Below are 67,260 nucleotides of genomic sequence, written 5' to 3' on the forward strand. Positions count from 1 at the left end.
CATTTTTAGAGTTGTTTTGTCTGAGTGACACACAAAAAACTAAAGACTCATAACTCCAAAACTATAACAAGGAGCGTCAAAAGGTAGGTATCGTTTGATAGAACTCTTTTCATATTTTTTGAAAATATAAATTACATTACATTTGGACAGTCCCCTGCCGAGAAACTGCTGATAAATACAAAAAAATATGTATCATTTTTATTATGATTTTGCATATCTCTCTTGTTTGACATGCAATAACTCGGGAAGGAAATACGGTGGTGGAAAAATTCTTTTTTGGGGAAGTACCCCTAAATGTGAGCTGCATCTGGATCAAATTTTGTGGTGATCGCATAAAGTACTCAAAAGTTACAGCATTTGGAACAAAGGTAGCCTTTTTGTTTAGTCCTCACACATTTGGAAGGCAATAAAAAAAAAAAAGTTTTCTGAGTGAAATACACAAAACTAAAGACTCATAACTTCAAAACTATAGCAAGGAGATTTTAAAGGTAGGTATCGTTTGAAAGAACACTTTTACATTTTTTTGAAAATATACATTACATTACATTCTCCTGCCGAGAAACTGCTGATAAAAGACAAAATATATATATAATTTTTATAATGATAATGCATATCTTTCTTATTTGACATGGAATAACTCAGGAAGGAAATAAGGTAGGAGGAAAATTCTTTTTTGGGGAAGTGCCTCTACATATGAGCTGCATCTGGATAAAATTTTGTGGTGATTGGATAAAGCAATCAAAAGTTATAGCATTTGGAACCAAGATAGCCTTTTTGTTGAGACCTTGACGCCCCCACATGGGCATTTTTAAAATTGTTTCACCATGAAGAATATCTTGTCATAAAAGCAATAGATTAAGTTAATTTTGGGCTCATTTTAATTGTATTAATATGCTGTAAAAAATGAAGTGCCATTTTCAATGACTTTTGAATGTTTTATGAGATGTATGATGTTTTTGACACATTGCAGTACACAGTACAAAAAAAGTGTTTTATAGATTATGAAAAAAATTATTCTATTTATCAGCAAATAACTCAGCAATACTTAGGAGTTTTTCAAATTGGCTACATTCACTGTAAAGTTCAGACTCTAAGCTTTCAAATGACACCAATTTTGTTTGAATCAAGGCAATATTTTTGAAAAATATGATAATTCATATTTTCGCAGCTAGGTGGCGCCCGCGGGCGGTACACTCCGGTTTAGAGAGACTAGTCAGCACTCGTTCAGAGTTGATCGAAGTGGTTGGATGCTTTAAAAAACTGAGATTCTAAGCTTTAAGATGACACATATTTTGTGTTATTCCACGTTTGAAACCGAGCACGGATGGTTCCTGGAAAATTGGAAAACACTTTGCACCCCGGGAGGATGAGAGACTTGTTTTTTAGACAAGTATGCATCACTTCGTGAGGAATATCTCGTGATCAAAGCAATGGATTATGTTGTGTTTGGGCTCTTTGTAATCGTGAGAATCTGCTGTCAATAAAGATGTTGGATTTTTCACAATCCATGCATGTTTCATTGAGTTATGAGCTGAAACGTCACATCAAAACAACATAGCATCACTGCTATTGCTACATCATAGGTGCGTCTCTGGCATTTTTTGTGTTAGAACGCCATAAGGAATATCTTTAGACCTGAGTGATGGATTATGGTGAGTTTAGGCTCTTTGTAATCGTGAGAGTCTGCTGAAAATAATGATGTGCAGGTTTCTACGATCTGTGCATGCTTCGTGAAGTTATAAGTGAAAACCAATCTCGAGTGCTTCATGAGTATATACTAGGATGGGAGCGGCTGAGGTATTTTTGTGTTAGAACGCCATGAGGAAATATCTTTAGATCTGATTGATGGAATATATTGAGTTTGGGCTCTTTGTAATCGTGAGCTCCTGCTGTAAATAACGGTGTGTCATTTTTCATGATCGATGTATGTTTCATGAAGATACGAGTAAAAAGGTCAAGTCTAAGCTACCTTGCTAGGCTACGTGAGTCTGTGGATTTTTGTGTGTATTAGAACTCAATGAGGAATATCTTTAGTTCTGAGTGATGGATTATGTTGAGTTTGGACTCATTTTAATTGTAAGCATCTGCTGTAAATAATGATGTGTCATTTTCCACAATCGGAGCATGTTTCATGAAGTTACAAGCAGAAATGTGTCTAAAATTCAGAATCCATATGGTTTACCCATGGGTCTCTTGAGGGGCTTATTTTACAAAAACCTTGCTCAAGTTTAGTAAAAAGCCTGAAACAATTATGCTTGTTGTATTCTACTCATTGAGACCTTTCAAATGACATATGACACAGGACTATCTGAGCTGTATGATGTTTTTGACATATTATGTAGTACAAAAAAAAAAGTAAAAAAAGTATGATTTTTTTTCTTTCTATTTATCAGCAAATAACTCAGAACTACTTAGAAGTTTATCAAATTGGCTACATTCATTGTAAATTTCAGACTCTAAGCTTTCAAATGACATCTATTTTAAGTTGATCAAGGTAATATTATTGAAAAATATTATGATTATTAATTTCGCAGCTAGGTGGCGCCTACGGGGTGTACACTCGTTTTTAGAGGAATAACTCAGCACTCGTTAGGAGTTGATCAAAGTGATTAGATGCATTAAAAAGCTGAGATTCTAAGCTTTAAAATGATACCTATTTTTTATTGTTCCATTCAGTGGTTGCTTAGTAAATTGATTATGATTTTTTTTCGCGGGGGTGTGTCCCGCCGGCGGGGTTAACTTCGGGGTTAAGGGGTTAACTACTTTAACATGAACTAAGAATAAACAATACTTCTTCAATTCAATTCAAATTTATTTGTATAGCGCTTTTCACAATACATATTGTTTCAAAGCAGCTTTACAGAAAGTGCAATCTTCAGCATTTATTAATCTTAGTTAATATTAATTTTGACATTTCGTCCCCTTGGAATTATAAGGTTCTATCTGACATTTTTGTCAAAATTTTGTTATTCACATATTCTTATTCCATGACCACTTCTTTACATTATGTGATGTTGTTTTTTAAGTTGTGTACATTTTGGAACTTTTTATTTAGAAAATAAAAAGGTTCTTTCTACACAGTTGAATGGAATGCAAAAACTTTAAAGCTCAATATCTCAAAACTGCTCAGAACGCAGATAGAACCTTATAATTCCAAGGGGACGATTTACTAATACGTTATTAAAATCAAGGGTTGTATTCGTTAAAGGAACACTCCACCGTTTTTTTGAAATAGGGCTTATTCACCTTCTTTCCTACATTTAGATAAGTGGGCAAATGCATTTTTGTCTCAGTGCATGCATTGTTTTAGTTTGACAGGGTCGGCGTGAGCTTAGCTTAGCATAATGAATGGAATCCTTTGTTGCCAGCTAGCATGTCCTGAGTAAAAGTGAAAAAAAAAAAAAAAAAAAACCCCACCTAATTACTTATTGTGGCCTGCGTATTCACAACGAGTACAAATAGCGATGCAGATTAACACTAGGCGATTTCCTAGGCAGATATTGACTTGGGACTATATTAGGAGGAAGCACAGGCGAAGCACTGTTACTTGGGTGCAGAGATATCACGCAACACAATGGTCAGTGGCATGTTATTCATATGCTATTTTAAGGGTGCATGCTTGGCCATAATAAATGTAGCGTGTGCAGGCCCGTCGCAACAAGGCAAGCAAACCAAGCAATTGCTTGGGGCCCCGAGCTGGCCAGGGGCCCCAAGGCAACGACTGGTTAAGAATAAAATGCAACGACAAACTGTGTGAGCGCCCCTTTGATAGTTAAAGGTGCTCTAAGTAACTTCTTTACCTTAACTGAACAGCTTCGGAGTCATTGGAATGGTTATATTACTTATTTCGGTTTGAATGGTGGTCGTTTCGCACCCCCCTGGTGCCCGTGAGCGGAAAATCCGCACTTGCAACTTTGAGACGGCGGGCCGCCGGCCGCCGCGTCAGGAAGTATCGCGTGATATCAGGTGGTCTCGCGATGTAAACAATTGCTTTACGGCCAAAAGAAATCTGCTAAAATGCTGTTAGGGTTAGGACCCGATGGGGAGCCCGAATGAAGAAGACGTTTTAAAGAATGTCCCATCTGCTTTGATGTCGTTGATCTACTAGCCTCTGTTGTAAAAACTCTTTGGCGATTCTCAGACACCAGTGTTGTCAAATATCTATTCCGAAGCTGTGGGGGGAGCTCTATAGAGAAACCTGCGAGCAAAAAGCGAGAATACAGCGAAGAAATCCCGAAACTACTGAGCCCTGCTTTAATGCAGTAAAGTGCAATGACACTGTTATCGGGATCCCCCTCAAGGGGGCCCTCTCAGTAGTCGCTGACAGCAGCCAGCCAATCACGTGATCTCGGCTGCCGGAAAAATACAAAAATACGACTCGCAGTCACCAGCGCAGCCACTCGCAGTCTCGCACGCTATTCTGTAGCTTAAGTGCAACATGGAGAAAAAAAAATAAAACAGGAGAATTAACTTTGAGCAAGTTTGGAGGAAAATCGGAGGTATGGAAACATTTTAAACTAGTGGTGGGGAGTGACAACATATGTGTTGGCTTTGTCTCGTGCATTAAATGCGGCATGCTGCTCGCCTATGACAGCAAAAAAACGGGGACTTCGACGATGAACAGACACATGAAGCAGTCTTGCCATGACAGAAATTATGATAGTAGTCAGCCTCAGCCCTCAATGTCCTCTTTTGTTACTTTTCCGATCCATTCAATTATTTCTGAATAAACAAACAACGCAGTTTACATGCTTCTTCCTTTTCGCATTATTCATTAAGATAATAATTAATAAATGCACGCACAATTATGAACTTGATAAATGTTACAGATATGTTTTACTATGCACAAACAAATGCCTTTCAACTTACTTGTGCAAAGTTCAGAATTAAATGAATGTGCTGCAATTTGTACAAAAAGAGAGTCTGTAGTAGCCTACGTGTTTTAGCCATTAAATAAGCACATTTAGTTTCAAGTTTAAGTGAAGAAAGCTTTTCTTTAAAGTGAATTTCGTTTAGTATAAATTGTAGCTTCATTTTAATACATTTTTCATTAACCAATTGCCTGGATTTAATACATAAAAAGCAATATAGCAGACAATATAATCATGACATGGAGTCGCCGGCGCGGTCACTTACACCATTTGAAACTCTTACACATTTTTTATTTATGAACAGTATATGCAACAGCACTATTTTCACTGTAAACATTTTTTATTTATATGAAGTGTGGGTGAACTTAAACTGTATGGCTATGCTGTGGTTCCTGTACGCTTTGCGTGCGTGCGTGCAGGGTGGGGACATGGTGGTGGGGGGCCTCCATGTCCATTTTGCTTGGGGCCCCCAAATTCCTTCAAACGGCCCTGAGCGTGTGCACAACGCGCATGCACTTTGCTTATCTCATCTACACACAGACGCAGCAGTTCTCATTTTTAGAAAACCATACATTATTACAAGGAAAAATATTAACACACAAGGGAAATCATTGTTGTGTCCATGAAGATGTGAAAAAATAGGCATAAATCTAGTTTACACATTTACCCAAATTTTTATACGCCTGTTTAACCGAAGCTAATTTGGCTGGGTTTCTCCCATCCCCATACAATGTCACTTCTCTGTGTTTTACGGCCTTGACGAGAACGTCAGTCTCCTCGGCTGTGAACCGCTCCTGGCGTGCACCTGGCAAATCCGCCGTTATAATAACAACCCGCCATGGAACAAGCGCGCCTGCTCTTGAAGGGAATGTAAGATGTCGCTCTGATTGGTTTATTTCAAGTTATGCCCAAACCACACCTATGAATAATGAAGCTACTTCAGACCAACCCATTTTAGATTTGCATCGGGCGCAAGAGTCATTTATCCCGCCGGTATAATAGCAACAGCGCCCAAGACCCGCCCACAAAGTTACTTGCGTTTCGCGCTTGATACTTGCGTTTCAGATCGTTAAAATAGGGCCCTATATCTCCTGTTTGTTAACACCTGCTGTTAACAAACAGAATCACTGAAAGAAACAGGAACAACAAGAAGAGAAAAAAAAGAGAAGAGATGAGATGAGCAGAAACAGATATATAACTGCCTTATGTAATCAACTGCAAATAAAAGAACATAATACACTAACAACAACTTACCAGAGGATGATTATACAGGGGAGGACTCCAGTTGTTTGAAATTGCTTTGGCCGTTACAATGAACAAGTTAGACTTGGCTTTTTATCTAAAACAGGAACAGAAGACGCCGCTCGAATCGTTCCTTTGCAAGAAGGACGTTTTTGCTGTTTTGCCGACCGGATACGGTAAGAGTATAATCTACCAGTTAGCTCCGCTGGTAGCTAAGCGTATGGGGTTTATTGTTGTGATTGGTAGTAGTATTAACCAATTGCGTGCAGTGAGATTTTCAAATGCATGCTTGGTGCCGCCCCTCGAGCTGGGCGATTTTCATTAGTCGACGCCAGACCATTAATCTTTTAGATTTAGGTCTGGATTTCCAGGCTAGTAGACAACTTCAACTAATCTGCTTCTTTATTAATCTCTTTCAACGATGTTTATGTCTCACTAATTCAATTGCTGAAAAATAATGTAACAAGTCAAGGGTCAACTGCCCAAGTAAAGGAAAACCTAATCACCATAACCACCATAATAGCTACTTTAAACTAAACATTTTCAATAAAACAAGTTTTAAAAGTGCAAATTTTTGAAAACGGTCTTTGTGTAAACAACAAAAACGCGAATCTCTGAAAATGATGAAGTCATGCTTATGCGTAGGCCTATTACGTGTTCAATCTATAGTGTTTTTAATCGCAATCTAACGGCCTGGCAGCAGAATACAGCGTTTTCAGAAAATAGTAGTTTTCGCGGATCCGTGTGAATGGGGATCTTTTTTACAATGGGGTTGTCTGTACATGGAAAACTCAAAGGAAACACTTCTCTGTTCCCTTTCGAAAGGGAACTCACACTGCGTCGATTGATGCACAGATGACATCATCAACGTGCGACCCGGAAGTATATAAGGGTGCTTATAAGTATCTCGTCCAACCCGTTCTCATTCCCGGGGCGTAATATACTTACGCTTTTGACACGTCCGTCAGCGTATACTTTCAACGCACATGGCACCCATTAGCGTCAAAAGAGACGCACAGAGCTTTCCACTAACTCCAATGTAAACCCATCCGCGGTACTATTGAACGCCCAGGGCACGGCGAACTGAGTGTTGATATAACACCCCGGAAGTGTCCTCATTGTCAATTCAAATGTTTTTTTTTTTTGTTTTTTTTTATATATACATATATTCATTGTTTTGACAATTTCACCATTAATAATCAATTAATCTCGATAAAATATTTGGCAGATGGAGCCAGTGGATTCACCCTTCACCCAATCAATTCAAATGTTTTTTATTTATTTTTTATTTTTATTTTAAACATATATATAATTTTATTTTTATATATTTCAACACAAAAATGTGATTGATAATTCTACAATATGAAAATGTTATGGTCTTTTTTTTTTTTTTACTTTACAACAGCGTCATGAATATTGATTGGTTTAAAGATTATTTTATTGTTAATATTTATATTCAGCCTACTTAGCCACAAACGTTACCATTTCACCATTAATAATAAATTAATCTCGATAAAATCTTTGGCAGAAGAGAACCCAGGGTTCAGCGAAAAATCGGCAGCTGGCAGCAGGAAGTAGCTGCCACTGGCAGCTGACGTCAGCTGCCGCTAATAACCGGAAGTCGGAGGTGGATGCTGCTTTTAGCAAGGCAAATAAATTATTATATCAATGTATATATATCATTTTAGTACTTATTTAAATAAATTACTTAAATTTGTAATTATTTTGTAATTGGTTTAAAAAGGTTTATCAAATATAAATTAAATAACGAAGATCATAGACAGTACAAAAAAACAAACATTAAGCTACACTTGAAATTATGAATTTGTACGTGTATAAATATAATTTGTGTACATGTTTGTCAAATAATGAAATATATACATAAATGAATGCCTATATAATAATATTGTATATTTATTAAACGTACATAAACATTCATTAAACAAATAATGAAAGTCATGTCTAAAAGAAAAAAAAAAAAACATTTTCTCAATGACCTTTATTTAAAAATCATATTTTGCTATCATTTAAGTTCAGTTTTACATTTGTAGTATTTCAATACATTCTTGTCTTTGTTTTATAAAACAGCTGTAACTTTGAAAACAGGCTTGATATTTGTTGTTCTGAAATCAGAATGAACAATTCTGAACTAGATGTTAAAGTTCATAAAAAACTAAGTTGGCTTGAAAAAGAAAGTTTGAAAACGTTTTACAATGTTCTAGCATGGTTTAACATGATTTACAATGTTTCTAGTGTTAGGGGATAACAGCTTAAAGACCCAGGACCAGATATGATGAAAGAAGACCAGGAGTCGTGAGGTTCAATCAAATAAGTAAAAATTTACTGAAGAATAGTTTCATTGGTAGAGCCAGGCGTCAAAGTCTCACGGGGTCGCAGGCCAGAGACTCTACTGTACACAAAATCTCACACCAGTTATACCATTTCCAAGGGCATGATTGACATCAGTAAATACCGGTTGGCTACTTCTCATTGGCAAAAGAACAAAGTTAAAACAATTCTACACTTATGGATAGATAGGAGGGTAAGTCGACATTGTCATCCGAGCCCAAGATGGTCCGGTGATGACCTCGGAGGTCGTAGAAAGGCGTCTTGGGGTCAGCTGCTGCATATCACAAGACCTGCACAGAGCATTCAACACACACACACAAAAACACAATGGAATCGCAGTTCCTCCAAAAGTAGAACAGATAATGTTCACTTTAAAGAAATACACATAAAAGTACAATTCTGTGAATCAGATCACATAGTGTTTAACCCCTGTAACCTTAAGATTAGTAAGAAAGACAGATGTTAGAAAAAGATAAGTTAGAAAGAAATACAGACAGACGTTAGAAAAAGAAAGAAAGAAAATAAAGAAAGACAGATGTTAGAAAAAGAAAGAAAGAAACTTTAGAGTAATGTTGCTGTCAGAGCATAAACAATATCTGCAATATGAATAAGTTACGACGATAAAAGTTCAAAGCAAAGGGAGACTTTTTTTTAATTTTATTTTTTACAGAAATCACTTTAAGGACTACAACAAACAACTGGTGGGGACTACACAAGCTTCCTCCTGGGCTAGTGACATCACTAACCTTAACACACACACACACACACACCTGAAAAACAAAATTAATTGGGATCAGCCTGATGTCTTTTGATAATTATTATGGATGTTGGGTTATCCGTAAAATAAATGTTATGGGGAAACAAAACCACCGTAATAACTTACCATTAGCATGAATACACTGCAGTCCACAGATCCCAACTGAGCTGGAACATCCTGGAAAAAAAAATCTAAATGGAAAAACTAACATTTTATTTATACACTAAAGATAGTAAAGAAATCAAAATTGTTGTAACATGAAATCAATACCTTATTTTTAACAAGCTTCCAAGATCCCGGATCCATCTTTATTGCAATTGAGCTTAAAAAGAAGGGGGAAAAAGTTAGTTATTTTATACACATGAGAGAAAGAGAGAGATTAACTCCGTGTTGAACCACTTAGCCATGTTGCAGCAGTAGACAGTAGCATACCTGAACTAGGGAGCAGGTGTAATTTATTTTTTAAATGCCACTGTCTATGCCTATCTAAAGCCAGAGAACAAAGTGTTGAACTGAACCACTGGACTAATATGTAAAACTTTGAAGCCCGGTTTCACAGATAGGGTTTAGATTATGCCAGGATTAGGCCTTAGTGCAATTAGGACTTTTATAAATATGCCTTAGAAAAAACATTACTGTTGTGAATCTTAAAAGAAACAATGGCACTGATATTTTAAGATACACAAGTGTAATTTGCTTTCAGTTAAACATGCATTTTAGTCTGGGACTAGTTTGAGCCTTGTCTGTGAAACTGGGGGTGAAAGTTATATGGAAAAAGTGAACAGTTCCAGTATATTTTGAATAGATATATATAAAATAAATATAAATATATATATATATATATATATATATATATATATATATATATATATTCTGGTCTCATCTGGTGATTGGGTCCCATCCAAAACATGATCAAACTAAGAAAATAAACAGACACTGAAATGTCAAATTTTCGATACAATCTAGAATTTGTATATAAAAAAAATATATATATATAAAAAACAGAATGCCTTTTGCCTGCTTTGATCAAGACAGGATATAATACATTTGAACATTATGTTCATTATGTGAAAACATACCAGTGAGTTTGGTTGGTTTTGCAACTGGAAATCTGGGGTTTCCTTCCTGGCACATATGCTTGTCCATCCGCAATCTGTGACAGGCTGTGGTGAACTTGGTGAAACTACAAAAAAACAGAAGTTTAGAATATGGTGAAGTAATGTTGATTAAAATGGTGTTTTGTATTAAAACATAAGTTAGATAATTTGGGATATGTTTTGTTAGCGTTGCACGTGTATCATCAAGGCTGAGCTTGTCAATTCCAATAAATCAGCATGAGCTTTATTCTAATCAATAGATTAAGTTAACATGTTAACAAACGCTAATATTTAATGATAATGGTAACGTAAGTTAGTATTTGGAGTTAATGATAGCCCCTCACAAACCAGGAGCACACGGTGCACAAGCTGCGTTTCTACAAATGATTAAATTAACCAATTCAACTTAAGTAGACACAGATACACTGTCTCTAACATAAAAGTTAAACTCCAACGTACAGAGCAACAATTATTTCTTAATCTGATAATATACGAACTTACCCTGCCAAATACCGCGGCCATTACTGAAGATTCGCCGGCGCTGCTCTCGCTTGACTTCCAGGTAAATGTGATTGGTTGCTACTACGTTGGACGATACTGATTGGCTGCCAAGAAATGGCAGGTCCCTCCTAATATGGCAGGGCTTCCGGCTGTCAACGGCAGCTACTTCCTGCTGCCAGTGGCAGCTACTTCCTGCTGCCAGTGGCAGCTACTTCCTGCTGCCAGCTGCCGATTTTTCGCTGAACCCCCTCTCAGAGAACTACCCATAATCCGTTGCTATGGAGACACTAACGGGGTCGGAGTTTGATGGGAGTTTTTTCTAGTTCGTGAGCATTTTGTGACGCATGTAACGTTAAGTCAAACTTTGGCTATTATTTAAAGGTGCATTAAGCAACTTTTCATGTTAAAAATACCCGTTTTCTAACCCATACATGCTTAAACAATTGCCTGATGGGCTGAATGAGCCCTTCTCTGATCACTGAGATTGTCTCTATAATCCTGTAAAGTAAAATAAATAAGAGGGATTCGGGCCAGAATTTTAGACTGGGCGTGACGTCATGCGCGTTCACGGCACGCTCACCTGGCTGTCTGGCAGGTTTGTGTATTCGCCGCCATTCTCCGTAGAAGATGGATTCTAAGAGACCGGCTTGTAGTTCATTTCAAACACCAACGCAAACTCCACGTAAGATAAAAAAAAGAAAACTTTTGTCCGTGAGCGTGCACACTTCTGGCTGCAGTTTCGCTTGCCGCCAGAGGGGGCATAGTTCTGCAAAAACTCAGAGACTTGCGCAATGCACCTTTAAGTTCTGAAGGTGATATTATACAGCTGTTTTAGAAAGACAACGTGTCTGGTTTGATTTGCTAAAATCTCGCAAACCTTTTTCAAGAAGTAAAACATTTAAATGTAAATCGTTGACTCGTTCTCATAAGCCAATTTAAACCAGCTAACGGGCTTGCTAGCTAAAATTGCTAAATTGCGTTATTAAAGTGTTAATATAATTACAATATAATTTAATAGTGTGTAAAATGAAAATTCTGGTATTTATGTAAAAAACAACAACAACGTGGCTAATTATGACAATATAACCTCACTTTATAACTTTGCATGTATTTTCATATTTGTTTTATATGGAAGCAGATTAGTCTCAAATATAATTCACGCAAAAAACATGATTCACAAATGCGTAGACAATTTCACATGCATGAAACCTAATTCACGTGCACACAAAAAAAATCCACGTGCGTGAAAAAAAATATATATTCACAAAAAGCAATTCACATGCGCAAAATAAAATTATATACTCATAAAATACATTTCACAAATGCAAAACACAATTCGTAGATATACAACTGTGCACAAAAACCTTTGAATGTTTAAAATGTACGATTGTATCCTTGCATTTGAATGTGCAAATCGTCATTCACGTACGAATCGCCTTAGATATGTGTGTGTGTGTTTTTGAGACTTTCCTGGCAGCATAACACTCGTAACACAGAGCAGTCGTACTCTTTAGCCAATCAGATTTAAGCTTATCAATCGACCAATCAGTATCACGTGAGGGCGGGCCTACCTACATGTTACGTCATCAGCTTTCGACCAGTTCATGGCTGAGCAGAGGTAAGTGCAGTTAATCGTTCATTTCTGTGTTAACTGAAGTTCATAAAGTTTGAGATCAGTTGAAGCAATAGTTTATTAACTGCTGTTTAGTCCACATGTGAATATAAACATTTATTTTTAGTATTGATGGATTTTCATGTCCTGTCCACCACACATTCAACCTATGATAATGTATGTAATGACGTGCATATATAGGAGACATGTTTTGATCTGCATATATTATGTAGTTTTATTGTTTCAGATTTCCAAGACAGATGATGTATGAAGTTGCAGACAACCAGTACTGTGATCTTACTATTTCTACTGTAATTCTTTGAAAACAGTCATGTTGCAAGCCATCCATTTTGACAGTTGTTTCAACAAGTGGTTGAAAGTGATGCATTGTTACTGTATTAATTTGTCTCCTGCGGACTATATGTACACACTTTAGGAATAAAGCCTTGCTATGCATGCATTATTAAATGTTCTTGTAAGAATTAAAAGATTCAGACATAGTTCAATTTGATGTGCACGTTTTATTAATTTGAAAGTTTCTGAATCCTTTGGGAATAAAATATATAAAATGACTTGATCATGATTAATGTTCCTGTTACATATGAAGATCATGAACTGACAGTCTAAACTGTGAAGCACAATATTCAGTACAGAGAAATATACGTCTCTTCAGGAGTTGTGAGATCCAGTCAGAGTGTACTTTGCTTTTAGAGTATATAAATATAAGTGCAATACATCAAGTGAAAAGTTAAAAAATGAATTGTGTTCAGTCCGGTCATCAGTAGACCTCTCTGTTAGGACATATAAGATTTTGTCCTGATATTTAAAGTACTAAAACCCTATAGTACAAGAGTTGCAGACAGAGGACGTGGGGAATTAAGTGATGGTATTTGAATAGAGTTTACTGAGTAATCTTAGTCGCATAATCTTAATTGCCTCTCTATGATAAGTACCTTTGTCTCATCAGCATAAAATCAGATTTGTCTATTTTACTATAGGCAAAGTAAAATGAATGCTTCACAATATTGTCCTGAGACCTTAAGATGACAATAAAAAACCTTATTTAAAAACCTTGCGATGACAATACAGCACAAAACATAAGGAAATGCATGTTGAATATATTGCTAACACTCTACAATAAGGTACAATAACTTAGTTAACATTAGTTCATGTATTAAATAACCATGAGCAATACATTTGTTGCTGTGTTTGTTAATCTTTATTAACGTTAGTTAAAAATACAGCTGTTCATTGTTAGTTTACAGTGCATTTACTAATGTTAACAAGATTTTAATGAAGTATTAGTAAATGTTAACATTAATAAAAAATAATAAAGGCTGTTCACGTGCAGTTCATTATTAGTTCATGTTAACTAATGAAACGTTTTAATAAACTGTTACCAATTAAGACATAAATAAAAATAAAAAATAAAGTATAAAAGAGAATTAAGAAACAACATGAATTAAGATGTTCGTGACTGCTATCCAGATGTCACACCAAAGGTGAGTAATCCTGATAAAATGCAGGGAAACAAGTGTTAATAATAATTTAACATCATACACAAATGGCAAAAACACTGGGTGCTCATTAAAATAGGTCTATTCACTATTTAAAGAACAATCTCGATGGGTATTGACCATAGATGATTGTTTTGCAATCATTAGCGTGATTGTAGCTGTACTGTGAGAGCTGTCTGTACCTTCATACAACAAAACAAGCATCATTCTTCTTCATTTTTGACACGATATGGGACATCTGATTACAACAACACTTGCTTACATCAGTTAATAGTTCATAAACTATTGCTTCAACTGATCTCAAACTTTATTAACTTCAGTTAACACAGAAATGAACGATTAACTGCACTTACCTCTGCTCAGTCATGAACTGGTCGAAAGCTGATGACGTAACATGTAGGTAGGCCCGCCCTCACGTGATACTGATTGGTCGATTGATAAGCTTAAATCTGATTGGCTAAAGAGTACGACTGCTCTGTGTTACGAGTGTTATGCTGCCAGGAAAGTCTCAAAAACACACACACACATATCTAAGGCGATTCGTACGTGAATGACGATTTGCACATTCAAATGCAAGAATACACTCGTACATTTTAAACATTCAAAGGTTTTTGTGCACAGTTGTATATCTACAAATTGTGTTTTGCATTTGTGAAATGTATTTTATGAGTATATAATTTTATTTTGCGCATGTGAATTGCTTTTTGTGAATATATATTTTTTTCACGCACGTGGATTTTTTTTGTGTGCACGTGAATTAGGTTTCATGCATGTGAAATTGTCTACGCATTTGTGAATCATGTTTTTTGCGTGAATTATATTTGAGACTAATCTGCTTCCATAGTTTTAGGCTACTTTACATTTTCACCCGAATACAAACTATGAAGATGCATTTGATTGTAGGTTTTTATTAAGTAAGCTATCTGTTTATTTTGTGTTCTGTCAATATTATCTCTCCTGTTTAGTTTGTTGAAAAATGAGTGGTTTTAATTTTGATGCTGAAGATTTGGAGTTAGAGGATAAGCTTCAGGATGTTAACAGATTTCTTCAGGTTTTGGAGGTAAGTTTTTTGCTTTTTGCTGTGTTTTTTGTGTCTTGTTGAATTACACAGAGTGAGGCTCAGAAGGAACTCAAGGCACAGAGGGAACAAACCCCAACCCCTGTTCGATGGAAGAAGCGTGACAGGCATGGGTTTGTTATTCCTAAAAGGCCTTCATCCAGTAAGAAATCCAGTGGAATGCCATCTGGTTAGTAGTCCTACTTATATTTCTCCTTTCTGTTTACTTAACAATTTCCATTACTAAATTGGTCTCAATGTCATTTTCAGCGCCAACTACCAAGCAAGATCAACGCACAGGTAAAGCCAAAACACATTTTGTGATTATGAAAAACTAAAAAAGATGGATATTTACATGGTTTTAATCTCCATAACCTTATTAGAGTCTGTGAAAAGGAGTTTCAAAGTTCCAGATTGTCTTTCTTCTCTCTATATGTCATGTTGAAGGGGTTGGAGTCTCAGCAGCAATACCATCAATTAATAAAACAGACCAAATGTTATTGTCAGAATTGTACTGAAAACTGATAGTCTCTCTGATAAAGCCTGCATGTCTTTGCCACCTGTATTTCCTTAAAAAAAAAATATTGTTAACACAGAACAGCCCAGATGTGCGGCACCGACTGATGTTGTTTCCAGTGTCAACCTAACAAAAGGTACATAATTAAAGCATAGTGTATTGTAATTGCCTGGATAGATTATACTTTTATTATTAGTTTAGATGTAATTTCTTGACCGTTTTGGTTTAGGTAGAAATGTATGAGCTGTTGTCAATTTGAAACAATAGAGTTGGTATATTGGCGAAGTTTATTTATTTCATTCTTTTTTCTGTTAGGATCTGAAACTGAGGTGCTTCGTCAGGAGCTCCTTGAGCTGCTTGAGGATGTAGTAGACGATGAAGTATTGGAGGACACAGCAGTGATTTGTGAGGCGTCATCCGAGTCAGCTGCTACTGACTGGGAGATCAGAAACAAAGTGTCTTCACAAAAGTGGAAAGAGGCCAGACCATTTCTTCTTAAAAATATGCTGGCTACCCAAGATCCACATCCACATTGTGGGTGCCAGTGTGGCAAACAAGCTGTAGTGAGGTGTCTGGACTGCCTGCCTTTCCCATTCCTTTGTGAGGACTGTGATACTGCTGTTCATTCACGCTTTGTCCTGCACAACAGAGAGTCACTAACTGGAGGTTTTCGGCAGCCTTTGTCAGAGTTGCGCCAGCAAATGGGTAAGACCATTTCCAAGTATTATGCCTTACTATGGATGAAACGTGCTATTCTTGTAACTGGATTCACATTAAGAAACCAAATGTTGATGTTTTTCAAATTCTCTATGCAATACATCTTTTTAGTTGAAGAAATAGTTAATATTTGCATAACAAGTTAGTGTGTGTGCTTTTTTTTGGTATCTAAACAATACACAATTTCATTTTTTTGATAGCACGGCTGTTACCTATACAGAGACCAGATCGTGTGTGTGACTGTTCAACAGGCAACATTCATGCGTCACCTGGCAGAAATGTGTCTGTCATTACCATAAATGGTAAGTGGACATTTTACACATGGTAGCTTCGCCTCTTGAGAAGTTGCAGTTTCTATTATTTAGTCAATGTAACTTACCCTGTACATTTACAGCTAAACTGAGGCATATTGTTGACATTTTTCTATCTGCTCTACTCGCTTGCCAGTCTTGTACCGAGTTGTGCCCGCTGAGAATTTCATGCACATCACGGTTCCTCACGGGTATATTCTAAGTACTGTTTAAAAACTATATAATATTCTTTTTCGCAGTTCATCAATGTTGATAAATGATTCAACCATCCCGTGAGGTGCGGAAACCTCTGCACAACACCGACACAGTTGGTGCTCCGTCTCTCTTTTTCTTCTGTCACACACACTACACCCACACATACGCACTGATCTCCCTTCCTTCTTATTGTTCATGATTACTCATCAAGCCAGGTGTTTTGCCCAATTTCACTGTGGGTGTATGTGTGTTATTATCCAAGCGGTATTTTTTTGTAATGCACAAAGTGGCAGTACAAGGTGGCAGTACCTACATTTACAGTGCATTATCATGTGTTTTCCGCAACATCTTCTTGCAATCTTTTCCTATAACCATTTAAAGATGGAATTTAAAAAAAACAACGGCCTGTTTTCCTTCTTCTGTTGAGGTAAATTAACAATATTACTTCATTTATTCATTTAAATTAATGCTCCCTACAGGCCGCTACAACCTTGTATTGCCAGCTGTGAGTTGCACCAGCTGTTGCCTAACATGGTCCCCCACCATTGAGGACATCCAGCGTGATGGATACTGGCCTGGCACCATGAATTTCTGCACCCTGTATACCACTGATGTCTTTCAGTCTTTCTATGACCTTAAGATGGCTGCACCAGGTGTATCACTTAAGGCGTACATCAAAATGCTTGATGAAAGAACAGAGCGCTTCGGAAGAGTGGGTTTTCAATTTTGCCAAGCTTAATGAAGATGCATGCAATGTTTATTAGTTAGTGTTTATGGTGAGTTACACAAATATTATTTTCCTTAGAGTTTTTTCCTATGTTTGTCCTAAATCTAAAAGGTGGGCAAAATATCAGCTGATACCTTCAGCAAAAGCTTTTCTGAGTGGGTTGCTGTGACATACGAGGTGGAGAAGATATTCCACAAGAAATCATTTGACTGCCCTGCCTGCACTCCAGAGATGCTTGCAGTGTCAGTTGACGGAAACCACAAGCTTTATCGCTTCAAATCAAATGCAAGGTATTTCAAATTTAGGGTTTTAGACCAAAAAAGTATTCCTAACTATTGGTTCCTACACTTCAAATGTTTAGTAGCCAAATCAGGTTAAGGAGCCAAAACGTAGAATTTTCCATATGAAATTATATTTTTTACATTATGCATTAGATATGGGTTAAATTAACTTGTAGCCCATGTCAACAGTGTATGGAAAATGGACATTGTTTGTTTGAACAGCTCTCACTGTATTGTTTCAGCACTTCAGAGCCAGGCAACTTTGAAGGTGTCTTTATTCAGAAAGATGAGGAGGTTGCTGAGTTTGTTGACAACATCCACAGACAAACAAATCATGCAAGTTTCAATATTTGTTTTTGTCTCATTGCTGTCTTGACATTATTTACTTTGAGTAAAATAACATAATCATAGAGACTTATTTTTAATGAAAGAGTCTTTAACCTAAGAAAGTGTAACCTGTGCAGGAAATTAATGATATTTATTAGACTTGCTTGGTTTAGGCTTCTCCAGGGTTTAATGTCTTATTGAGATTACTTTAAGGTAGGAAAGGCATATCTAGAAAATTTTATGAAGCTCAGATTTAATTTCTCTATCTATTTTAAAAGGACAGTAAAGGCTTTTTATATCCATACATTTGGAGGTTCCATACGTGTTAAACTAGTTTATCCTACAGTAGTTCTGCAAACAGAACACATCATCCAGTCCAGTAACTTTGAGAACCAGTTGACAGTCACAATTCTTAGAGGGTTTAAAAATTCATTTAGTTAAGTTATAATCTTTGAATTTATAGATCTCAGGAAAAGGGTCGTGTGGATCTTCAAGTTGGAGAGCAGCTAAGGAGTCTTCCAGGAAAAACACCAGCAAATTGGATGAGGAAGGGCTTGAAATTGCTGTCTGTCGCCATGGAGTCCTCCTTGGAGCACTGAACATGTTTCGAGGGGAGATCTTTGCCTACCCTCTTTTCCTCCAAAGGATGTTGGCAGACAAAGCCCCAGGAAACATCACATTCCTTTGCTCCGATGTGGCATGCAAATATTTCCCATATTTGTCCAAGGTGGCTCAGCAATGCCCTGAGATGAGGAAGCTCCTGTCCATGCGTCCTTTCCTGTCTGTAATGCACGCAAAGGCTCACACTGGGAAATGCGAGGTACATTGCAACTTTAATGACTAAATTAGAAGTCATTTGAGTCATTGAGTAATTTAGAAATATCATTATTTTATGATTATTGTACGCACTTCTTATTAGATCAAATGGGGAGGCGCATTTCAGGAAGGTGCAGGCTCAACAATTGGAGAAGAGGTTGAGCAAGTGAACAGTTTCTTGTCCAGGGCAGCAATCACGACCAAGTACATGTCCAAAGCAGGTGTGTGTGTGCCTGTGTCTGTCTGTGTGTTTGTTTGTGTGTGTGTCTGTCTGTGTGTGTGTGTGTGTGTGTGTGTGTCTGTCTGTCTGTCTGTCTGTCTGTGTGTGTGTGTGTGTGTGTGTGTGTGTGTGTGTGTGTGTGTGTGTGTGTGTGTGTGTCTCTCTGTATGTCTGTGTCTCTGTATGTCCGTGTCTCTGTGTGTGTCTTTGTCTAGGAGGTGATTATTAATTTGTACTGACATTGAATTCAGGAAGAACAAACATGCTGACCCTTCTGGCTTCTGGGTGGAATAAAAAGAAAGTCAAGAATATGGGCCGCACTTTAAAGGTAGGGTAGGTAATCATTTTTCTAAAAAAAAACATTCCAAATTTGTTTAAACTGTCTTTATATACCAATACATAATTAAAATGTAAGTACTCTGAAAAAGAAAATATAAAAATCGAGTGACTGTAGACCTTTTAATCTGCAATAAACACAGCTCATTATTTCCATTCACTCCACCCCCTCCCTTCTGAGCTCCTTCCAAAGCCACGCCCCCAAAACACATGAACGCGCGACGCCAAACGCTCAGGCTGGAACAAGACGCATTTATTACCTGAGACGAGTGGAGAGGAAGGAGCGCAGTACATACAGTGACATCATGTCAGAATCACATGTAATAAAATACCTAACTTTATCACTATGAATATAAACAAATAAGATTTCTTTTAGTACTCACTATCAAGCTAGCATATCGATAATGGTAAAGTTTCTTTCGGTAACGAGCTATATTTATAAGGCAAAACTAAAAACAGGTTGCATTGATACACGTTTTTCCATTACCATCAGTTACACTGTGATGAAGATGAATTTCGTGTAAGATTCATAACATATACGGTGTTTTGCATGTAAGAGTTTCCATGATGAAAACATTGTTGACTCTAATGAAGACTAACGTACACTCCGAGTCCGGAGACAAGTACCGCATCGTCGGTTCGAGGACAGGTCCGGGGTTGAGGGCGAAGCAGAGGAGGTCGTTCAAGAGTGCGGGCAGGGTCCGAGGAAGTAGTTTTTGCCTTGTTTGCCTTCGCTGACTGCATATGCAGGTGCTTTGAGCTGAATATTTCCGGGAACGGTGACATGTGATGAGTGCACGCCGGGCAGCGCGCGCAGTGGGGCTCGGGGCGGGCACGAGACATGAAGGCATCTGATTGGTTCTTTACATTCGCACCGAATGGCAGTGATTGGTCAGAGTTTTTACTGTCCTGCAGCTGCTACAGAGGTCTGATTTTTTTCATTCCTTTTTCTAAACACATAATGTATTGACTACTATCAGGATGGAAGGACCATTTCACCCAGTATAAAAAAAAGTGTTTCTGAACAGGATTACCTACCCTACCTTTAAGCCAGAGATACACCAAGGTACATTTTTCTACAGTGATGTTGATATCATAATGAAAAATAAACACAAATAATGTACATGCATACATGAAAGGACATTTGTTATTGTAGACTGTAAGGATGCTCAAAGAACAAGTGGACATCCTGAATGCTACCAAAGATGAGCTTGGTGTAGATGACGACACACTGCAGCTATGGGTGTCTGATGTGCAGCAATGGGCTGAGACGGCTTATTGATCAATCAACAATGATCTTGTCATTGAAATTCCTGGGGTTACACAACAGAGCGAACGTGAACCATTGGTTAACCCTAATTATGCTTAAAGAAAAATGATTGCTGAATGTAATAGAACGATTGTGGTTATGTGTATACTCAATAATATGACTCTGATTTAGAAACTGATTCAGGTGATGGCAGCCTTGGGGCATTGCAGGCACGAATTGAAGAGCTAGCAGTCATCATCAAAGTGCGAACCCAAAACCTTTACAAACAAACTGGTAGGTCACAGTTGCAGACATTTGACATTGCCTAGTTAGAAAATGCACATGGTAACCTATACAGGAGTTCAGAAAACCCAACAAAATCTTATCCAGGGTGGTTAAAGGAATAAAATGCACATTTTCCAAAACTCTGCTAAAAGTGTCACAATCGGGATTTGATTTTAAATACATACATACTCAGAATTTTTTTTTTTTTTTGCAGATAGCAACAAGAGGCGTCACAAGATCAGAAAAGTAATTCTTGATGAGAAGAAACGCTTGGCAGCGACCATTTGTGAGTACAACAACTTGGCTGGGACCATCTAAGCAAATTGTGTCCACTGATGCCAGTGTCCTGACTGATGCATGGCCTTGGAACAACATAAGTGAAAGTAAGTTCCCCATTAAAGGGATAATTTTATTTCAAAGTGAATTTTGGTATGTTTTAGCTTACCTCAAGGGCATCCAAGATGTAGGTGTCTTTGTTTCCACAGTAGTTTCAATTTTGATATTTTTAGGTCAAACCGTTCTTGTCTGTCAGTCATATCATGCAGGTCTATGGTCACTGTCTCAAAGAGCATGCACAGAGAAGTCCAAATTAAACAATTCCCCATCGTCCAAATTAAACAATTCCCCATCGTAAGTACACATTGATGGCCTAAGACATGAAACGAGCGGTTTGTGTGAGAAAACAAACAGTATTTATATTGTTTTTACCTCTTATACACAACCATGTCCAAGTGATCTGAGGACGTGCGTGCTTCCAAGTGTGAGGTAAAAAAAAAATGTGGACTTCTCTGTGCATGCTCTTTGAGGTGATGACCATAGACCTGCATTATTTGACTGACAGACAAGAACGGTTTGACCTAAAAATATAAAAATTGAAACTACTGCGGAAAAAAAGACACCTACATCTTGGATGCCCTTGAGGTAAGCTAAAACACACCAAAATTTAATTTCAAAGTGAACTATCCCTTTAAATAAAATCTATATCTGAGCACTTCTTGCATAATTTTATTTGTATTAATCCAAAGAACAAAACTTCTAACTCTAATGTCTTCTGTTTTGATGTTGATGAATTGAAGCTGCTGCTGCTGACCTTCACACCAAAAGAACAGTGTTTGAGAAGGTTATGGCTGTGCGACGCCTGAAGGAGGAGGAAATGATTATCTCTAAAGAAATGCAGCAACACTGGACAGCAATGAAGGCACAATCTATGATGCTGGCAACTCTCTCCTCAAACTGTAAGCACTATTTTTGTCTATGTATGTCTCCTGAAATATCAGATCTGGACTATACTAATTTGTATCTGTGCAAAATTTGAAAAAGTACTCAACCTCCAGTACTGAGCGGAAAGAACAGAGAGCAATAGCTTGCACCAACAAGTGTTGACAGTTTTTTATTTATTTATAAAAACGGCCTCCTGAAGCTTGTATCTAAATTTCATTTCACAACCCTGTTGTAATATGACTATTGAAACCTACTTTGTAAATACTTAATAAAGTGTCATTATTGACTTTAAAGGTTCCTGTATTATGCCCCTTTTCACAAGATGTAAAATAAGTCTCTGATGTCCCCAGAGTGTGTATGAGAAGGTTTACCTCAAAATACCCAACAGATAATTTTTTACAGTATGTTTAAATTGTCATTTTGGGGGGCTCAGAAAAACGCGCTGTTTGTAAAAGGAGTGAGTGGATTTTTATCACTATTGGCTGGCTGGTTGTGTACACACACTTTGCATAATAGGGGACCTTTAAGAATAGTGTGTTTATGATAATATGAAAATCTTTTGTTTTTACAGCCTCGTTTGCTGACCAGCCTGAGGATGCACAAAGAGGACTACAGTGTCTGGTTCTTCAGAAACAAACTGAACTAAAAGCAGAAATGGTAAAAGTCAAGGGCTTTTACAGGAGAATCCTCAGCCATCAACCACTTCTGGAAATGGACTCGTCGGAGGAGGAGATGTCAGAAGATGATGCAGCTGACTTGGATTCCAGCACTTCTGATGAAGACTAAATGCACTATGTTTATGTTTGATGTTATTGAACAATAAACACTTTCTCTAGATGTTATCTCTGGCTTTTAGCTAACTGTGGGAAACATTTTCTATATAATTGTTTCTGTTACCATGTTTTTGAAAGGACACATTTGAAAACAATGTTTGGGTTCAAAATGTTTAAATGAGGGGTACTGCTACTATTTTTAATTTGTAAAAAATAATGGGGAAGTTACTGTACCCACAATGATATCTGACCATGTTTTTAGTTATTTTCACAGCACACTATCAAAAAATTGTTAATTAGTTAACTAAATAGGTAAGGATAGTTCAAATATTTTACAATCAAAATAATAACTGAAATTAACATAATAAAGCAGGCGTACTGTCTACAGTCTATGGCTGTGCCACATAGTTTATTTTGGGATGTCAGTGATTTGTGATTGTCAGTGGTCCGGGGGCACGTTCAATCTCTGATAATACTTGCCATGCTGTAGCCTGACGTGCACCTTCACAAAAAAAATATAACCATGTTGCGGCGGCGGAGAAGGGTCTGACTGCAGAGCCACAGTTTCACCCCGCGCATGCGCGACGCGCGCGGACGTACCCCATGGCGCGGGGAGTTTTTCACTCTTCCCATTGGCTGATATTCACTTACGTCATGCGGAAGTTTGTGTTTTTGCTAAATAACTTAAATTAACCGCGATATTTACTTTAAGTTAACAGCAATCGTGCTATTTCGATAGATGCCGTGTAATCACTAGTTTGACTGTAATATATTTTTTATATATTAAGCTGATATATGTTTTTACAACCCTAATTGGTATAAACTAGGGTTTACAAACCAGAAAAACTACATATATGGCGCTTATTTTATCAAGCTGCATAGCGCGGCTGTAGGGAATTGTAGTTTTTAAACTACATTACTGTTCTTCCTAGAATTGGAAGTTGTAAATACTGATTTGAGAGTTTATTGTGATATTTAAGGGCATGATACACTCATGTGTGAAATCAGATTTTAAATATATGTAACACTGTCAAAGTTAACCAAACACCATAAGGGTTGTATCACTGAATATTTAGGACTAGGTTCGACTCTTGGGAGGATAGAAATGAAGTTTAGGCCAAATAGTGTAGATCAGCAACAGCCAGCACATTTATTGTACATAGAACAAATGTATAAAAAATATATTGAGGTCTCGTCACAACACTCTGAAAAGGGGAAAAGCAGTATTTAGTCCAGGTTGTGCACGAAAAGTCTGAGAATAAAAATAAAATAAAAAAAATAAGAAAAATAAAATGTCCAAAGTTCTCCTCGTTCCTTGGAAAAATTGGTGTGTGTGTAAATTTAATTGTATTTAAGGCATTTTTTCTACTACCCGGGTAGTGTGTGTATAAAGCGACAGCTAGCTGTAATTGAACGGGATCCCACGATGCAAACAGATGCAAACTGGTCCGGGTTGGACGTCAAGTAGAATGCAGTAGGACCTTCTCTAAATCACGGACTGGCTCGCCTTTGCTCACAGCTCATTTCACAGATCTTTTCACAGGATGGAATCAGGCAACAAAAAAAACAATCTACACAAAACACAATTTACAGTTCACAGTTAACATCTCTCAAAATTCAAATAGGCTATGTTTTTTTCATTCAATAAACTCCTTATGAGATCGCAAAAGCATCACTCACATGTTTATACACGTGTTAGCTCAGCTAATTAACATCAGTACACGTGAGATTAACGTCAGTACACGCCCAGCTAACACAGTACGTTGTGACGACGTCGTCAGTTAGTCGTCATTTGGTCAGCGTGACATTACTTTATGACAACGTTGTGAGGACGTCGTGGTAAAGTTCCATTTTTTTAGAATCTTGGCTAACGTTCCAGAAACGTTGTGGGCACGTCCTCAAAAGACGTCGCTAGTTTATCCCATGGAGAACGTTGTGAGGACGTCGTGGTAAAGTTCCATTTTTTTAGAATCTTGGCTAACGTTCCAGAAACGTTGTGGGCACGTCCTCAAAAGACGTCGCTAGTTTATCCCAGAGCCATAGAGAGAGAGAGTTGCGACACTCTTTGATGTCGCCGCTATGGCTGTCACGTGGTTCATGTAAGCCCCAATAGTTCCAAAACGTACGCTGGCTGTCATGTTCTTCTATGGGACAGACAGCAGCGATTGCATTATTGAACGGTAAATATAAAATAAAACACACACCCAAGTACTTTTTCAGCTGTTATTGCATTATTGCATTTTGTTAATGTCAGTTTTGCATTTGGAGATAAGTTTTAGGCTATATTTTTGGAGGGAAAAGCTTAGTGTTCATGTTCGCATGGGTAGTAGCACTGGCTTTAGCGGCTCTAACTTAACTTTTCCATATCATTCATCTGATGATGGACGTCTCATGATATTTATTTTAGCACAACTGGGCTGTATTAGGCTATTGATTCCCGTGATTTTGCTTTATTAGGCTATTGATTCCCGTGATTTTGCTTATAAATTTTGATTCAGCCATTAGCCTACCTTCATGATCACGCAAGAGGTCTGCCGTGGCGGTCCGTTCAGAATTCGCTTAGAAGCTAGCTCACTTCTTCTGATGAAAGTGGCCACCCCCAGGACCACAACGTGAAACATGATCATGTTAAGACTAAGAATATTATTTTAAGATTAAGGCCATACACATTATCAAAACTATAACAGATTAAAAACGAATTTAAGCATGGCTGATACAAATGAAGGTTTTCAAATAAAATATTTTTTATTAAACAATGACAGACAACAAAAATGTGTGCTTGTGTGTGTGTGTAACGATAACCAGCTGGAGTGCCCTCGAGAGCCACCAGAGGGCACTCCACACTTGACTCTCATGTTCACTCACAGACTACATCTCCCATCATTCTCTGCCTGGACTCATCAGCACTCATTATCACATTCACCTGTATCTCATCTTCTTGTTTAGTTCACCCCATATAAGCCTGGTTCACCCCATCACTCACTGCGAAGTTTTGTTAAGTGTTTCACTGCATCTCTGAGCGTTTTCCCTGGTTTCTTGTATTTCGGTTTTGGATATCTTGCCCTGTTCCCTGGATTACTCTCTTGCCTCTGGTCCCTGGATTACTCTCTTGCCTCTGGTCCCTGCCTGTTTTGTTTGTTTCTTTGTTTTGACTGCCTGCAAGTATGACCCTTGCCTGTTCTTTGGATTACTCTGTTTATTAAAAGCTGCATTTGGATCCCAACCTTCAAGTCTCGGAGCAGTCCGTAACAGTGTGAACAAGAAAAACAAAAACCAGGGGCAGGTGATCCATGAAACAGACAGGACTGGTGATGGCCATAACAATCCTAAAGGTCCAGCATTGTTCTCACAAGCCGCTTCACTCAAGACAATAATAACATAATGAAAAGTTAGAATATCCCAAAAAATTCAATTAAATAAAAGTTGCTATAAAGGTGGTAGCGATTCATTACCGAACTCTTAGCTGACGAAGTCGCGCTAGCTAGCAGGCCGTGCTTGAAAATTGGTTGAAACAACCAACATAAAATATAAATAATTACGCTGTGCATGTACAAATGAAGACCAGTATAAGCATCGCAAAGGGCCTCTGATACAATATAGACAGTTGACAATTCAAAAGAGGTCGATATTTCGGCAACTTAACTCTGGAACAACTCGACGCGCAGCAATGTAAGTGAATGGTGTCCAACGCCCACATGACAGTGTTTGGAACTATTCCGATCTTCATATCCCGGAAGTAGGCGGTTAAAAGCGCCGCCATTATTTACAACGGAGGTCTATGGGAGTGTCGCAACTCTCTCTCTCTATGGCTCTGGTTTATCCCATCGAGAACGTTGTAGAGACGTGGTCCACTGGTCACCAGATAACTTAATAAAATCTTTGATGAATTAAGTAAATGTTCCATATAATATCCAAATGGCATATTATCACTAGGATAATATTTGTAATGCATTTATTTATATAATTGAAATTATCTGGAAAGTTATCTGGTGACCAGTGGACCACGTCTTTACAACGTTCTACATGGGATAAACTAGCGACGTCTTTTGTGGACGTGCCCACAACGTTTCTGGAACGTTATAGCCAAGATTAAAAAAAAAATGGAACTTTACCACGACGTCCTCACAACCTTGTCATAAATATAAACGTTTGTATATTTATTATTATTATTATTATCATTTGTATTTTTATTATGGAGGTTGTGTGTTCGTAAAAACAACAATTAAAAAAATCTTCAAACTGAACTTCAAACTTGAAGAACTTAAAAATGAGTTTTAAAATCATGAGATTTGTATTTAAGTAATGTGTTAATTCTACATGTTTATTTATGTAAATGCTGCGTGACTGACGTGTTTTATGAGCGTGCGGGCTGAACATTTGAGTAGCTTTCAAACCCTGGAGCGGCGCAGAGTTGCCATGGAAACGGCGCCGCAACAAAACGGATATCAGCAAAGCTCCCTCTCTTGCTGTTGTTTTCACTGCTTTCAGGTGAGTTTAGTCTCTAAAATCACACATAATATACACAACTGTTCCTGACTCTTTTCTTACGTGTTATTACATCTGTTGAATATTTAGGCTACTTTGTAGAAATGGTTTAATGTCTTCGAAAAAGTCCGTTAGCATCTCAACCGTTTTCAGAAGAGAGGCTAACCTAAGCTCTTATTTACAAAAGTTTGGGCTTATAATCACATCTTTGTGTAGATAAGAGGTTATGATGTGCAGTTGAATGTGTGATTGGAAGTTGACTAATTTATTTAACAAACTGATATAACATAAATGTAGCAGCTGTGTGCTGTTAATCGATGACGTCACTTACACTGAGCTAAAATTGTCTGAAACTAGTTTAGATGCGTTTTGATCTTTCACGGTAAAGAAATATTGATACAGGTTATGTTATTTTAGCAGCGACAAAATAACCCCTCTACAACAGAGGGGAAGCTCTACGATTTCAACATTTCTTAAGGAAGTTGCTGACAGAGAAGTGGGAAACACAGGGAGAACTGAGGAAGCTTAAGTTATTAAATAACTTCATATCCATTTTCCCCCACCATATTTTTACCTATATTACCGACTCATTTATTTGATTAAAAATACAGTAAAACAATAATATTGTGAAATAATATTAACATTTAAAATAACATATGTGAATATATTGTAAAATGCAATTTATTCCTGTGATCAAAGCTGAATTTTCAGCATCATTACTTCAGTCTTCAGTGTCACATGATCCTTCAGAAATCATTCTAATATGATGATTTGATGCTCAATGAATTTTTCTGATTATTATCTAATATGTTGAAAACAGTTATGCTGCTTCTTGTTTTTGTGTACACAATTCAAATGTTAGGGGTCAGTAAGATTTTGGAAAACAATAATAGCAAGAATGGATTAAATTGATAAAAAGTGACAGTAAAGACTTTTATAATGTTATAAGATTTAACTTTAAAACTTTTCTTTGAACTTTATATTGATCAAAGAATCCTGAAAAGGGCATCATGGTTTACACAAAAATCTTAAGCAGCTCAACTGTTTTCAACACTGATAATAATCATAAATGTTTCTTGAGCATCAAATCATCATATTAGAATGATTTCTGAAGGATCATGTGACACTGAAGACTGGAGTAATGATGCTGAAAATTCAGCTTTGATCACAGGAATAAATTCTATTTTAAAATACATTAAAATAGAAAACAGCTATTTTACATTTTAATGATAGTCACAATATTACTGTTTTTACTGTATTTTCGAAAAACTGCATTATATTAGCAACATTAATAAAGTACTCCTCTGTTTTAGCTACCTGAAGAAGGACGATGAGGTGACAGTGCAGCTCGGGATAAGGAAGAGGAGGAGGAGGAGGAATACGTAAGTTAGACAATTTTCTTATTCCTTTCTAACAAAAAACTATAAACCTGACTACAATAGTATGGTACATTTTATTTGTATTTTCCAGCAATATATAGAGAGAGAACATCCTCCTCTCCTTGCCTCAGAAGACCCTTCCCTCCACTGGTGGGGTAAGAAAGAAACTCATCCTCTTCTCCCACAGCTCTCCATCATCTCCTTCTGCCTCCTCAACTCTGTCTGAAAGAGCGGTTTCCACAGCTGGGACACAGTCATCATGCTCATTTTCTTGAACAAAAAACTCTTTATGTATATTTTGGTGGCCGAAATAATACAGGAGAAATGCTAGAAATCTATATTGTTCCTTTTACATATCTTTACTCTTTATGAGCAATATTTGTATTTTATTTGTTAGCTTCAGAGAAGCTCAAGGACTATAGATCTTTGGTAATTGTCGCATTGTTCAGGTTTAGCTACTGGTAGTGAAGCAATGAAGCACATCACCACCAGACATTTGTAGCAGGAGCCTCATAGGACACTACAGGAAACAACTGAACCTATTTCTGCAAATAAAATTAATAATAAAGAAAATGCTGAATCTTTTCATTTCTTTTTTTTTTAAGGTCTTTATTGTTTATCCGCCAAATTATAGAGAGTATATCAATAAGAATATCAAACACTTTTTTTTTCAGTAAAAAGAATAAAACATTTTAATAGTTGGTTACATTATTCATTGATTATGTTTTTTGATTAATTAATTGATGTTACATTTCTGTACTCATTACTTGTTAACATGGTTAAAAAATCGTTAATGTTCAAAATGTATTGGCTTAGTTTGTACAAAGAAACACTGAATAAATGCTGATTAATAAATTAATGCAGTGTGGTTTTGGGCCATTTTCTATTTAGAATTTAATACAAGTTTGTATTGGTTTCCATTACATATCTGTATTGATCCCTAAACGTATTAACAGAAAACAATACACAATTCCCTATTAGAATGTATGGTTTTACAGCAGAGAATGAAATGTTTGAGTTTATCAGTTCTATGTGGATTTCAATGTTATGGATCAAGCACATCTTAATTCCCAGGACTAAAGGTGAGAAGTATATTAAAAATAAATGCGGACGTGGTATTTTGGTCGTTAGGAAGTACCTGCCACGTTCCAGCGACGTACCACTATAACGTCGCCACGACGAATACAGGAATCACAAAGTTACGTTGCTGGAACATTATGTGGCACGTCGCAACGACTAATATGGTCCTTTGGTGTTACGTCCTCGCAACGTGCCAGTTTGGTCATAAAGACGTACTCATCACGTTCTTGCGACGTACCACTATAACGTCGCCACGACGATTATGGGAATCACAAAGTTACGTCACTGGAACGTTATGTGGCACGTCGCTACGACGAATATGGTCCGGTCCGGTTACGTCTTCACAACGTAACTGTGTTAGCTGGGCGTGAGCATACTAATTAAGCACAAATTTATCATCTGCACTTCAAAATACACTTTCATGTATAAATACATTCTTTGTCCTCCATATGTATACAGGGAACATCATAAAATAAATGGATCAAGAATCAAATCTATCAGTTTCCCCGATCTCCGTTTGCATAACGTGAATTCAAATACAAAAAAAAACATTTTGACTTTCAATAAACATCACATTTTAACTCTGACTGTTTTTTTTCCTATTCAGTATAACATATATACAATTCTGATCGTTAATCAGTTAAAGCACATCAACTAAACATTTCTTTAAACACAGAAACTCACCAGAGTTCGCAGAGGGTTCTCAATAAAATCAAATGGAATTCCTTTTGGACTCACGAACATACTTCATAAGACTTATGGAAAGTTTAAACTCTTTTTGTTCAGAAAAAACGTGCTCTTTTTAGTAATTCAAAAGCAGCGCTTGATCACCTCGTGCTCATCAACTATTCTACAGTCTTCTTCTCTCTATATTTTCTTCTCAGTCAACTCGTTTGTATAGCGGCCCCTACAGGGAAACTACAGAACTGCATACAACTAAGCAGAAATTAAAACAGTGTTAAACTCTAGGGGGTTACATATATAATTGTAAAATGGGTGAAAATCTATTTTACCTATATTTTACCTATATGCAATTGCGCCCCCTGTAATTGACCACACTGACTGTTAGATGAGGTCAAGAGCTTTCCATAACAGTTGGTCCCATGTCTGTGTTATAATTTTTTTTTTTAATTATAGAACTTAATATATCCACCGAGCTCAGGGTTCAAAGGCCAATATATCAAAGCAGGAGCCATGAATAATCTTTTTACTGACATATGTTACTCTCCGGGGCGAGACCTTTCCAATTGGTTTGGCTCTAATCCATAGTCTTAATTTTGGCATTCTAGGTCCATATGATATCTAGGGCCACGCTTCAAAGAGCACTTTGAAGATACAATGAAGGGTTTTGCTTGTTTGTTTGTTTGTTTGTTTGTTTTTATCTTTTTTTATGTGAGCAAAATGAGTCAGCTTCATGTAACAATTATAATAATAATAAATAAGTTTATGGAATTACCACAGGTTTAAGGGGCAACCCATTTACCTTTGCAGTTTGTTGGCTTATAGGCTACTTTTTACAATACCCATGATATTTTATTTATTTCTAACTTTAAGATTCCTTTTTGGCATGCTGCTGCTGCAGTCTTTCTATCTAATCTACAGTAATTATAGAGGCCCTATGCTTATAGCTGCCTATTCCCATCATCCTGCTGCACAAAGACCCTGCCCTGCATGGGGTCAGCCCTATGTTCCCACATTTCTAAGAAATTCTTTTTTAGAAAAATTTTATAAAATTAGCATTGACATACTATGTGCCCGCTTGCTCTCAAAGATGAGGCTTATGATCCATTACCTCAATGTTGCCAAAAGAGGTTGATATAATGTTGTAAAGCAAATATACCTGACCTTCAATCATCCAATCTGTGAGTCAGTTTGAAGTAGGTTGACAATGGATCTCTCCAAAGAGCTGGAGGTACAAAATCGTTGATGCAGGATCATTGGCATTCCATTTCTTCTCAATTTCGTGTCCAACATTGTGTCCTTGAATGAGACACCTAGTTGCTCCAGAGACGTGCATCCTCTGGTATATTGGAAGGCAATGTGTGCCAATTGTAAGTGGATAAAAGCATCAGCTACATGACTTATTATTATGTTCATTGTTATACCCAGCCAGTCACAAGCAGATGGGTACCTCCTTTGAATCTGGTAAGTACTTAAGGTTTCTTTATGTCAAATAGGAAGTTTTTCCCTTGCCCTATTGCCAACAAGTTGTTATACAGTGTTAAGGCTCTGTAAAGTGTGTTGGGAAAACTTAATTGTATATAACACTATATAAGTAAAATTGAATTTAAAGTCTCACTCTATCCTAAAGAGACCCAATCAGATAGGGTAAACTGAAAATGTCAGTTTTCTTCTTACAGTGCAGTGTAATCATTACCAAATACATTTACAGCCATTTACCTGCATGTACAAAATTAACAAAAATTAACACTTAAACTCTGGAATGCGGTAGATGTAACATGTAACATGTTTTCTAAAAATTATTACAGGGTGTTTGTAGACTGTTTTCAAACTGGCAGTTGCTTATAAAAGGGACAGGCAGTGTTTTATCATGATTGGCATTCTTATCAAAATTGATAATAGCACATGTCGACTCTAATGAAAAAACAACAACTTTATTTCAAAAATGAACATTGAAATTATCAAGAATTTTTTTTTATAAATGACAGCATGCTCTATTACAAGTAGAAACTTTGCCAAAACTGTCAGAGCCACCAGTTTCTGCATGTGCTGCTGGAGTCATGCATATTGTTGTGCTGGCTCCCAGGTGTCATTCCACACTTTGCCACTGTCCAGGAACGAAAGGAAGAATACACACAATAAAAGTTAAAAGAATAACCTCAGCTATGACATGTGAAACATGCCCTCTGTCTTCCTATGTCATACTACACATGCACATAATTATATCTTAAAAACAATGAAAATCTGTGTCTTAACATGATTGATCAAATAACCTCATTCAAAATATGGCGGTTACTACTGTATTGCCAATTTATAAACCTGGTTCCAGTCCATAACACCACTTTATTTCATCTAGGAGGGTTAGGACCTACCATTTCAGTGCATTCTTCAACGTGTTAAAACTTATAGGGGTCATTGAAGCAATCATTTAAGGGACCATTTCTTTGTTAAAGCCTTACTTTCCAGTTAACCCTTTCGCACGTACGATCACACCGGTGTGATCAGTCTAAGCTGGTCCCTGGAGCGTACGATCACACCGGTGTGATTAGAACGGTCAGTGCATGACGTGATCAACTGCTAAATTCAAATGTGCTTTCGCGCGTTGGCTGGCGCTGAGCCAGAGACAGGCGCGCTCAGAGCTGTCATATATCACAACTTTTCAGTGTTTTCAACCACATAATGTTTATTTTAGGTTCCAGACATATAAGTACTAAAAAAACAATACATTACAGTTCGTAAAATACACACTGATGTCAAAGGAAGAGGCAATAATAATCCTTTCCATTATAATTCGTTTTAATCATATCAGATACACATTGTGTAAGTAACTTTAAAGTTTACTCTATTCTTCTCCCAGTTGATCTGCCACTTACTTGTATGTATTTCGGGAGAAGTGGATGAATTAACGTGTTGTAAATCCAACAGATCCGATTCTCTGAACTGCGTCTGCGGCACAAACTAAGATGGCGGCGCCCATCGCGAATACAGCTGAACTAACGCGATCGTTACCCAGATAGCAGACCAACATTGAATCTACATTGAATCAATGTTAATGCATTAACCAAAAGATCGTTGAATCAATGTTGAAATTTAACATTGATTTTTCATCAGGTTTGCACCCTGAAATAATGTTATTTCAACGATGAAAAATCAATCAATATGGTCATACAATCAATATTATTTCAACCATAATTAAATCACTTATTTAGCATTGAATCAACATAGAAACAATATAAAATCAATCTTGCTTTATGTACAGCAAGATTCTATGCTAGTTTATCATGCTTGTACTGTGCTTGAATTTTTAAATGACTCCTTTCAGACAGAGACCATGCATGTAGGGTTGCAATTAAATATGTTTTTTAATCAAAATGTCATGCAAAGTAAACTACATCCTTCAGTTAACAAGCAAATGTAGACTATTTATTTATGCCCCCAAAACTGAACAGGAAATATCACATTCAGAAATGAAATGGCATTTCGTGGTGACAAGACAAAAACATGACAACGTCCAATGAAACATTACTCTGATAAATATTTCAAGTTCAATTTTATTTATGTAGCACATTTAGAACAGACCAAAGTGCTTTACAGAAGAACAACATTAAACGATATAGCATGCATTATATATATATATTAAAAAAAGATATAACATGCATTATAAAATAAAACAAAAATAAGAGCAACATAGCTGAGTAACCATAAAACAAAAGAACCAGAACAGAAATCAGAATTCAGATATAAATTAATAAAACCAACCAAAGAAAATATAGGCAAAATGCTTATAGGCAAATGCTAGGCAAATGCACACTTACCTCTACTTGGGTAGAATACCATACCATAATTCAAATGAACTCAGGGGTTTCCACCACGAGCAATACCCCCAAGCAGTTCAGGGGCGTAACGGAGCCATCTTTGTAAGTTACCGAAACAGAAAAAAATAAACTCTGAGGCTCTGAGGCCTCCTTTTCCCTCTGCTTTTGCCTGCTGTTGTAAGGCATCTAAACAAAACAAAACAAAACAAAAACACAATTAGAAAATATTTGGAAATGTGACTAATTATAAATTACAAATGTACTACAAAACAAAAGTAGGCTACGTGAAACTTGAAATTTTGAAAAACACGCTGAATTCAAAATCAAGACTATTTAATGAATTTTAGTATAGACCCTATTACAGCTGTTATTTCTATATTTTTACCCATTTTTTGAAGTCGTAGAAACGCTAGATCATCATGGATAAAAATAAATAAATAGCTAGCTATTATTGGAATACAAAAATTATATTAGCCGTCGTGCCCGTCGTCTCCCATTTGCGTGCCCAACTATGAACTCCCGCTGCTTTGCGCCTTTTTGACTTAAGGGTTAGTTCGCCCAAGAATGAAAATGAACAATTTACCCACTGTTGGTTTTACCCACGATGACGTTTGGTAAAAGACAAATTGAAATTCAATATAGGGAAAATCCCGGCCGTTGGTTTGTGTTCATGTTACTAATAAATTTAACATAGCAGTTCATTCCGACTCACCCAGGAAAAGCAAACAAGTTGTAAGAAATATAGATAAATAAAAATGAGAAATGAAAGATTAGAGATTTAAGATTAACTTACCTCTAAAAATCACACTGTCGTTGTCCGAATTGTCCGTCTGTCTGTTTCGCGCTTGAAATCTGTTAGCCGCGCTTGAATTCTGTTGACTGTTATGCCGCGCTTCGATCTGATTGGCGGTTGGCAACCAATGTTAGGATTGTCTAGGCAACCAGTGGAGAAATTTAAGCTGACCAAAAATCAACATTGATTCAATGTTTGTCTTTTCAACACTGAAAAACATTGAATTTTCAACATTGTTCCAATATTATTTTAGCATTGATTTTTCAACATTGATCCAATATTATTCAGCATTGAATTTTCAACCTCAACCAAAATGATGATTCTGATGGAATTTCAACATTTAATCAATGTCACCTTGCTATCTGGGTATAAATGTGTTTAAACAACAAAACACTTCCACTTGCATATATTTGACAACCGGAATATCAGATATTTCATGCCATATCTAACAAATTTGTGAATATTTTGAATAAAAAAGGAAAAATGACATAAAAGCAGATCATCATTCATTCAGCTCTGTTGTTGCTGCGGTGTGTCACGTGACAATCAATGACGCGTCACCACGGAAACCATAAAGTGACACATTCTAAATAACGGTCGCCTTGAAAAACTCACGCTGGGGGGTCAGTCAGAATATTTTAAACTTACGTGTGAAAGGGTTCAAATAAAGTGTAGCTCTCCTTCAGAGAAAGACCATATTATCTTGATGTTTTGAGAAAACTCTCCTGTTTATAGTTAGAGCCTGGCCAAAACCTTGGAAAAGCTGTGTGTCTGTGTGTGTGTTAGACTTTTTGGTTACAGGTTAAGGAACCACTGGCATTATTGGAGATTGACTGAGTGGTTGTTCTGGAGATGCTGGCGCCCAGCAACCCAAATCTGCGACCTGGAAGGTCACAACGTGCCTAACTTCAGGGTCCGAGTGTCAGCTGCATAATAGATGGAGACATGGGCGTAGATTACGCGGGGGACGCGGGGGACGTGTCCCCCCCACTTTTTATAAAATGTAAATTCGTCCCCCGCACTTTTTCATAGGGCAAGTGTGTCCACAACAAGCTGAGGTTTTCGCGGGTGTGTATAGCCTACATCGAGATTTAAAATCCAAAGAGTCAAGTCTATCTACATACGTGACTTTCACGTTTCCATGGTAATCAGTCACTCGTGCATCACGACACGCCCATGCTCGCACCCGCGCCCAATTCATTTTTTTCATAGAGGTCGCAAATGAGTTCAAAACGACAACAAACTCTTCAGTCTTCACTCGATCCTTTTTCACGAAAAAGTCAAGCGCTGTAAGTAAGTTGTCATGTGGTATCTGAATTGTGTTGCACAATGATGAATAACTCTGCCTATTTCTCTTGTTGAATAATTAACAAGTTTCGTTGTAAATTGAAAATATTCACTACCCGCACAAAACGTGCGTTTATTTTCAATCTTTTTTTATTCGTAATGTCTTTTATTTTCACAGATGTTATCAAAGCCCTTCAAATTAGAATAAACATGGTGATTGTTAGCCTAATGCTGAATTTGTATTTTCATGCATTAACAGCCTGCTTGAATCAGGCAGCGTTGTAACATGTGTACATGATGACAAACTTTAAGTTATCTTGAAAAAGCCTAACCAGAAAGTTTGAAGTAGTTTTAAAAGCTTGAAGTTTTAAGGTTTTCAATTGGAAAGTTTTAGTTTAGTAAGACAGACAGGCAGATAGATAGATAGATAGATAATTATAAATAGTATTATATTAATAATAAATAGGGAATCACAGATAATGCAAGGATGATTCTGATTTAATTTAATTTAATTTAATTTAATGTTAAGTGGCGATTGATAGCCTATAGTTGATAATAATACACTGACGGTAACAAAGTTTCAATTTGAAATGAAAGATGGAGCATAGGCTACATTTAATAAAATTAAGGAAAAAAAATGCCCTTTATAAAGGTAAAAAACGTATTCTGATAAGAATGTTTTCCAACAGTGATGTAATAATTGTAGTTTGAATAATTGTAATGTGATGATCAAATATCATAGGTTTGGGGCGGTTGGCGGGTGGATTATTTATTTTTAACAGCAGATTCAGGTGACTCAAAGTGCACCAGATTAATGCATTTATCTTTAAAATGTACAAATTTTCTTCCAGGGGGGCATGCCCCCGGATCCCCCTAGGAGTACCGAGCTCCACCCACAAACACAGTAGGCTATATAATGGTCTATGAAAAATACAAATTTAATTATCTTATTATTAAAATGCATGATCAGGATTTTACCCTTCCGCCTAGTTTTGAGCCAGGAAAAACCCTGCATGTGCAATATAAAGTAATTACTATGTTTGTTTATCTATTTCTTAGCAAGTCAGAAGAAAGCCTGACAGCAACTTTTTTTTGGTCATTCTCAAACTTCACAGCAACTTTTTTTTGGTCATTTTTCAATCTTGACAGAAACTTTTTTTTTTTTCGTTTTTCAAACATGACAGAAACTCTTTTTTTGTCTTTTTTCAAACTTCACAGCAACTTTTTTTGGTATTTTTTCAAACTTCACAGCAACTTTTATTTTTTGTCGTTTTTCAAACATGACAGAAACTCTTTTTTTGTCTTTTTTGATACCTGACAGCAACTTTTTTTGGTATTTTTTCAAACTTCACAGCAACTTTTATTTTTTGTCGTTTTTCAAACATGACAGAAACTCTTTTTTTGTCTTTTTTGATACCTGACAGCAACTTTATTTGGTATTTTTTCAAACTTCACAGCAACTTTTATTTTTTGTCGTTTTTCAAACATGACAGAAACTCTTTTTTTGTCTTTTTTGATACCTGACAGCAACTTTATTTGGTATTTTTTCAAACTTCACAGCAACTTTTATTTTTTGTCGTTTTTCAAACATGACAGAAACTCTTTTTTTGTCTTTTTTGATACCTGACAGCAACTTTTTTTGGTATTTTTTCAAACTTCACAGCAACTTTTATTTTTTTTCGTTTTTCAAACATGACAGAAACTCTTTTCTTGTCTTTTTTGATACCTGACAGCAACTTTTTTTTGGTATTTTTTCAAACTTCACAGCAACTTTTATTTTTTGTCGTTTTTCAAACATGACAGAAACTCTTTTTTTGTCTTTTTTGATACCTGACAGCAACTTTATTTGGTATTTTTTCAAACTTCACAGCAACTTTTTTTGGTATTTTTTCAAACTTCACAGCAACTTTTATTTTTTGTCGTTTTTCAAACATGACAGAAACTCTTTTTTTGTCTTTTTTGATACCTGACAGCAACTTTTTTTGGTATTTTTTCAAACTTCACAGCAACTTTTATTTTTTGTCGTTTTTCAAACATGACAGAAACTCTTTTTTTGTCTTTTTTGATACCTGACAGCAACTTTTTTTTGGTATTTTTTCAAACTTCACAGCAACTTTTATTTTTTGTCGTTTTTCAAACATGACAGAAACTCTTTTTTTGTCTTTTTTGATACCTGACAGCAACTTTTTTTTGGTATTTTTTCAAACTTCACAGCAACTTTTATTTTTTGTCGTTTTTCAAACATGACAGAAACTCTTTTTTTGTCTTTTTTGATACCTGACAGCAACTTTTTTTGGTATTTTTTCAAACTTCACAGCAACTTTTATTTTTTTTCGTTTTTCAAACATGACAGAAACTCTTTTCTTGTCTTTTTTGATACCTGACAGCAACTTTTTTTGGTATTTTTTCAAACTTCACAGCAACTTTTATTTTTTGTCGTTTTTCAAGCATGACAGAAACTCTTTTTTTGTCTTTTTTGATACCTGACAGCAACTTTTTTTGGTATTTTTTCAAACTTCACAGCAACTTTTATTTTTTGTCGTTTTTCAAACATGACAGAAACTCTTTTTTTGTCTTTTTTGATACCTGACAGCAACTTTTTTTGGTATTTTTTCAAACTTCACAGCAACTTTTATTTTTTGTCGTTTTTCAAACATGACAGAAACTCTTTTTTTGTCTTTTTTGATACCTGACAGCAACTTTTTTTTGGTATTTTTTCAAACTTCACAGCAACTTTTATTTTTTGTCGTTTTTCAAACATGACAGAAACTCTTTTTTTGTCTTTTTTGATACCTGACAGCAACTTTTTTTGGTATTTTTTCAAACTTCACAGCAACTTTTATTTTTTGTCGTTTTTCAAACATGACAGAAACTCTTTTTTTGTCTTTTTTGATACCTGACAGCAACTTTATTTGGTTTTTTTTCAAACTTCACAGCAACTTTTATTTTTTGTCGTTTTTCAAACATGACAGAAACTCTTTTTTTGTCTTTTTTGATACCTGACAGCAACTTTATTTGGTATTTTTTCAAACTTCACAGCAACTTTTATTTTTTGTCGTTTTTCAAACATGACAGAAACTCTTTTTTTATCTTTTTTGATACCTGACAGCAACTTTATTTGGTATTTTTTCAAACTTCACAGCAACTTTTATTTTTTGTCGTTTTTCAAACATGACAGAAACTCTTTTTTTGTCTTTTTTGATACCTGACAGCAACTTTATTTGGTATTTTTTCAAACTTCACAGCAACTTTTATTTTTTGTCGTTTTTCAAACATGACAGAAACTCTTTTTTTGTCTTTTTTGATACCTGACAGCAACTTTATTTGGTATTTTTTCAAACTTCACAGCAACTTTTATTTTTTGTCGTTTTTCAAACATGACAGAAACTCTTTTTTTGTCTTTTTTGATACCTGACAGCAACTTTATTTGGTTTTTTTTCAAACTTCACAGCAACTTTTATTTTTTGTCGTTTTTCAAACATGACAGAAACTCTTTTTTTGTCTTTTTTGATACCTGACAGCAACTTTATTTGGTATTTTTTCAAACTTCACAGCAACTTTTTTTTTTTGTCGTTTTTCAAACATGACAGAAACTCTTTTTTTATCTTTTTGATACCTGACAGCAACTTTTTTTGGTATTTTTTCAAACTTCACAGCAACTTTTATTTTTTGTCGTTTTTCAAACATGACAGAAACTCTTTTTTTGTCTTTTTTGATACCTGACAGCAACTTTATTTGGTATTTTTTCAAACTTCACAGCAACTTTTATTTTTTGTCGTTTTTCAAACATGACAGAATCTCTTTTTTTATCTTTTTTGATACCTGACAGCAACTTTTTTGGGTATTTTTTCAAACTTCACAGCAACTTTTATTTTTTGTCGTTTTTCAAACATGACAGAAACTCTTTTTTTGTCTTTTTTGATACCTGACAGCAACTTTATTTGGTATTTTTTCAAACTTCACAGCAACTTTTTTTGGTATTTTTTCAAACTTCACAGCAACTTTTATTTTTTGTCGTTTTTCAAACATGACAGAAACTCTTTTTTTATCTTTTTTGATACCTGACAGCAACTTTTTTTGGTATTTTTTCAAACTTCACAGCAACTTTTATTTTTTGTCATTTTTCAAACATGACAGAAACTCTTTTTTTGTCTTTTTTGATACCTGACAGCAACTTTTTTTGGTATTTTTTCAAACTTCACAGCAACTTTTTTTGGTATTTTTTCAAACTTCACAGCAACTTTTATTTTTTGTCGTTTTTCAAACATGACAGAAACTCTTTTTTTGTCTTTTTTGATACCTGACAGCAACTTTTTTTGGTATTTTTTCAAACTTCACAGCAACTTTTATTTTTTGTCGTTTTTCAAACATGACAGAAACTCTTTTTTTGTCTTTTTTGATACCTGACAGCAACTTTATTTGGTATTTTTTCAAACTTCACAGCAACTTTTTTTTTTTGTCGTTTTTCAAACCTGACAGAAACTCTTTTTTTGTCTTTTTTGATACCTGACAGCAACTTTATTTGGTATTTTTTCAAACTTCACAGCAACTTTTATTTTTTGTCGTTTTTCAAACATGACAGAAACTCTTTTTTTGTCTTTTTTGATACCTGACAGCAACTTTTTTTGGGTATTTTTTCAAACTTCACAGCAACTTTTATTTTTTGTCGTTTTTCAAACATGACAGAAACTCTTTTTTTGTCTTTTTTGATACCTGACAGCAACTTTTTTTGGTATTTTTTCAAACTTCACAGCAACTTTTATTTTTTGTCGTTTTTCAAACATGACAGAAACTCTTTTTTTGTCTTTTTTGATACCTGACAGCAACTTTATTTGGTATTTTTTCAAACTTCACAGCAACTTTTATTTTTTGTCGTTTTTCAAACATGACAGAAACTCTTTTTTTGTCTTTTTTGATACCTGACAGCAACTTTATTTGGTATTTTTTCAAACTTCACAGCAACTTTTATTTTTTGTCGTTTTTCAAACATGACAGAAACTCTTTTTTTGTCTTTTTTGATACCTGACAGCAACTTTTTTTGGTATTTTTTCAAACTTCACAGCAACTTTTATTTTTTTTCGTTTTTCAAACATGACAGAAACTCTTTTCTTGTCTTTTTTGATACCTGACAGCAACTTTTTTTTGGTATTTTTTCAAACTTCACAGCAACTTTTATTTTTTGTCGTTTTTCAAACATGACAGAAACTCTTTTTTTGTCTTTTTTGATACCTGACAGCAACTTTATTTGGTATTTTTTCAAACTTCACAGCAACTTTTTTTGGTATTTTTTCAAACTTCACAGCAACTTTTATTTTTTGTCGTTTTTCAAACATGACAGAAACTCTTTTTTTGTCTTTTTTGATACCTGACAGCAACTTTTTTTGGTATTTTTTCAAACTTCACAGCAACTTTTATTTTTTGTCGTTTTTCAAACATGACAGAAACTCTTTTTTTGTCTTTTTTGATACCTGACAGCAACTTTTTTTTGGTATTTTTTCAAACTTCACAGCAACTTTTATTTTTTGTCGTTTTTCAAACATGACAGAAACTCTTTTTTTGTCTTTTTTGATACCTGACAGCAACTTTTTTTTGGTATTTTTTCAAACTTCACAGCAACTTTTATTTTTTGTCGTTTTTCAAACATGACAGAAACTCTTTTTTTGTCTTTTTTGATACCTGACAGCAACTTTTTTTGGTATTTTTTCAAACTTCACAGCAACTTTTATTTTTTTTCGTTTTTCAAACATGACAGAAACTCTTTTCTTGTCTTTTTTGATACCTGACAGCAACTTTTTTTGGTATTTTTTCAAACTTCACAGCAACTTTTATTTTTTGTCGTTTTTCAAGCATGACAGAAACTCTTTTTTTGTCTTTTTTGATACCTGACAGCAACTTTTTTTGGTATTTTTTCAAACTTCACAGCAACTTTTATTTTTTGTCGTTTTTCAAACATGACAGAAACTCTTTTTTTGTCTTTTTTGATACCTGACAGCAACTTTTTTTGGTATTTTTTCAAACTTCACAGCAACTTTTATTTTTTGTCGTTTTTCAAACATGACAGAAACTCTTTTTTTGTCTTTTTTGATACCTGACAGCAACTTTTTTTTGGTATTTTTTCAAACTTCACAGCAACTTTTATTTTTTGTCGTTTTTCAAACATGACAGAAACTCTTTTTTTGTCTTTTTTGATACCTGACAGCAACTTTTTTTGGTATTTTTTCAAACTTCACAGCAACTTTTATTTTTTGTCGTTTTTCAAACATGACAGAAACTCTTTTTTTGTCTTTTTTGATACCTGACAGCAACTTTATTTGGTTTTTTTTCAAACTTCACAGCAACTTTTATTTTTTGTCGTTTTTCAAACATGACAGAAACTCTTTTTTTGTCTTTTTTGATACCTGACAGCAACTTTATTTGGTATTTTTTCAAACTTCACAGCAACTTTTATTTTTTGTCGTTTTTCAAACATGACAGAAACTCTTTTTTTATCTTTTTTGATACCTGACAGCAACTTTATTTGGTATTTTTTCAAACTTCACAGCAACTTTTATTTTTTGTCGTTTTTCAAACATGACAGAAACTCTTTTTTTGTCTTTTTTGATACCTGACAGCAACTTTATTTGGTATTTTTTCAAACTTCACAGCAACTTTTATTTTTTGTCGTTTTTCAAACATGACAGAAACTCTTTTTTTGTCTTTTTTGATAACTGACAGCAACTTTATTTGGTATTTTTTCAAACTTCACAGCAACTTTTTTTTTTTGTCGTTTTTCAAACCTGACAGAAACTCTTTTTTTGTCTTTTTTGATACCTGACAGCAACTTTATTTGGTATTTTTTCAAACTTCACAGCAACTTTTATTTTTTGTCGTTTTTCAAACATGACAGAAACTCTTTTTTTGTCTTTTTTGATACCTGACAGCAACTTTATTTGGTATTTTTTCAAACTTCACAGCAACTTTTATTTTTTGTCGTTTTTCAAACATGACAGAAACTCTTTTTTTGTCTTTTTTGATACCTGACAGCAACTTTATTTGGTTTTTTTTCAAACTTCACAGCAACTTTTATTTTTTGTCGTTTTTCAAACATGACAGAAACTCTTTTTTTGTCTTTTTTGATACCTGACAGCAACTTTATTTGGTATTTTTTCAAACTTCACAGCAACTTTTTTTTTTTGTCGTTTTTCAAACATGACAGAAACTCTTTTTTTATCTTTTTGATACCTGACAGCAACTTTTTTTGGTATTTTTTCAAACTTCACAGCAACTTTTATTTTTTGTCGTTTTTCAAACATGACAGAAACTCTTTTTTTGTCTTTTTTGATACCTGACAGCAACTTTATTTGGTATTTTTTCAAACTTCACAGCAACTTTTATTTTTTGTCGTTTTTCAAACATGACAGAATCTCTTTTTTTATCTTTTTTGATACCTGACAGCAACTTTTTTGGGTATTTTTTCAAACTTCACAGCAACTTTTATTTTTTGTCGTTTTTCAAACATGACAGAAACTCTTTTTTTGTCTTTTTTGATACCTGACAGCAACTTTATTTGGTATTTTTTCAAACTTCACAGCAACTTTTTTTGGTATTTTTTCAAACTTCACAGCAACTTTTATTTTTTGTCGTTTTTCAAACATGACAGAAACTCTTTTTTTATCTTTTTTGATACCTGACAGCAACTTTTTTTGGTATTTTTTCAAACTTCACAGCAACTTTTATTTTTTGTCATTTTTCAAACATGACAGAAACTCTTTTTTTGTCTTTTTTGATACCTGACAGCAACTTTTTTTGGTATTTTTTCAAACTTCACAGCAACTTTTTTTGGTATTTTTTCAAACTTCACAGCAACTTTTATTTTTTGTCGTTTTTCAAACATGACAGAAACTCTTTTTTTGTCTTTTTTGATACCTGACAGCAACTTTTTTTGGTATTTTTTCAAACTTCACAGCAACTTTTATTTTTTGTCGTTTTTCAAACATGACAGAAACTCTTTTTTTGTCTTTTTTGATACCTGACAGCAACTTTATTTGGTATTTTTTCAAACTTCACAGCAACTTTTTTTTTTTGTCGTTTTTCAAACCTGACAGAAACTCTTTTTTTGTCTTTTTTGATACCTGACAGCAACTTTATTTGGTATTTTTTCAAACTTCACAGCAACTTTTATTTTTTGTCGTTTTTCAAACATGACAGAAACTCTTTTTTTGTCTTTTTTGATACCTGACAGCAACTTTTTTTGGGTATTTTTTCAAACTTCACAGCAACTTTTATTTTTTGTCGTTTTTCAAACATGACAGAAACTCTTTTTTTGTCTTTTTTGATACCTGACAGCAACTTTTTTTTGGTATTTTTTCAAACTTCACAGCAACTTTTTTTTTTTGTCGTTTTTCAAACCTGACAGAAACTCTTTTTTTGTCTTTTTTGATACCTGACAGCAACTTTATTTGGTATTTTTTCAAACTTCACAGCAACTTTTATTTTTTGTCGTTTTTCAAACATGACAGAAACTCTTTTTTTGTCTTTTTTGATACCTGACAGCAACTTTATTTGGTATTTTTTCAAACTTCACAGCAACTTTTATTTTTTGTCGTTTTTCAAACATGACAGAAACTCTTTTTTTGTCTTTTTTGATACCTGACAGAAACTTTTTTTGGTATTTTTTCAAACTTCACAGCAACTTTTATTTTTTGTCGTTTTTCAAACATGACAGAAACTCTTTTTTTGTCTTTTTTGATACCTGACAGCAACTTTATTTGGTATTTTTTCAAACTTCACAGCAACTTTTTTTTTTTGTCGTTTTTCAAACCTGACAGCAACTTTTTTTGGTATTTTTTCAAACTTCACAGCAACTTTTTTTGGTATTTTTTCAAACTTCACAGCAACTTTTATTTTTTGTCGTTTTTCAAACATGACAGAAACTCTTTTTTTATCTTTTTTGATACCTGACAGCAACTTTATTTGGTATTTTTTCAAACTTCACAGCAACTTTTATTTTTTGTCGTTTTTCAAACATGACAGAAACTCTTTTTTTGTCTTTTTTGATACCTGACAGCAACTTTATTTGGTATTTTTTCAAACTTCACAGCAACTTTTATTTTTTGTCGTTTTTCAAACATAACAGAAACTCTTTTTTTGTCTTTTTTGATACCTGACAGCAACTTTTTTGGGTATTTTTTCAAACTTCACAGCAACTTTTATTTTTTGTCGTTTTTCAAACATGACAGAAACTCTTTTTTTGTCTTTTTTGATACCTGACAGCAACTTTATTTGGTATTTTTTCAAACTTCACAGCAACTTTTTTTGGTATTTTTTCAAACTTCACAGCAACTTTTATTTTTTGTCGTTTTTCAAACATGACAGAAACTCTTTTTTTATCTTTTTTGATACCTGACAGCAACTTTTTTTGGTATTTTTTCAAACTTCACAGCAACTTTTATTTTTTGTCATTTTTCAAACATGACAGAAACTCTTTTTTTGTCTTTTTTGATACCTGACAGCAACTTTTTTTGGTATTTTTTCAAACTTCACAGCAACTTTTATTTTTTGTCGTTTTTCAAACATGACAGAAACTCTTTTTTTGTCTTTTTTGATACCTGACAGCAACTTTATTTGGTATTTTTTCAAACTTCACAGCAACTTTTTTTGGTATTTTTTCAAACTTCACAGCAACTTTTATTTTTTGTCGTTTTTCAAACATGACAGAAACTCTTTTTTTATCTTTTTTGATACCTGACAGCAACTTTTTTTGGTATTTTTTCAAACTTCACAGCAACTTTTATTTTTTGTCATTTTTCAAACATGACAGAAACTCTTTTTTTGTCTTTTTTGATACCTGACAGCAACTTTTTTTGGTATTTTTTCAAACTTCACAGCAACTTTTATTTTTTGTCGTTTTTCAAACATGACAGAAACTCTTTTTTTGTCTTTTTTGATACCTGACAGCAACTTTTTTTGGTATTTTTTCAAACTTCACAGCAACTTTTTTTGGTATTTTTTCAAACTTCACAGCAACTTTTATTTTTTGTCGTTTTTCAAACATGACAGAAACTCTTTTTTTGTCTTTTTTGATACCTGACAGCAACTTTTTTTGGTATTTTTTCAAACTTCACAGCAACTTTTTTTGGTATTTTTTCAAACTTCACAGCAACTTTTATTTTTTGTCGTTTTTCAAACATGACAGAAACTCTTTTTTTGTCTTTTTTGATACCTGACAGCAACTTTTTTTGGTATTTTTTCAAACTTCACAGCAACTTTTATTTTTTGTCGTTTTTCAAACATGACAGAAACTCTTTTTTTGTCTTTTTTGATACCTGACAGCAACTTTATTTGGTATTTTTTCAAACTTCACAGCAACTTTTTTTTTTTGTCGTTTTTCAAACCTGACAGAAACTCTTTTTTTTGTCTTTTTTGATACCTGACAGCAACTTTATTTGGTATTTTTTCAAACTTCACAGCAACTTTTTTTGGTATTTTTTCAAACTTCACAGCAACTTTTATTTTTTGTCGTTTTTCAAACATGACAGAAACTCTTTTTTTATCTTTTTTGATACCTGACAGCAACTTTTTTTGGTATTTTTTCAAACTTCACAGCAACTTTTATTTTTTGTCATTTTTCAAACATGACAGAAACTCTTTTTTTGTCTTTTTTGATACCTGACAGCAACTTTTTTTGGTATTTTTTCAAACTTCACAGCAACTTTTTTTGGTATTTTTTCAAACTTCACAGCAACTTTTATTTTTTGTCGTTTTTCAAACATGACAGAAATTCTTTTTTTGTCTTTTTTGATACCTGACAGCAACTTTTTTTGGTATTTTTTCAAACTTCACAGCAACTTTTATTTTTTGTCGTTTTTCAAACATGACAGAAACTCTTTTTTTGTCTTTTTTGATACCTGACAGCAACTTTATTTGGTTTTTTTCAAACTTCACAGCAACTTTTTTTTTTGTCGTTTTTCAAACCTGACAGAAACTCTTTTTTTGTCTTTTTTGATACCTGACAGCAACTTTTTTTGGTATTTTTTCAAACTTCACAGCAACTTTTATTTTTTGTCGTTTTTCAAACATGACAGAAACTCTTTTTTTGTCTTTTTTGATACCTGACAGCAACTTTATTTGGTATTTTTTCAAACTTCACAGCAACTTTTATTTTTTGTCGTTTTTCAAACATGACAGAAACTCTTTTTTTGTCTTTTTTGATACCTGACAGCAACTTTATTTGGTATTTTTTCAAACTTCACAGCAACTTTTATTTTTTGTCGTTTTTCAAACATGACAGAAACTCTTTTTTTTTTCTTTTTTGATACCTGACAGCAACTTTTTTTGGTATTTTTTCAAACTTCACAGCAACTTTTATTTTTTGTCGTTTTTCAAACATGACAGAAACTCTTTTTTTGTCTTTTTTGATACCTGACAGCAACTTTTTTTGGTATTTTTTCAAACTTCACAGCAACTTTTATTTTTTGTCGTTTTTCAAACATGACAGAAACTCTTTTTTTGTCTTTTTTGATACCTGACAGCAACTTTTTTTGGTATTTTTTCAAACTTCACAGCAACTTTTATTTTTTGTCGTTTTTCAAACATGACAGAAACTCTTTTTTTTTTCTTTTTTGATACCTGACAGCAACTTTTTTTGGTATTTTTTCAAACTTCACAGCAACTTTTATTTTTTGTCGTTTTTCAAACATGACAGAAACTCTTTTTTTGTCTTTTTTGATACCTGACAGCAACTTTATTTGGTATTTTTTCAAACTTCACAGCAACTTTTATTTTTTGTCGTTTTTCAAACATGACAGAAACTCTTTTTTTGTCTTTTTTGATAACTGACAGCAACTTTATTTGGTATTTTTTCAAACTTCACAGCAACTTTTTTTTTTTGTCGTTTTTCAAACCTGACAGAAACTCTTTTTTTGTCTTTTTTGATACCTGACAGCAACTTTTTTTGGTATTTTTTCAAACTTCACAGCAACTTTTATTTTTTGTCGTTTTTCAAACATGACAGAAACTCTTTTTTTATCTTTTTTGATACCTGACAGCAACTTTTTTTGGTATTTTTTCAAACTTCACAGCAACTTTTATTTTTTGTCGTTTTTCAAACATGACAGAAACTCTTTTTTTGTCTTTTTTGATACCTGACAGCAACTTTATTTGGTATTTTTTCAAACTTCACAGCAACTTTTTTTTTTTGTCGTTTTTCAAACCTGACAGAAACTCTTTTTTTGTCTTTTTTGATACCTGACAGAAACTTTTTTTGGTATTTTTTCAAACTTCACAGCAACTTTTATTTTTTGTCGTTTTTCAAACATGACAGAAACTCTTTTTTTGTCTTTTTTGATACCTGACAGCAACTTTATTTGGTATTTTTTCAAACTTCACAGCAACTTTTTTTTTTTGTCGTTTTTCAAACCTGACAGAAACTCTTTTTTTGTCTTTTTTGATACCTGACAGCAACTTTTTTTGGTATTTTTTCAAACTTCACAGCAACTTTTATTTTTTGTCGTTTTTCAAACATGACAGAAACTCTTTTTTTGTCTTTTTTGATACCTGACAGCAACTTTATTTGGTATTTTTTCAAACTTCACAGCAACTTTTATTTTTTGTCGTTTTTCAAACATGACAGAAACTCTTTTTTTGTCTTTTTTGATACCTGACAGCAACTTTTTTTGGTATTTTTTCAAACTTCACAGCAACTTTTTTTGGTATTTTTTCAAACTTCACAGCAACTTTTATTTTTTGTCGTTTTTCAAACATGACAGAAACTCTTTTTTTGTCTTTTTTGATACCTGACAGCAACTTTTTTGGGTATTTTTTCAAACTTCACAGCAACTTTTATTTTTTGTCGTTTTTCAAACATGACAGAAACTCTTTTTTTGTCTTTTTTGATACCTGACAGCAACTTTTTTTGGTATTTTTTCAAACTTCACAGCAACTTTTATTTTTTGTCGTTTTTCAAACATGACAGAAACTCTTTTTTTGTCTTTTTTGATACCTGACAGCAACTTTATTTGGTATTTTTTCAAACTTCACAGCAACTTTTTTTTTTGTCGTTTTTCAAACCTGACAGAAACTCTTTTTTTGTCTTTTTTGATACCTGACAGCAACTTTTTTTGGTATTTTTTCAAACTTCACAGCAACTTTTTTTGGTATTTTTTCAAACTTCACAGCAACTTTTATTTTTTGTCGTTTTTCAAACATGACAGAAACTCTTTTTTTATCTTTTTTGATACCTGACAGCAACTTTTTTTGGTATTTTTTCAAACTTCACAGCAACTTTTATTTTTTGTCGTTTTTCAAACATGACAGAAACTCTTTTTTTGTCTTTTTTGATACCTGACAGCAACTTTATTTGGTATTTTTTCAAACTTCACAGCAACTTTTTTTTTTTGTCGTTTTTCAAACCTGACAGAAACTCTTTTTTTGTCTTTTTTGATACCTGACAGCAACTTTATTTGGTTTTTTTTCAAACTTCACAGCAACTTTTATTTTTTGTCGTTTTTCAAACATGACAGAAACTCTTTTTTTGTCTTTTTTGATACCTGACAGCAACTTTATTTGGTATTTTTTCAAACTTCACAGCAACTTTTTTTTTTTGTCGTTTTTCAAACATGACAGAAACTCTTTTTTTTATCTTTTTTGATACCTGACAGCAACTTATTTTGGTATTTTTTCAAACTTCACAGCAACTTTTATTTTTTGTCGTTTTTCAAACATGACAGAAACTCTTTTTTTGTCTTTTTTGATACCTGACAGCAACTTTATTTGGTATTTTTTCAAACTTCACAGCAACTTTTATTTTTTGTCGTTTTTCAAACATGACAGAAACTCTTTTTTTGTCTTTTTTGATACCTGACAGCAACTTTATTTGGTATTTTTTCAAACTTCACAGCAACTTTTATTTTTTGTCGTTTTTCAAACATGACAGAAACTCTTTTTTTTATCTTTTTTGATACCTGACAGCAACTTTTTTTGGTATTTTTTCAAACTTCACAGCAACTTTTATTTTTTGTCGTTTTTCAAACATGACAGAAACTCTTTTTTTGTCTTTTTTGATACCTGACAGCAACTTTATTTGGTATTTTTTCAAACTTCACAGCAACTTTTATTTTTTGTCGTTTTTCAAACATGACAGAAACTCTTTTTTTATCTTTTTGATACCTGACAGCAACTTTTTTTGGTATTTTTTCAAACTTCACAGCAACTTTTATTTTTTGTCGTTTTTCAAACATGACAGAAACTCTTTTTTTGTCTTTTTTGATACCTGACAGCAACTTTATTTGGTATTTTTTCAAACTTCACAGCAACTTTTATTTTTTGTCGTTTTTCAAACATGACAGAAACTCTTTTTTTATCTTTTTTGATACCTGACAGCAACTTTTTTGGGTATTTTTTCAAACTTCACAGCAACTTTTATTTTTTGTCGTTTTTCAAACATGACAGAAACTCTTTTTTTGTCTTTTTTGATACCTGACAGCAACTTTATTTGGTATTTTTTCAAACTTCACAGCAACTTTTTTTGGTATTTTTTCAAACTTCACAGCAACTTTTATTTTTTGTCGTTTTTCAAACATGACAGAAACTCTTTTTTTATCTTTTTTGATACCTGACAGCAACTTTTTTTGGTATTTTTTCAAACTTCACAGCAACTTTTATTTTTTGTCGTTTTTCAAACATGACAGAAACTCTTTTTTTGTCTTTTTTGATACCTGACAGCAACTTTATTTGGTATTTTTTCAAACTTCACAGCAACTTTTTTTTTTGTCGTTTTTCAAACCTGACAGAAACTCTTTTTTTGTCTTTTTTGATACCTGACAGCAACTTTATTTGGTTTTTTTTCAAACTTCACAGCAACTTTTATTTTTTGTCGTTTTTCAAACATGACAGAAACTCTTTTTTTGTCTTTTTTGATACCTGACAGCAACTTTATTTGGTATTTTTTCAAACTTCACAGCAACTTTTTTTTTTTGTCGTTTTTCAAACATGACAGAAACTCTTTTTTTATCTTTTTTGATACCTGACAGCAACTTATTTTGGTATTTTTTCAAACTTCACAGCAACTTTTATTTTTTGTCGTTTTTCAAACATGACAGAAACTCTTTTTTTGTCTTTTTTGATACCTGACAGCAACTTTATTTGGTATTTTTTCAAACTTCACAGCAACTTTTATTTTTTGTCGTTTTTCAAACATGACAGAAACTCTTTTTTTGTCTTTTTTGATACCTGACAGCAACTTTATTTGGTATTTTTTCAAACTTCACAGCAACTTTTATTTTTTGTCGTTTTTCAAACATGACAGAAACTCTTTTTTTTATCTTTTTTGATACCTGACAGCAACTTTTTTTGGTATTTTTTCAAACTTCACAGCAACTTTTATTTTTTGTCGTTTTTCAAACATGACAGAAACTCTTTTTTTGTCTTTTTTGATACCTGACAGCAACTTTATTTGGTATTTTTTCAAACTTCACAGCAACTTTTATTTTTTGTCGTTTTTCAAACATGACAGAAACTCTTTTTTTATCTTTTTGATACCTGACAGCAACTTTTTTTGGTATTTTTTCAAACTTCACAGCAACTTTTATTTTTTGTCGTTTTTCAAACATGACAGAAACTCTTTTTTTGTCTTTTTTGATACCTGACAGCAACTTTATTTGGTATTTTTTCAAACTTCACAGCAACTTTTATTTTTTGTCGTTTTTCAAACATGACAGAAACTCTTTTTTTATCTTTTTTGATACCTGACAGCAACTTTTTTGGGTATTTTTTCAAACTTCACAGCAACTTTTATTTTTTGTCGTTTTTCAAACATGACAGAAACTCTTTTTTTGTCTTTTTTGATACCTGACAGCAACTTTATTTGGTATTTTTTCAAACTTCACAGCAACTTTTTTTGGTATTTTTTCAAACTTCACAGCAACTTTTATTTTTTGTCGTTTTTCAAACATGACAGAAACTCTTTTTTTATCTTTTTTGATACCTGACAGCAACTTTTTTTGGTATTTTTTCAAACTTCACAGCAACTTTTATTTTTTGTCGTTTTTCAAACATGACAGAAACTCTTTTTTTGTCTTTTTTGATAACTGACAGCAACTTTATTTGGTATTTTTTCAAACTTCACAGCAACTTTTTTTTTTTGTCGTTTTTCAAACCTGACAGAAACTCTTTTTTTGTCTTTTTTGATACCTGACAGCAACTTTATTTGGTATTTTTTCAAACTTCACAGCAACTTTTATTTTTTGTCGTTTTTCAAACATGACAGAAACTCTTTTTTTGTCTTTTTTGATACCTGACAGCAACTTTATTTGGTATTTTTTCAAACTTCACAGCAACTTTTATTTTTTGTCGTTTTTCAAACATGACAGAAACTCTTTTTTTTATCTTTTTTGATACCTGACAGCAACTTTTTTTGGTATTTTTTCAAACTTCACAGCAACTTTTATTTTTTGTCGTTTTTCAAACATGACAGAAACTCTTTTTTTGTCTTTTTTCAAACTTCACAGCAACTTTTTTTGGTATTTTTTCAAACTTCACAGCAACTTTTATTTTTTGTCGTTTTTCAAACATGACAGAAACTCTTTTTTTGTCTTTTTTGATACCTGACAGCAACTTTTTTTGGTATTTTTTCAAACTTCACAGCAACTTTTATTTTTTGTCGTTTTTCAAACATGACAGAAACTCTTTTTTTGTCTTTTTTGATACCTGACAGCAACTTTATTTGGTATTTTTTCAAACTTCACAGCAACTTTTATTTTTTGTCGTTTTTCAAACATGACAGAAACTCTTTTTTTGTCTTTTTTGATACCTGACAGCAACTTTATTTGGTATTTTTTCAAACTTCACAGCAACTTTTATTTTTTGTCGTTTTTCAAACATGACAGAAACTCTTTTTTTGTCTTTTTTGATACCTGACAGCAACTTTATTTGGTATTTTTTCAAACTTCACAGCAACTTTTATTTTTTGTCGTTTTTCAAACATGACAGAAACACTTTTTTTGTCTTTTTTGATACCTGACAGCAACTTTTTTTGGTATTTTTTCAAACTTCACAGCAACTTTTATTTTTTTTCGTTTTTCAAACATGACAGAAACTCTTTTCTTGTCTTTTTTGATACCTGACAGCAACTTTTTTTTGGTATTTTTTCAAACTTCACAGCAACTTTTATTTTTTGTCGTTTTTCAAACATGACAGAAACTCTTTTTTTGTCTTTTTTGATACCTGACAGCAACTTTATTTGGTATTTTTTCAAACTTCACAGCAACTTTTTTTGGTATTTTTTCAAACTTCACAGCAACTTTTATTTTTTGTCGTTTTTCAAACATGACAGAAACTCTTTTTTTGTCTTTTTTGATACCTGACAGCAACTTTTTTTGGTATTTTTTCAAACTTCACAGCAACTTTTATTTTTTGTCGTTTTTCAAACATGACAGAAACTCTTTTTTTGTCTTTTTTGATACCTGACAGCAACTTTTTTTTGGTATTTTTTCAAACTTCACAGCAACTTTTATTTTTTGTCGTTTTTCAAACATGACAGAAACTCTTTTTTTGTCTTTTTTGATACCTGACAGCAACTTTTTTTTGGTATTTTTTCAAACTTCACAGCAACTTTTATTTTTTGTCGTTTTTCAAACATGACAGAAACTCTTTTTTTGTCTTTTTTGATACCTGACAGCAACTTTTTTTGGTATTTTTTCAAACTTCACAGCAACTTTTATTTTTTTTCGTTTTTCAAACATGACAGAAACTCTTTTCTTGTCTTTTTTGATACCTGACAGCAACTTTTTTTGGTATTTTTTCAAACTTCACAGCAACTTTTATTTTTTGTCGTTTTTCAAGCATGACAGAAACTCTTTTTTTGTCTTTTTTGATACCTGACAGCAACTTTTTTTGGTATTTTTTCAAACTTCACAGCAACTTTTATTTTTTGTCGTTTTTCAAACATGACAGAAACTCTTTTTTTGTCTTTTTTGATACCTGACAGCAACTTTTTTTGGTATTTTTTCAAACTTCACAGCAACTTTTATTTTTTGTCGTTTTTCAAACATGACAGAAACTCTTTTTTTGTCTTTTTTGATACCTGACAGCAACTTTTTTTTGGTATTTTTTCAAACTTCACAGCAACTTTTATTTTTTGTCGTTTTTCAAACATGACAGAAACTCTTTTTTTGTCTTTTTTGATACCTGACAGCAACTTTTTTTGGTATTTTTTCAAACTTCACAGCAACTTTTATTTTTTGTCGTTTTTCAAACATGACAGAAACTCTTTTTTTGTCTTTTTTGATACCTGACAGCAACTTTATTTGGTTTTTTTTCAAACTTCACAGCAACTTTTATTTTTTGTCGTTTTTCAAACATGACAGAAACTCTTTTTTTGTCTTTTTTGATACCTGACAGCAACTTTTTTTGGTATTTTTTCAAACTTCACAGCAACTTTTATTTTTTGTCGTTTTTCAAACATGACAGAAACTCTTTTTTTATCTTTTTTGATACCTGACAGCAACTTTATTTGGTATTTTTTCAAACTTCACAGCAACTTTTATTTTTTGTCGTTTTTCAAACATGACAGAAACTCTTTTTTTGTCTTTTTTGATACCTGACAGCAACTTTATTTGGTATTTTTTCAAACTTCACAGCAACTTTTATTTTTTGTCGTTTTTCAAACATGACAGAAACTCTTTTTTTGTCTTTTTTGATACCTGACAGCAACTTTATTTGGTATTTTTTCAAACTTCACAGCAACTTTTATTTTTTGTCGTTTTTCAAACATGACAGAAACTCTTTTTTTTATCTTTTTTGATACCTGACAGCAACTTTTTTTGGTATTTTTTCAAACTTCACAGCAACTTTTATTTTTTGTCGTTTTTCAAACATGACAGAAACTCTTTTTTTGTCTTTTTTCAAACTTCACAGCAACTTTTTTTGGTATTTTTTCAAACTTCACAGCAACTTTTATTTTTTGTCGTTTTTCAAACATGACAGAAACTCTTTTTTTGTCTTTTTTGATACCTGACAGCAACTTTTTTTGGTATTTTTTCAAACTTCACAGCAACTTTTATTTTTTGTCGTTTTTCAAACATGACAGAAACTCTTTTTTTGTCTTTTTTGATACCTGACAGCAACTTTATTTGGTATTTTTTCAAACTTCACAGCAACTTTTATTTTTTGTCGTTTTTCAAACATGACAGAAACTCTTTTTTTGTCTTTTTTGATACCTGACAGCAACTTTATTTGGTATTTTTTCAAACTTCACAGCAACTTTTATTTTTTGTCGTTTTTCAAACATGACAGAAACTCTTTTTTTGTCTTTTTTGATACCTGACAGCAACTTTATTTGGTATTTTTTCAAACTTCACAGCAACTTTTATTTTTTGTCGTTTTTCAAACATGACAGAAACTCTTTTTTTTATCTTTTTTGATACCTGACAGCAACTTTTTTTGGTATTTTTTCAAACTTCACAGCAACTTTTATTTTTTGTCGTTTTTCAAACATGACAGAAACTCTTTTTTTGTCTTTTTTGATACCTGACAGCAACTTTATTTGGTATTTTTTCAAACTTCACAGCAACTTTTATTTTTTGTCGTTTTTCAAACATGACAGAAACTCTTTTTTTATCTTTTTGATACCTGACAGCAACTTTTTTTGGTATTTTTTCAAACTTCACAGCAACTTTTATTTTTTGTCGTTTTTCAAACATGACAGAAACTCTTTTTTTGTCTTTTTTGATACCTGACAGCAACTTTATTTGGTATTTTTTCAAACTTCACAGCAACTTTTATTTTTTGTCGTTTTTCAAACATGACAGAAACTCTTTTTTTATCTTTTTTGATACCTGACAGCAACTTTTTTGGGTATTTTTTCAAACTTCACAGCAACTTTTATTTTTTGTCGTTTTTCAAACATGACAGAAACTCTTTTTTTGTCTTTTTTGATACCTGACAGCAACTTTATTTGGTATTTTTTCAAACTTCACAGCAACTTTTTTTGGTATTTTTTCAAACTTCACAGCAACTTTTATTTTTTGTCGTTTTTCAAACATGACAGAAACTCTTTTTTTATCTTTTTTGATACCTGACAGCAACTTTTTTTGGTATTTTTTCAAACTTCACAGCAACTTTTATTTTTTGTCGTTTTTCAAACATGACAGAAACTCTTTTTTTGTCTTTTTTGATAACTGACAGCAACTTTATTTGGTATTTTTTCAAACTTCACAGCAACTTTTTTTTTTTGTCGTTTTTCAAACCTGACAGAAACTCTTTTTTTGTCTTTTTTGATACCTGACAGCAACTTTATTTGGTATTTTTTCAAACTTCACAGCAACTTTTATTTTTTGTCGTTTTTCAAACATGACAGAAACTCTTTTTTTGTCTTTTTTGATACCTGACAGCAACTTTATTTGGTATTTTTTCAAACTTCACAGCAACTTTTATTTTTTGTCGTTTTTCAAACATGACAGAAACTCTTTTTTTTATCTTTTTTGATACCTGACAGCAACTTTTTTTGGTATTTTTTCAAACTTCACAGCAACTTTTATTTTTTGTCGTTTTTCAAACATGACAGAAACTCTTTTTTTGTCTTTTTTCAAACTTCACAGCAACTTTTTTTGGTATTTTTTCAAACTTCACAGCAACTTTTATTTTTTGTCGTTTTTCAAACATGACAGAAACTCTTTTTTTGTCTTTTTTGATACCTGACAGCAACTTTTTTTGGTATTTTTTCAAACTTCACAGCAACTTTTATTTTTTGTCGTTTTTCAAACATGACAGAAACTCTTTTTTTGTCTTTTTTGATACCTGACAGCAACTTTATTTGGTATTTTTTCAAACTTCACAGCAACTTTTATTTTTTGTCGTTTTTCAAACATGACAGAAACTCTTTTTTTGTCTTTTTTGATACCTGACAGCAACTTTATTTGGTATTTTTTCAAACTTCACAGCAACTTTTATTTTTTGTCGTTTTTCAAACATGACAGAAACTCTTTTTTTGTCTTTTTTGATACCTGACAGCAACTTTATTTGGTATTTTTTCAAACTTCACAGCAACTTTTATTTTTTGTCGTTTTTCAAACATGACAGAAACACTTTTTTTGTCTTTTTTGATACCTGACAGCAACTTTTTTTGGTATTTTTTCAAACTTCACAGCAACTTTTATTTTTTTTCGTTTTTCAAACATGACAGAAACTCTTTTCTTGTCTTTTTTGATACCTGACAGCAACTTTTTTTTGGTATTTTTTCAAACTTCACAGCAACTTTTATTTTTTGTCGTTTTTCAAACATGACAGAAACTCTTTTTTTGTCTTTTTTGATACCTGACAGCAACTTTATTTGGTATTTTTTCAAACTTCACAGCAACTTTTTTTGGTATTTTTTCAAACTTCACAGCAACTTTTATTTTTTGTCGTTTTTCAAACATGACAGAAACTCTTTTTTTGTCTTTTTTGATACCTGACAGCAACTTTTTTTGGTATTTTTTCAAACTTCACAGCAACTTTTATTTTTTGTCGTTTTTCAAACATGACAGAAACTCTTTTTTTGTCTTTTTTGATACCTGACAGCAACTTTTTTTTGGTATTTTTTCAAACTTCACAGCAACTTTTATTTTTTGTCGTTTTTCAAACATGACAGAAACTCTTTTTTTGTCTTTTTTGATACCTGACAGCAACTTTTTTTTGGTATTTTTTCAAACTTCACAGCAACTTTTATTTTTTGTCGTTTTTCAAACATGACAGAAACTCTTTTTTTGTCTTTTTTGATACCTGACAGCAACTTTTTTTGGTATTTTTTCAAACTTCACAGCAACTTTTATTTTTTTTCGTTTTTCAAACATGACAGAAACTCTTTTCTTGTCTTTTTTGATACCTGACAGCAACTTTTTTTGGTATTTTTTCAAACTTCACAGCAACTTTTATTTTTTGTCGTTTTTCAAGCATGACAGAAACTCTTTTTTTGTCTTTTTTGATACCTGACAGCAACTTTTTTTGGTATTTTTTCAAACTTCACAGCAACTTTTATTTTTTGTCGTTTTTCAAACATGACAGAAACTCTTTTTTTGTCTTTTTTGATACCTGACAGCAACTTTTTTTGGTATTTTTTCAAACTTCACAGCAACTTTTATTTTTTGTCGTTTTTCAAACATGACAGAAACTCTTTTTTTGTCTTTTTTGATACCTGACAGCAACTTTTTTTTGGTATTTTTTCAAACTTCACAGCAACTTTTATTTTTTGTCGTTTTTCAAACATGACAGAAACTCTTTTTTTGTCTTTTTTGATACCTGACAGCAACTTTTTTTGGTATTTTTTCAAACTTCACAGCAACTTTTATTTTTTGTCGTTTTTCAAACATGACAGAAACTCTTTTTTTGTCTTTTTTGATACCTGACAGCAACTTTATTTGGTTTTTTTTCAAACTTCACAGCAACTTTTATTTTTTGTCGTTTTTCAAACATGACAGAAACTCTTTTTTTGTCTTTTTTGATACCTGACAGCAACTTTATTTGGTATTTTTTCAAACTTCACAGCAACTTTTATTTTTTGTCGTTTTTCAAACATGACAGAAACTCTTTTTTTATCTTTTTTGATACCTGACAGCAACTTTATTTGGTATTTTTTCAAACTTCACAGCAACTTTTATTTTTTGTCGTTTTTCAAACATGACAGAAACTCTTTTTTTGTCTTTTTTGATACCTGACAGCAACTTTATTTGGTATTTTTTCAAACTTCACAGCAACTTTTATTTTTTGTCGTTTTTCAAACATGACAGAAACTCTTTTTTTGTCTTTTTTGATAACTGACAGCAACTTTATTTGGTATTTTTTCAAACTTCACAGCAACTTTTTTTTTTTGTCGTTTTTCAAACCTGACAGAAACTCTTTTTTTGTCTTTTTTGATACCTGACAGCAACTTTATTTGGTATTTTTTCAAACTTCACAGCAACTTTTATTTTTTGTCGTTTTTCAAACATGACAGAAACTCTTTTTTTGTCTTTTTTGATACCTGACAGCAACTTTATTTGGTATTTTTTCAAACTTCACAGCAACTTTTATTTTTTGTCGTTTTTCAAACATGACAGAAACTCTTTTTTTTATCTTTTTTGATACCTGACAGCAACTTTTTTTGGTATTTTTTCAAACTTCACAGCAACTTTTATTTTTTGTCGTTTTTCAAACATGACAGAAACTCTTTTTTTGTCTTTTTTGATACCTGACAGCAACTTTATTTGGTATTTTTTCAAACTTCACAGCAACTTTTATTTTTTGTCGTTTTTCAAACATGACAGAAACTCTTTTTTTATCTTTTTGATACCTGACAGCAACTTTTTTTGGTATTTTTTCAAACTTCACAGCAACTTTTATTTTTTGTCGTTTTTCAAACATGACAGAAACTCTTTTTTTGTCTTTTTTGATACCTGACAGCAACTTTATTTGGTATTTTTTCAAACTTCACAGCAACTTTTATTTTTTGTCGTTTTTCAAACATGACAGAAACTCTTTTTTTATCTTTTTTGATACCTGACAGCAACTTTTTTGGGTATTTTTTCAAACTTCACAGCAACTTTTATTTTTTGTCGTTTTTCAAACATGACAGAAACTCTTTTTTTGTCTTTTTTGATACCTGACAGCAACTTTATTTGGTATTTTTTCAAACTTCACAGCAACTTTTTTTGGTATTTTTTCAAACTTCACAGCAACTTTTATTTTTTGTCGTTTTTCAAACATGACAGAAACTCTTTTTTTATCTTTTTTGATACCTGACAGCAACTTTTTTTGGTATTTTTTCAAACTTCACAGCAACTTTTATTTTTTGTCGTTTTTCAAACATGACAGAAACTCTTTTTTTGTCTTTTTTGATACCTGACAGCAACTTTATTTGGTATTTTTTCAAACTTCACAGCAACTTTTTTTTTTGTCGTTTTTCAAACCTGACAGAAACTCTTTTTTTGTCTTTTTTGATACCTGACAGCAACTTTATTTGGTTTTTTTTCAAACTTCACAGCAACTTTTATTTTTTGTCGTTTTTCAAACATGACAGAAACTCTTTTTTTGTCTTTTTTGATACCTGACAGCAACTTTATTTGGTATTTTTTCAAACTTCACAGCAACTTTTTTTTTTTGTCGTTTTTCAAACATGACAGAAACTCTTTTTTTATCTTTTTTGATACCTGACAGCAACTTATTTTGGTATTTTTTCAAACTTCACAGCAACTTTTATTTTTTGTCGTTTTTCAAACATGACAGAAACTCTTTTTTTGTCTTTTTTGATACCTGACAGCAACTTTATTTGGTATTTTTTCAAACTTCACAGCAACTTTTATTTTTTGTCGTTTTTCAAACATGACAGAAACTCTTTTTTTGTCTTTTTTGATACCTGACAGCAACTTTATTTGGTATTTTTTCAAACTTCACAGCAACTTTTATTTTTTGTCGTTTTTCAAACATGACAGAAACTCTTTTTTTTATCTTTTTTGATACCTGACAGCAACTTTTTTTGGTATTTTTTCAAACTTCACAGCAACTTTTATTTTTTGTCGTTTTTCAAACATGACAGAAACTCTTTTTTTGTCTTTTTTGATACCTGACAGCAACTTTATTTGGTATTTTTTCAAACTTCACAGCAACTTTTATTTTTTGTCGTTTTTCAAACATGACAGAAACTCTTTTTTTATCTTTTTGATACCTGACAGCAACTTTTTTTGGTATTTTTTCAAACTTCACAGCAACTTTTATTTTTTGTCGTTTTTCAAACATGACAGAAACTCTTTTTTTGTCTTTTTTGATACCTGACAGCAACTTTATTTGGTATTTTTTCAAACTTCACAGCAACTTTTATTTTTTGTCGTTTTTCAAACATGACAGAAACTCTTTTTTTATCTTTTTTGATACCTGACAGCAACTTTTTTGGGTATTTTTTCAAACTTCACAGCAACTTTTATTTTTTGTCGTTTTTCAAACATGACAGAAACTCTTTTTTTGTCTTTTTTGATACCTGACAGCAACTTTATTTGGTATTTTTTCAAACTTCACAGCAACTTTTTTTGGTATTTTTTCAAACTTCACAGCAACTTTTATTTTTTGTCGTTTTTCAAACATGACAGAAACTCTTTTTTTATCTTTTTTGATACCTGACAGCAACTTTTTTTGGTATTTTTTCAAACTTCACAGCAACTTTTATTTTTTGTCGTTTTTCAAACATGACAGAAACTCTTTTTTTGTCTTTTTTGATAACTGACAGCAACTTTATTTGGTATTTTTTCAAACTTCACAGCAACTTTTTTTTTTTGTCGTTTTTCAAACCTGACAGAAACTCTTTTTTTGTCTTTTTTGATACCTGACAGCAACTTTATTTGGTATTTTTTCAAACTTCACAGCAACTTTTATTTTTTGTCGTTTTTCAAACATGACAGAAACTCTTTTTTTGTCTTTTTTGATACCTGACAGCAACTTTATTTGGTATTTTTTCAAACTTCACAGCAACTTTTATTTTTTGTCGTTTTTCAAACATGACAGAAACTCTTTTTTTATCTTTTTTGATACCTGACAGCAACTTTTTTTGGTATTTTTTCAAACTTCACAGCAACTTTTATTTTTTGTCGTTTTTCAAACATGACAGAAACTCTTTTTTTGTCTTTTTTGATACCTGACAGCAACTTTATTTGGTATTTTTTCAAACTTCACAGCAACTTTTTTTTTTTGTCGTTTTTCAAACCTGACAGAAACTCTTTTTTTGTCTTTTTTGATACCTGACAGAAACTTTTTTTGGTATTTTTTCAAACTTCACAGCAACTTTTATTTTTTGTCGTTTTTCAAACATGACAGAAACTCTTTTTTTGTCTTTTTTGATACCTGACAGCAACTTTATTTGGTATTTTTTCAAACTTCACAGCAACTTTTTTTTTTTGTCGTTTTTCAAACCTGACAGAAACTCTTTTTTTGTCTTTTTTGATACCTGACAGCAACTTTTTTTGGTATTTTTTCAAACTTCACAGCAACTTTTATTTTTTGTCGTTTTTCAAACATGACAGAAACTCTTTTTTTGTCTTTTTTGATACCTGACAGCAACTTTATTTGGTATTTTTTCAAACTTCACAGCAACTTTTATTTTTTGTCGTTTTTCAAACATGACAGAAACTCTTTTTTTGTCTTTTTTGATACCTGACAGCAACTTTTTTTGGTATTTTTTCAAACTTCACAGCAACTTTTTTTGGTATTTTTTCAAACTTCACAGCAACTTTTATTTTTTGTCGTTTTTCAAACATGACAGAAACTCTTTTTTTGTCTTTTTTGATACCTGACAGCAACTTTTTTGGGTATTTTTTCAAACTTCACAGCAACTTTTATTTTTTGTCGTTTTTCAAACATGACAGAAACTCTTTTTTTGTCTTTTTTGATACCTGACAGCAACTTTTTTTGGTATTTTTTCAAACTTCACAGCAACTTTTATTTTTTGTCGTTTTTCAAACATGACAGAAACTCTTTTTTTGTCTTTTTTGATACCTGACAGCAACTTTATTTGGTATTTTTTCAAACTTCACAGCAACTTTTTTTTTTGTCGTTTTTCAAACCTGACAGAAACTCTTTTTTTGTCTTTTTTGATACCTGACAGCAACTTTTTTTGGTATTTTTTCAAACTTCACAGCAACTTTTTTTGGTATTTTTTCAAACTTCACAGCAACTTTTATTTTTTGTCGTTTTTCAAACATGACAGAAACTCTTTTTTTATCTTTTTTGATACCTGACAGCAACTTTTTTTGGTATTTTTTCAAACTTCACAGCAACTTTTATTTTTTGTCGTTTTTCAAACATGACAGAAACTCTTTTTTTGTCTTTTTTGATACCTGACAGCAACTTTATTTGGTATTTTTTCAAACTTCACAGCAACTTTTTTTTTTTGTCGTTTTTCAAACCTGACAGAAACTCTTTTTTTGTCTTTTTTGATACCTGACAGCAACTTTATTTGGTTTTTTTTCAAACTTCACAGCAACTTTTATTTTTTGTCGTTTTTCAAACATGACAGAAACTCTTTTTTTGTCTTTTTTGATACCTGACAGCAACTTTATTTGGTATTTTTTCAAACTTCACAGCAACTTTTTTTTTTTGTCGTTTTTCAAACATGACAGAAACTCTTTTTTTTATCTTTTTTGATACCTGACAGCAACTTATTTTGGTATTTTTTCAAACTTCACAGCAACTTTTATTTTTTGTCGTTTTTCAAACATGACAGAAACTCTTTTTTTGTCTTTTTTGATACCTGACAGCAACTTTATTTGGTATTTTTTCAAACTTCACAGCAACTTTTATTTTTTGTCGTTTTTCAAACATGACAGAAACTCTTTTTTTGTCTTTTTTGATACCTGACAGCAACTTTATTTGGTATTTTTTCAAACTTCACAGCAACTTTTATTTTTTGTCGTTTTTCAAACATGACAGAAACTCTTTTTTTTATCTTTTTTGATACCTGACAGCAACTTTTTTTGGTATTTTTTCAAACTTCACAGCAACTTTTATTTTTTGTCGTTTTTCAAACATGACAGAAACTCTTTTTTTGTCTTTTTTGATACCTGACAGCAACTTTATTTGGTATTTTTTCAAACTTCACAGCAACTTTTATTTTTTGTCGTTTTTCAAACATGACAGAAACTCTTTTTTCTTTTATTTTTGATAACCTGACAGCAACTTTATTTGGTATTTTTTCAAACTTCACAGCAACTTTTATTTTTTGTTCAAGACTTTTTTTGTCTTTTTTACCTGAGCAACTTTATTTGTATTTTTTCAACTTCACAGCAACTTTTATTTTTTGTCGTTTTTCAAAATCTTTTTTTTTTTTTTGATACCTGACAGCAACTTTTTTTGGTATTTTTTCAAACTTCACAGCAACTTTTAATTTTTTGTCGTTTTTCAAACATGACAGAAACTCTTTTTTTATCTTTTTTGATACCTGACAGCACTTTTTTGGTATTTTTTCAAACTTCACAGCAACTTTTATTTTTTTGTCGTTTTTTCAAACATGACAGAAACTCTTTTTTGTCTTTTTGATACCTGACAGCAACTTTATTTGGTCAATCACAGCAACTTTATTTTTTGTCGTTTTAAAACATGACAGAAACTCTTTTTTTTTGATACCTGAACTTTATTGGTATTTTTTCAACTTCACAGCAACTTTTATTTTTTGTCGTTTTTCAACATGACAGAAACTCTTTTTTTGTCTTTTTTGATACCTGACAGCAACTTTTTTGGTATTTTTTCAAACTTCACAGCAACTTTTATTTTTGTCGTTTTTCAAACATGACAGAAACTCTTTTTTTTGTCTTTTTTGATACCTGACAGCAACTTTATTTGGTATTTTTTCAAATAACTTCACTACTTTTTTTTTGTCGTTTTCAACTGACAGAAACTCTTTTTTGTCTTTTTTGATACCTGACAGCAACTTTATTTGGTTTTTTTTCAAACTTACAGCAACTTTTTTTTTTGTCGTTTTTCAAACTTAATTTTATTTTTTCTTTTTTTTGTCTTTTTTTTATTTTTTCAACTTTATTTGGTATTTTTTTCAACTTCACAGCAACTTTTTTTTTTTTTGTCGTTTTTCAAACTTGACAGAAACTCTTTTTTTTGTCTTTTTTTATACTTACAGCAACTTTTATTTTGTTTAACTTTTTTGTCTTTTACTTCACAGCAACTTTTATTTTTGTGTTTTTTCAAACTTACAGAATCTTTTTTTTTTTCTTTTTTTATACTTACTCTTTTTTTTTTTTTATCTTCTACTTTTTTTTTTTCTTTTTCTTTTATTTTTTTCTTTTTTTTTTTTTTTTTTTTTTTTTTTTTTTTTTTTTTTTTTTTTTTTTTTTTTTTTTTTTTTCTTTTTTTTTTTTTTTTTTTTTTTTTTTTTTCTATTTTTTTTTTTTTTTTTTTTTTTTTTTTTTTTTACTGATACTCTTTTTTTTCTTTTTTGATACCTGACAGCAACTTTTTTTGTATTTTTTCAACTTCACAGCAACTTTTATTTTTTGTCGTTTTTCAAACATTACAGAAACTCTTTTTTTGTCTTTTTTGATACCTGACAGCAACTTTTTTGTATTTTTCAACTTCACAGCACTTTTTTTTTTTGTCGTTTTTCAACATGTCAGAACTCTTTTTTTTTCTTTTTGATACCTTACAGCAACTTTTTTTGGTATTTTTTCAAACTTCTCAGCAACTTTTATTTTTTGTCTTTTTTCAAACATGACAGAAACTCTTTTTTTGTCTTTTTGATACCTGACAGCAACTTTATTTGGTATTTTTTCAAACTTCACAGCAACTTTTATTTTTTGTCGTTTTTCAAACATGACAGAAACTCTTTTTTTATCTTTTTTGATACCTGACAGCAACTTTTTTGGGTATTTTTTCAAACTTCACAGCAACTTTTATTTTTTGTCGTTTTTCAAACATGACAGAAACTCTTTTTTTGTCTTTTTTGATACCTGACAGCAACTTTATTTGGTATTTTTTCAAACTTCACAGCAACTTTTTTTGGTATTTTTTCAAACTTCACAGCAACTTTTATTTTTTGTCGTTTTTCAAACATGACAGAAACTCTTTTTTTATCTTTTTTGATACCTGACAGCAACTTTTTTTGGTATTTTTTCAAACTTCACAGCAACTTTTATTTTTTGTCGTTTTTCAAACATGACAGAAACTCTTTTTTTGTCTTTTTTGATAACTGACAGCAACTTTATTTGGTATTTTTTCAAACTTCACAGCAACTTTTTTTTTTTGTCGTTTTTCAAACCTGACAGAAACTCTTTTTTTGTCTTTTTTTGATACCTGACAGCAACTTTATTTGGTATTTTTTCAAACTTCACAGCAACTTTTATTTTTTGTCGTTTTTCAAACATGACAGAAACTCTTTTTTTGTCTTTTTTGATACCTGACAGCAACTTTATTTGGTATTTTTTCAAACTTCACAGCAACTTTTATTTTTTGTCGTTTTTCAAACATGACAGAAACTCTTTTTTTTATCTTTTTTGATACCTGACAGCAACTTTTTTTGGTATTTTTTCAAACTTCACAGCAACTTTTATTTTTTGTCGTTTTTCAAACATGACAGAAACTCTTTTTTTGTCTTTTTTCATACTTCACAGCAACTTTTTTTGGTATTTTTTCAAACTTCACAGCAACTTTTATTTTTTTGTCGTTTTTCAAACATGACAGAAACTCTTTTTTTGTCTTTTTTGATACCTGACAGCAACTTTTTTTGGTATTTTTTCAAACTTCACAGCAACTTTTATTTTTTGTCGTTTTTCAAACATGACAGAAACTCTTTTTTTGTCTTTTTTGATACCTGACAGCAACTTTATTTGGTATTTTTTCAAACTTCACAGCAACTTTTATTTTTTGTCGTTTTTCAAACATGACAGAAACTCTTTTTTTGTCTTTTTTGATACCTGACAGCAACTTTATTTGGTATTTTTTCAAACTTCACAGCAACTTTTATTTTTTGTCGTTTTTCAAACATGACAGAAACTCTTTTTTTGTCTTTTTTGATACCTGACAGCAACTTTATTTGGTATTTTTTCAAACTTCACAGCAACTTTTATTTTTTGTCGTTTTTCAAACATGACAGAAACACTTTTTTTGTCTTTTTTGATACCTGACAGCAACTTTTTTTGGTATTTTTTCAAACTTCACAGCAACTTTTATTTTTTTTCGTTTTTCAAACATGACAGAAACTCTTTTCTTGTCTTTTTTGATACCTGACAGCAACTTTTTTTTGGTATTTTTTCAAACTTCACAGCAACTTTTATTTTTTGTCGT

General features: G+C 32.9%; 2 protein-coding genes and 1 long non-coding RNA gene across 4 annotated transcripts; all 3 read left to right on the top strand.

Moving 5' to 3' along the window:
* Positions 1-565: 565 nt before the first annotated feature.
* LOC309494690 (uncharacterized protein) lies at positions 566-19,451 on the top strand (the record flags this gene model as incomplete). The annotated part of the gene is made up of 13 exons (XM_082164103.1): positions 566-1,583; positions 14,912-15,006; positions 15,058-15,193; positions 15,274-15,303; positions 15,600-15,656; positions 15,836-16,225; positions 16,438-16,539; positions 17,223-17,455; positions 17,582-17,760; positions 17,994-18,087; positions 18,542-18,898; positions 18,998-19,115; positions 19,366-19,451. Exons 2-13 carry the CDS (start codon positions 14,923-14,925, stop codon positions 19,449-19,451), a joined length of 1,866 nt encoding a protein of 621 aa, XP_082020229.1. The 5' UTR covers positions 566-1,583; positions 14,912-14,922.
* Positions 19,452-20,731: 1,280 nt separating this feature from the next.
* Positions 20,732-23,042, top strand: LOC309494866 (uncharacterized protein). Its single transcript, XM_082164322.1, has 4 exons — positions 20,732-20,993; positions 21,199-21,367; positions 22,061-22,219; positions 22,777-23,042. Exons 2-4 carry the CDS (start codon positions 21,241-21,243, stop codon positions 22,989-22,991), a joined length of 501 nt encoding a protein of 166 aa, XP_082020448.1. The 5' UTR covers positions 20,732-20,993; positions 21,199-21,240; the 3' UTR covers positions 22,992-23,042.
* A 4,147-nt stretch (positions 23,043-27,189) lies between these two features.
* LOC309494867 lies at positions 27,190-29,710 on the top strand. Of its 2 annotated transcripts, XR_014204459.1 has the most exons (3): positions 27,190-27,466; positions 28,777-28,845; positions 28,934-29,710. It is a non-coding gene; the product is annotated as an uncharacterized lncRNA (long non-coding RNA). The 2 variants fall into 2 exon arrangements; XR_014204458.1 differs by having other exon boundaries at positions 27,190-28,845.
* The last annotated feature ends 37,550 nt before the right edge of the window (positions 29,711-67,260 follow it).

The sequence above is a fragment of the Leuciscus leuciscus genome, assembly GCF_965113295.1.
Source record: "Leuciscus leuciscus genome assembly, chromosome: 3".
NCBI lineage: Eukaryota > Metazoa > Chordata > Actinopteri > Cypriniformes > Leuciscidae > Leuciscus > Leuciscus leuciscus.

What these genes read in the sequence shown, in the direction of transcription:
- LOC309494866 (XM_082164322.1), top strand. Translation starts at nt 21,241, where the DNA reads ATGAGAAGAAACGCTTGGCAGCGACCATTTGTGAGTACAACAACTTGG. An exon ending in TTGGAACAACATAAGTGAAA is followed by an intron (nt 21,368 to 22,060) that starts GTAAGTTCCCCA and finishes GATGAATTGAAG; the next exon opens with CTGCTGCTGCTGACCTTCAC. An exon ending in GGCAACTCTCTCCTCAAACT is followed by an intron (nt 22,220 to 22,776) that starts GTAAGCACTATT and finishes TTGTTTTTACAG; the next exon opens with CCTCGTTTGCTGACCAGCCT.